Raw genomic sequence first — 72,089 nt, forward strand, 5'->3', positions numbered from 1 at the left:
ATGCTAACTCAGATTGCTACTAAACAGTGTAAATGTAATATATTTATTATGAATATTACAATAAATAAAACGAAAACGTATTTTCTGTATCAAATATATAAAACTTATCAAATTGTTTTGCCTTTAGAAATCACTCATCTATCTGACGATTAATTTTGCACCAGCTGACAAGCCACCAAGCCACCACGCTTAACTTGAACAACACTACTGACAAAGAATGACATAGCGAAGCTTCATCTGACACCCCATACTTGACGTCCATTATCACTGAACCAGTATACATATTTGTGTAGGGGTCAGCTGAAGGACTGTTGAATAATCTTAATAAATGATGCGTTGTGTTTTCTTAGTTTAATCGTCGTGAAGCTAATGCATATAATATAACGTCGCAGAGTAAAGCGTTATGGTCATAACGTTACCATAGCGTTATATTTGTACTTCGCATATTTTCCGACATTCTGGGGGCCGACAAAAGTGATATATATAACGAAAATTAAAAAAAATGTAAATCCACAATAAAGATAAATAAATTTAAAATTAATGTTCTCTTAAATACAATAATTTAGTTCCTTAACCTTGTCTGAACACAATTACAGTTTATTTGTTAGTCCATTCATGGATGTTTCTTCTAGCACACATGCTAACTTCACTAAGCGGTAATTTTCTTAAGCGTTATGAGTTCCTGTCCTGTATCTATGTGGTTGAGGATGTGTTTGTTCGGGCGGTTTTGGTAGATAGTCACTTCCTTGTAAATTGTCCTCAAATGGGTTCATGTGCGATTTACCTTGTAGGAGCCATTGTGATGTATTTTCTGGTCTTCTTTTGGCAACGGTTATACCTGAAGGTATATCATCTTGATGGTCATGTTTCTGTGGCAACTTTGCCGTGGACTTTCCTCCTTATCAATAACTGTGTTGTTGTGTATACTATCGTTTACCAGAACTGCTGACGGCTGTTTGATGTGTTTATTGATTGGTCCTGATAATAAATAACCAATATTTGACTGAACAGCGGTGTGTCCGTTTCCTCTTTTTTATTTTTTCCTCGATAATGCCCCAACAGTGGTCGGCGCCTATGAGTAAGTTGATTTCAAAACTATCTCCACTATGCACAGAATTTGCAAGTTTAAGTCCTCTTAGATGTGACAAGCTCATGTAGTTTGTGAAATACTTTTGCGAATCAGGACGACAATTTCCGGAACAACAAGCGTGTTAATAACCATATTTTCTCCCGTGTCGGTCTGTAACTGTATTGTTGCAGTGTCTAAGTTGCGATCTTTCTGAGATAAATCTCCGAACGCAGAGAGTTGAAGGCTTACTTTTTCTGTGGGTTTTATTTCTAATTGATCAGATAGTTTCTGAGTTAAAAAAGAACGATGTGCTCCCTCGTCAAATAAGATGTTACATTCTACTTCTTGGTCGTTATATACAACTGGTGCAATTGCTGTTTTCAGGAGAATGTTATGACTCTGTTGTGATCAATACATTGCTCTAGTCTCGTTTAGTGTTTCAACTTCGTTTATTGCTGACTGTTGTATTGTAGGCTCCGGTGTCGTACCTAGAATTACCTCTTTACCTTTACATATGCTTGTATGATGCATTCCGTCACATTCTTTGCATCGTTTTGTAGACTTACATGTGGCTACGCGGTGTGACCATAAACAGTTAAAGCATAACTATTTCTGTTTTACAATTTGATTTCTAGCGTTTGCGTCTGTAATGTCAGAGCACTCCGTCGGATAGTATTCACCTGAACAGAAAATACATGTACGTGTATTTTTCTTCTTATGTGTGTCTGTGAATTTGCTCTTGTATGAATGTGATTGTGTACCCATAAAAAATGCAGTAGCGTACAATCTGTCCTATCCCATGACTTCCTGTCCTGCCTCAAGTATTTCAATCCTTTTAGTTATAGATTTGCGTAGATTAACTTATATCAAATGATCTCTTCCGTGTCCTCGTGCAATATTCTTTCTTATGTCAATCGGTAACTTGTCATAAAACTACTGGTACCAAAAGCGAACCATACATCTCTTGTGTTTGACCAAGTGACTCTAATCCTCGCACGAATGATTCTATAAAAAAGTTGAGTTGAGACAAATCGTATTACACTCGATGCAGTGGTAGAATCTATATTTCTCTAATTCTTCGTCAATTTACCTCGCGTCTTAAATGAAAGCAAGAAAATTCGACGTCATAATCGGATTTTAACCAATGAAGTACTGAGATCAAACGAACCACACGTTGATTAAATTTTCTTTTATACAATTGGTGCAGAAAGGGATAAATTGACGAAAAATTAGGGAAAACAAATTATCAATTTGATGTAACAGTTTGATTTTAAATTATCAATTTGGGATTACAGATTCATGGATGTTTCTTCTTGCACACATGCTAACTTCTTAATTTTCTTAAACGTTATAAGTTCCTGTCCTGTATCTATGTGGTTGAGGATGGGCGGTCTTGGTAGATGGTCACTTCCTTGTAAATTGTCCTCAAATGGGTTCATGTGCGATTTACTTTGTAGGTGTCATTGTGATATGTTTTCTGGTCTTCTTTTGGTAACGATTATACCTGAAGGTATATCATCTTGATGGTCATGTTTCTGTGGCAACTTTGCCGTGGACTTTCCTCCTTATTAATAGCTGTGTTCTTGTGTAAAATATCGTTTACTAGAACTGCTGACGGCTGGTTGATGTGTTTATTGATTGGTCCTGATATTAAATAACCGAAAGGGATAAATTGACGAAGAATTAGAGAAAACAAATTATCAATTTGATGTAACAATTTAATTTGAATAAGATAATGGTATTTTTATGAACAAATGAACACAAATGCTTTTCTTTCTTAAAAAAAAATGGCATGTTGCTTTAATAATAATTTAAAAAGGAGTGGGTTCAGTAAGACCCCTTTTTGGTCCCAAAATATAGCAGTTTTAGAAAATTTTGAAAATCTAATCTTTAAGCTATATTTTAGAAAGTAAAATGCCTCTGCTTCATAATTATTAGCTGTTTTTTACAATACAATGCATACATATCGCATTCCAACACCATTAAGTCATGCTTAAATACTGAAATCTTCAAAATTTTTGCATTTTTATTAATTTTTGGGCAGTTTCCGTCTTAAATGAAAGTGGCCGCATTCGTGTTCATTCATAATATTAAAATGAAAGTTGTATTTGATGATAATACAAAACATATATAAAGGTTGAGGATGAACACGGATGCGGCTACTTTCATTTTTGACAAAAACCAACGGAAAAGTGACGTTTTTGGGCATATTTGATAGATTTTGCATATTTAAGCTTCATTCAGGGCGTTTTTAATGACAACATCAGTTAAAATCTTTCACATTAAGTAATCAAATCAATTGAAATAAACACTTAAGGGCATACGATACAGTTTTGGTTCTGTATTTACAAGTTCATGAAAATTTGCATATCGGCTATTTTTTACCTGATTAAATCAAATATGTAATAAAAAATATACCTTCATGTGCTACCTTTTGAGTAAAATGAGGTCGAAATTTTGTATATTTGAATTGAGAAAAAGACGTCATTTTTTGCTGCATGTTTATCAAAATTGGAAAAAAATCCTCTGTTTACATTTTTATAAATTTTGGTTACATAATCTCCCTGCAAAATGAAACAAATTGCCGTTTTGAAAAATAGGGGTCCATGAACTCGTTTTCAAAGTAAATCAGTTTGAATGATTAAAATCAGTCGAAAAATTATTTTTTTTCCGATATGTCATAGTTTGACGTCGCGAAAATAACATTTTACGTTCGCAACGTCATTACCACCCTGTAACTGTATCGTTTGCCCGTAAGTGTTTAAAAAGTGTTCAAAATTTTTTGTAAGATAAACCTGAAATTTGAGGCCAAAATCGGTTCTTACCAGACCTACTACTTTACTTGTCTATGAGTTTGTTTTAAAACTTGAAGTTTAATGCGCCTCACAGTATACACATTTAAGGTTTTCCAGAAAACCAGGGATCATTTTTGGAGTACTTCTTTTTGAAGGTCAGTTGTTTTCTTAGAGGGCTTTAAATGTATGTTTAAAATTGGCAACTAGAAAGCTGATACATGTACAATTCAGGTTATACCTGGTTTCTGTCAAGTTAAAATACAGGTAAAATATTTAAAAGCTGTGAAAGTTAAAAAATGTGGTTGAACAGATAGGAATATTTAATTGGTGGTCTGACGCCTTCATTTTCATTTCCCCCCCAAAGATTCAAACTAAATACTAACAAGCAAGGATGACAAATTCGACTTTACATGGTACCTATAGGACACATAGTCATTACGATTGGTTTATTGTGAAAGGAAAAGAAGCGACACACAAAATGAGGTCTTCTCGTTTTATAATATAGATGTGGTCCTGAATATAGATACATTTAGTTTAAACAGTATTTATCAAGGAAAAATTACAAGATAAATATTACAAGTTACATAACGTTCAAATATGGGATTCGGAAACAAGTTTGGAAAAACTTTTATGTATATATGACTGTATCTTACATTAATTTGTAGGATCCTTTACTATAGATAATTTAGCTGATCTGTAACAATAACTTCTTCATGCCTTATATATCATGTACTGTAGTACGCCGCTAGATTAAACTGACGTGGAAAGGTAACACATGCCCACCGTAAGCTCTATTTTTGTAGAGCCCAAGTGGTCGTGTGGTCTAGCGGGACGGCTGCAGTGCAGGCGATTTGGTGTCACGATATCACAGAAGCATGAGTTCGAATCCCGGCGAGGGAAGAACCAAAAATTTGCGAAAGCAAGTTTACAGATCTAACATTGTTGGGTTGATGTTTAGACGAGTTGTATATATACGTCTCCCTCACTTATCCGAATTTTGATGAGGATCGTCACATTGTATACTTAACTCTGTGCGTTAGCTCATGTATTCTTCTTATCCGAATTTAAATAAGAACAGTTATTATTCCTTGATAATGTGTATTATGTATTCTATCCAAATTCGGATAATAATAGTTTCTCTCCTTATGTCGAAACGATGATAATTCAATTATTTAAAAAAATGCATATACTGGTAACTTTGATTAAAAGGATAAAACATCTAGTTTGCTTATTATTCTCTTCTAATTTAAATGTCAATAGTTATCAAAAGTACCAGGATTATAATTTAGTACGCCAGACGCGCGTTTCGTTTTCATGAGACTCATCAGTGTCGCTCATATCAAAATAGTTATAAACCAAACAAATACAAAGTTGAAGAGCATTGATATAAATATTTGTATTAAAAATCGGGAAAATGCTTGTGTAAAATAGAACAAAAATATATTATCTATAAATCTATATTTTGTATACTTTAAAGAAATACTTGAACAACTTTTAGACCCTTTCACAAACGCTTTAAATCACAATCTAAGATGAAATATACAGGTTTGGTACCTCACATTTTTGTAAAAAGATTTTGTTGAATTGGGTAAAACTGGTTGTATTAATCTTCTATAAAATATTTCAAACATGTTTGTTTAAATTCTGTCAAATAGATAAAAGAAGTCAAAATCGTATAAATACTTATCTAGTATTCACAATTTATCAGTACAGTGGCCAAAAGGAAGATATACACTAGTCAAACCTAAAACCGGATGCCCATCTGGGTGGAGAGAAGAATGGAAAGCAAGATAGGGAAGATATTCGCAATTCTAATGTGATGCCATTTGGACATGATTTTCACGGTAAAGAAAACATCTTTTAAGTTAAATTACTATTTTAACTTAAATATAGAATATTGTGTCAATGTAAAGACAAAAATTACTTATAAATGAAAAAAAATCATGCAATCAGCTTACATAATTTTTTTTTTATTGAAATACCAGATTACTGCAAAATATGATGTTAAATTTATTTCCGACATATAAGAATAAATATTCTGCAGCAGGTATATTTGGACGATACATGACTTTTCATTACTGTACCAAGGACGAGCATGTCCATTTCGGAGCTGGAAAATGGCCAAGTGGAAATAACTGTATTCTAAGACTAGGAATATCCAGTCCACCAGGCGTGGTGTTCTCGAAGCTATCTTAGGATCAGGATGTGTCCTAAGTCTATCTTATGACAAGTCGTTGTCCCAAGTCGTGTTTTCGAAGCTCTCTTAACTTAAACCCAATAAGATATCTTAGATCAATCCTAATTCTATCTTACTTTTGAATTTTAGTTTTTCATATGCTGTTTCATAATTTCATAAATTCTAATGTGGCGTAACGTTTGTGCCTTTTCGCCATCGTATGTGACGTCATTTTATGATTTATTGCGGTGACGCCTGGACTGATTCGGATGTGTCTATTCTGTGTTGGTCTTAGCATTATGTATTCGGGTTTAGTTTTCTGTAATTAGTTAATACTTCAATTTCATTATGTATATCTCTTTCATATTCATTTGATAAAATTTACTGTTTGCAATTACATGAATTGTTCTATATAATAAGGATGTTCTTATCCCGGGCATAAAAACAATGCCGTATTTGGCACAACCTTTTTCAACTTTTGATATTCATTGCTGTACAACTTTTTACTTTTTTCACTTTCGATCTTTTATATCTGGACGTCACAGGTGAGTCTTGTGTGGACGAGGCGCGTTTTTGGCGTATTGAATTTTAAACCTGATGCTTTTTATTATCTATTAATCATGTTTTTCTTTGTCCAATATGTTCTTCTATTTATTTGTATTGTAGTCCTGTAATATTATGCTGTCATTTCAATGTTATATTTAACTTTGCCATTAAGGTGCGAGGTTTGGCATGCCACAAAACCAGGTTCAACCCACCATTTTTATTCCCCTTTAAAAATGTCCTGTACCAATTCAGGAAGATGGCCATTGTTATTTTATTGTTCGTGTCTGTGTGTGTTGCATTTTTACGTTGTGTCGTTTGTGTTTTCTGTTATTTTTGAGATATTAAAATAAGACGTGGCACGGTACTTGTCTATCCAAAATTCATGTATTTGGGATTGATGTTATATTTATTTTTCTCGTGGTATTTTGTCTGATGCTTGATCCGTTTCTTTGTGTGTTGCGTTTCGGTGTTGTGTCGTTGTTCTCTTCTTATATTTAATGCGTTTCCCTCGGTTTTAGTTTGTTACCCCGATTTTTTTGGTCCATGGATTTATGAGTTTTGAACAGCGGTATACTACTGTTGCCTTTATTTAAGATCATCATATCTTCATCCTAGCATATTAAAGTTTGAATTTCGCTTTTTGCTCATTATTTTTCGTAAAAGTGAACATGGAATGAAACGCACCACCGGTTATCAAGTCGTATATAAAGAAATTGTGCATGATTTTAAACAATGAACCTCGTGTTTCACGATATGATTAATTCTCATTCCAAAACAAATTGTTTTCAAGTCTAAATAACAATCCTTTTTGATATACTTACATTGGTAATTATGCATTTAATTCTGAACATGTTACTAGTATTATAAAATTCGTAAACAATTTTTTTAAACAGTTTCGTCTTTAATAAATGATTGATCAAAAAATAACTTTAACGATTTAATATTTCGACTTAGGATATGTTTTGGACGTCCGAACATAAGATTCGTCTGAGATAGCTTCAAGACACAACTTCAGAGTGTCCTAAACTAATCATAAGTCTATCCTAAAATTGGTCTAAGATGTGTCTTGGGACAAATATTAGGATACTTTCGAGAACACCACCCCAGGTATATATCCTAACGTTTACTTAAGAATTAAGATATATAGGCAGATACTTTTGTATTGACAAGATGATTTAAATGGTATATTGTGGTTACAAATTATCAGTTTAAAAACTAAAAGTAAGCGTTACAATAGATGACCAGTATCGACAAGATACAAAGCTGGTTATAGTTATTATACTGCCAGTTAAAATGTAGCATTTTGATTGGCTAGTACGAGGGTGTTTATTTACTGACATGGATGAGAGGGTGACCATTTTTTTTAAATGTTACCCTATCGTCCAGACCAATCAAAAATCGATATTTTGAAGGAAAATGAATTGTAGTTTTAAAAATACAATTGCTATTTATAATTCTTGAAAGAAAAACTTTCTATTTATAAAAATACTTCTGCATGCAGTTTGAACATGTAATGTTTAACCACACCAAGAAAACATTCACTTATTACTATTGCGCTTAATGATCTTGACACAGGGAAAACTCAAATCAAAACTTATGCATAGATGTGAACCTCCCGACGTTGGCTCAGATTTTATTATTTGACTGTAAAAATAAAATAAAAACTTTCGTTGTTTTATATCATACCCATAACATTACTTGACGTCATAAAAAATACTTTAAAATAAAATCTATCTGCAGCTGTAAAAGACATATAATGATACGACATTCAGTATAATAAATTCGCCTCGGTTCACAATGTTTTCTCGGGGTACCAATCTGCTCTCTCACTCTCTCAGCTATTTGTTAATTATATAATGTTAACATAATGCGTTGTACTTTCAGAAACAAATTCTACAATTAGCTAGTTCTTATTAGCAAAGCAATTAAGAGAAAGAAACAATTGACTTATATTTTTTGCCTTTTTTAAACACTAATGTTTATAGAAATGTAATATTAATATCCTGACAGTTATTGATTATTTACAGAAATGACGGCTTAGCAAGAACACAAATAAATCTTCCAACAAATAAACCGTTTTACTTTTTGAGATTCCAATCACCATGCCAAGAGGTTCGAGGAATGAGTGACAAAGAGGAAAATTTGAAGACAGATGACGAGGACTATAATAACAAAAGCAGTGCCAGTGGATATCACCCATTGAATGATGGTGGCACTGACAATAGGCTCTACTACTGTTATTATTATTGAAAATAGTTACCAAAAGTCATACACTGAATGATACGGACAAAAACAACATTCTCTAGTATTGCTAATTTTACTTAGTTTAAATGCATGGATTCAAAATGAGATTTTTTTGTATTAAAATTATCATTTTGTCTTTCAATTTTTTTCTGATTTTATTTCTTACTCTTTTTTTTTGTGAAATATGGTTTGTTTCTTTGTCACTCTTTTTTTAGGTAAATTTAAGGAAATTGTTAACCAGTTCATGCCTTTAGGTAAGGAAAACGTTTGTAACGATCATTCTGGTAACAAAATTGAGAGAGTTATTATTTGGCAATGAAGAACAAAAGCAGAAATGAAAATCCTTCTTTGATATCGACATTTTACAGATAATATCATTTAGTTTTGTTAAAATTCTAAAATTTTAAAATCTGATCGAAAAATAATTTATCTAATATTAGATGAGCATTTTTTTAAAGTCTTTATCCATGTTAAATTCAGATTTAAGGTCATAGTACCCATACTGTACCGCGGACCCATTTTACAAGGGACTTAATAGTCAAATTGCACAATATATCTTATTATACACAAAACGTTTACAATTGAAATATCGCAAATATGAGCAAATAGATATATGTGACATGTTACGAGCATCTTTATCTTAACAAAGTAAGCATTGAAAAATGAAAAAAAATGTTCAAGATTCTTTATTTCTTAAACACCATAAAGATACAATGGTACAAAGAAGTTCATCAAAAGTCATATAACATGACACAAACACACATGACAAGATGAGATGAAAATATCAAATAATACATAATAAACAGTATAGTAAAGAAGAGTGGTGATTAACCAGGAAGACTCACTTGAAAAGTTATAACCCTGATAAATTTGCACAGCTTTTTCAACTTATTTTAATTTTTTAACTGAAATAGTTTTTCAAATTTTAGTATGTTACATCTGTGCAAGAAAAAAGTATCCAAATATTGTGCTCGAAAATTTGCCAAAGAACTACACTGCAAAGTGTAATGAAATTCATCACCAATCTCGTCACAATGACATAAGTTACAATATCGAAGAAATATAGCAAAACATCTCTTGTTCAATTGTTAAGGGTGTGAATTTAAGCATGGATGCAATTTGGAAATTCCTCATTACAGACTTATGGATCGGTTGGAGGATGGTTCAAACCTTATTTTATATGATAAGATATGGATTTAATATGAAATTGTTGGATCTTTTAGTAATTAAGAATACTTAAAACAAATTAAACACATAATGGAAACCTCTCGCTGTCTGGATCATAAATCAACGAAGCTAAAAAAAACAACAAACACAACGTCAAAATAGGTACAATTTGGCACACTCACTCAAGATATCCAAAATATAACAATATTGATAAGGTATCAAAACACCTAAACAAGCGGAACATCCCCGATCATATCATTATCTCAGTAAAGAATGTTTATTTACTAGTAATACATAACGTTCTGAAATAGTTCGTTTTATAACAAACAAACTTGAACTTAGGTGAATTCGGTTACTGTTGTTGTGTCTATTATGGTCAAATATTTCTTCATGTGTTTCGGTTCATGCTGTTGAATATATATATATATTTTAAAGTGTTCCAAATACAGGTATATCCCGAACAGTGGTTCCTAAACAAATATATATATACTAGTTCAGTGATAATGAACGCCATACTTAACTCCAAATTGTACACAAGAAACTAAAATTAAAAATAATACAAGACTAACAAAGGCCAGACTCCTGACTTGGGGTAGGCGCAAAAATGCGGAAGGGTTAAACATGTTTATGAGATCTCAACCCTCCCCCTATACCTCAAGCCAATGTAGAAAAGTAAACGCATAACAACGCACACATTAAAACTCATTTCAAGAGAAGTCTGAGTCCGATGTCAGAAGATGTAATAAAATAAGAAAATAAACAAAATGACAATAATACATAAATAACAACAGACATGCCAGCTCCAGACATCAATTAAACTGATTGAAAGATTATGCCTTCATTATATGAATATTAGGCGCAATCCTTCCCGTTAGGGTTTAGTATCAAGTAAAGTATATATGTATCTGATAAAATGAGAAAAATCTAATTAGAATATTACTGCCTTACTGTTATGATGCGTACAACATCATTTTAATATCAAATAATTAATTCATTACTTGATGAATAAATCACATGAAGAGAACAAATGATAAAGAATTCTTATAATGTTTTGATAATACATAACAATGATACATTATGAAGGCAATGAAACTCCAATAAGTATTCTTCATATTTCTCTGCATTTAGGCAACAACTAGTATATCAAATATTCTATTTTTCATTTCAAGATTCTTTTATACTCTTTAATACATTGAAAAAAATTAAAGGTTTTAGAATGAAATCAAGTTCTCTGTGCAATGCTTTTTATTTCAAGCTTTAAGTATTTCTGTAATATAAGGTGCGATATAATGTTCAGTGCATAAGAGACATAACATGCTACGTTTTGAATTTTGGAGACAATTTTTTATCAATTGTTCTAGAACAACATCAACACTGAACAATAAAAATCATCTTGAAATTAGAAGTAATACAGTTTTTGGTTTATCGATTATTAACTTGACATATATTTAACAAATAGAACTATACATTGACGTGCTTACATTTGGGTCTGCTTCAAAAAATGCACATCTTTTATCGTAAGTGAAATATTATAGACATAAAAATGGTTATGATATATTTAAATCGTATATTCAAGTTCTTTCTTCTAAAGAAGTGTAACTGAGTCACATGTGCTTTTGAACGCACCCAATTGTGGTCGCCAATTAGGGCTTGCCTTCATCTTTTCTTTTAATCTCTGGAATAAATCAAATGTATATGTTGATCAACAAATATAACATTATTCTTTTCATTTAAACAAAAGCTGATGATAAATCACCATAATTAATTAACTTAAAAAAATGGACGTCATGGTTTCATTTAATAGATTTGCGTATAACAAAAATGGTAATAGCTTCAATCTTTCATTTGGGTCATGTAAAATCTAAATACAAAAGATTCACACTTATTCAAAAAACAAATACATGGACATAGAAGATGATATTATCAAAACTTTTTGATTGACAGCATGCTTGTTGAGTTTGAAGGAATTATATCAATATTCAACAGACATTGTGCATTCAACACACGCTCCCCTTCCTACCATTTTGTTATGTACTTCATGAAGCAACATTCATTCACAACTTTCTTAAGGAAACACACAAAATATTTCACCTCAGATATACTGATGATGTTCTGTCACTTGATCAAAAATTTCAAAGAATTCTTACATCTGATACATTCCAGTGTTTGAAACAATTATTTCAACACTCAAATTGTAAAATTTCCTTCTCGACAGTAACATTCTCTCTTCCAAAAACTTTACACAATCCTGGAGAACATGATTTTTGTTCATCTATTGTACGGTCATACGGTGACTTATAATTGTTAATTTCTGTCTCATTTGGTCTCTTGTGGAGATATGTCTCATTGGTAAGCATACCGCATCTTCTTTTTTGTATATTTAACTAGTAACTGCTATTAATCTTAAAAGATTGTGTATCAGTTAAAGTGAGGTGAATGATATAAAAGTGAAATTCAAACTCATAAGTCAGTAAAGCTCGAATAAAAAAAAAGTTTACTAGTATATAGTTCGAAGTGGAAGAGCATTAGGGACACTTATATGTTAAATACGTGTTCTATTTATATCTGTAGATACCCGAATAGTGGTCAGATCTGTAATATCACCGACTATGTTTTATTCCAGATTATAAAATTTTGATTGAGCATGCATGGATATGCATAGCGGGTGCATTTATAGAAGGATACGCTTATCCTGTCAACGGACTGGCATTGTTCCTTCTGGAGTTCATGCAATTTCCAAGCTTTTTTGTTTAATCTCAATTCGATATCGATTTACGAGATTCTTTAATTTAGCTTGGTAACATGTTTGTGATAGCATTTAGAGCATCCTACATAACTTAGAAAATAATGTAACAAGAATTAATTTTGATTCTGATGAATAGTTGAATCTGTGTTGTAATGAAATAGTACGTTGCAAACACATTTTTTTATCTGTCTCGAAATTTTCTACCAAGATATCCCTCACCATAACACCAATTATTGAATTACCATATTTTATAAAACTATCAACGATTAGTCTATCTTGACACAACATCAAAGCCTATCGTGTTACCTGTTTTAGTGTGCCCTCTGACCGCCATAATGACATGGCAAAACACACTGGTATAGGTATCAAGGATATTAGTCCTATTATCCAGCCAGTGCCAACAGCCCATGATGGGTAAATGTATTCCTTATATGATACAGGAGTGACAGTAAGTATATTAAATGCTAACATCAGCTGAAATCAATCAAAGTATGCAATAATCTGACCTCATGTAGACACATCTGTTAATTTACTACTGACGCTTAAAACACTAATAACTGCCAAAAGGTTTCATGGAGTCAAAAGAAACATTTAATTTTAATTCTGCAATATGATGAAAAGCCAGTAGATAACAGTAGGCTTTGTGACATCAGAGGAACGAAACTTATAGTATATCAAGCCTAAATCTTTTGCTGTCTAAGTATAATTAACTATTTCAAGTATATATATATTATTTTTGCAATGTTGTCGTTCTTTTTGCGACAATGCAAGAAATTCAGTGCTTTTTTTATTACATCCTGTTTCATCTTTTTCGCGAATCAGGTATGATGCTGATAACGACTTGGAGTATAATTCCACAAACGAGTAAAGAGATACTGTGTTAAAGTTATATATTAAATGAACGTCGTATTTTTCAAATTGTCATACAACTAAATGTATATATATGTTTGTAATTATCATGTATTAGAAATAATATACCGTTGCTAAGAATAAATACGCAAGACATATATGGTATTAGCATGGAAAATGTTCAACAAAGCCACTAGCATCTTTAGGACCTGTTTAATGTGAAAATAACTAAAACCAGGTCGCTTCAATCAAATAAATAAAGTGCTTCTTCTTTGCTTTAATGTATTTTGCAATAAACGCCTTTTTAAAATAACAAAAGCTTTTTCGCAGTATGTTAATAAGGTGAGTGCTTTATAATTGGTCTTTTGGACATCCCCACTGACAATCAAAAGTTAAAATAGCACTTACCACTAGCAAACAGGGCGTAATATATTTCCAACAAATACTCCACATCATACAGGGTTTGTATCCTATCATCATTTCAATATCCGTGTAAAATCGATCAACACCTGGTAATTTAAGCGTAGTATTAGACTTATTTTTACAGATTTTTGAATAGCATTATTCATTTGCCAAATTAGGATTGAAGACACCCGATGATATCACACAAATCATTTGGCAAGTTTTGTAGTTTTTGCGATTTCCAAAATTTTCAAGAAAGGAAAGTGTCTTAATATACATACTGATCGTCAAAAAAAATGTTTTGTTTACACTCCAAACTACTAAATTTGGATTATCAGACTGAAGGCGTAAACGTTGTAAACTTTCAGACACCGCAACTTGAATTCTTACATGTATTCCTACATCAGTCTGCTAATATATAGTTTCTAACTTTTGATATGAAATAATAAATATAATTGGTAGGAGATAATAAATGAATATGAGTAAAGTTTTACCAACCATATATCCAACTAATGACAATACATTCTATCAAGGAAAATATCATTAGTGAAAGCAAAGCACAGTACCAGTCCATTATTTGAAAAACATATATCCCTCCCTGCAAATGAAAGAAAACAAGAAAATGTAGCTGCTTGAGATAGAAATCGACCATATGCAAATGATTATCAATATATCTGTTAAAGACGGACGAAACATACTTGAGGCACATTTAAACTCATAAATCGAAATTAAACTGACAACGCCATTGCAGATACTGCTCCAAATGTGGCCTCCGTCATATTAATTTTTCCGGGTTGGCAAATCTATATGCAAAGTCTGTAATTGTTGGAAAAACTAGTAGATATAAGAATCACACATAACTGACCACAATGTTTTTTTTATTTTGTAATTAACTGTTCCACAATCAATCAAATTCCAATACATGTACACGTTTACGTAAGTTGGATTTTCAATCTGATGCAGCTCCTTTAACCTAGAAAAATCTAAATGATATATCTTTATTAAAATACTGAATGGCGTTCAAACAACAACTTTTCTTTTTCTTTCATCAATTTCATATATGATAACACGTATTTCACCTTTAATTTTCATTACTAGCACTGTATAGTATATTAAATTGCTTTTAAAAACGATGCCTTAAAATGTTTTCTTATGATCAAACTTTCAATCTTACGACAGTATGAAGATACCAAACGGAGCGTTTAAAACTTATATGTAGAAGAAAGACGTTCATATGCTGGGTCAGACGACTAAAAGGCGAATAGAGATGTTTCCACAATATCTGAATATCATAAACGTCTATGATGTATGTGCAATGACGGGGTATAATCATATTAGCTTTAAATGAAACATACAGTCATACTATTACCTATACGGCACGTTTCTGAAACAGCTTTTTTTTTATATTATTAATGATGCCAACTTCTGATTAATTCGATTGAATATAATCTGGTATTTGATTCCAAGTTTGAAAATGTTTCTCGAAATTTCGTTAAAAAAGCCGTGTAATCTAACTTTCAATACTTTTTTTGTTGAAACACAAAATATGTTTTTTTCTTCCAAAAATTGCAATATAAACGCATGTGTCAAGAATAAATCACTTATTGAAGTTAAATTTCGAACTTTGAAAATAAATCTTAACAAAGAGAAAATAACCATTTGTTGGTGTCAGCAATTTATACATATGTTTCTCATAATTGGAAGCTCCTTATAGAGCTTAATATTCAACCTACCTGCATAACAAGTGGAATACCAAGAATAAATTTCAATAAGCACAGCAAAGCAGACAGTGTTTTCTTTCGATGTCTCAGAGATTTTGGGAATTCGTCAATCAGGGAGGCATTTATAGTTTCAACAAAACCAAACTGTAATAACCGTACATGATAATTTACATTATGAAACAAACATCATGTTATTCTCTTATCATATTTAAACGATTTAGAGCCTAAACAGTTTAACGACACATGCTGTTTATTGAAACCCGTTTGTTGGCAATATCTTTTGATCATATGTGAAAGTTAATTGCTTTTAATTACGTGTACCCAACGTATTCTCTTATTCATTCTGAATACCGTTGTTTCTTTTAATTTCCTTTAATAGAATATTTTCATTACTATTTTCAGTGTTTTTCATAATATGGGTAATTTTTCCTGTCTTTACTATTTACTTTGCTGAGCATGCTTAGAATGGTTAGATGTATCATCATACTACTTTAGAAAAAAAAAAAGATAAATCAATCAATTATACTTTGACGCTACCGACCACTTATGGTATGCCTGATTTAAGTATTGGGCAAACTGGTGGTTTTAGATCAACGAATGTGAAGACACATCATACAGTATAGCTTGATCAAATGAACGTTGATACCAAAATTAAATGTGAACGGATTTATTATTTTAACATAAGTTATGGAAATTTTACGTATCTTTTATTTCCCAGTTTTATATTACTTCTAACATTTCTCAGTTTTACATATTCTGACTGTTCAATGATTCGGTTTATGAATTTCTGATGAAGGTTCATCCAGAAAACTGCTTCGGAAGCATTATGTTTATGAAGTGTTATTTTCAATTCCTGAGGTCATTATGTGTAAGTATTTGGCAAAAAAGAAGATGATAAGTGTAGATTTGGATAAAGCATCCAACGATAAAACATGAAAAGCATATAAATCTGATGACAAATATTCGGACGCTCTAATATACAATTCCTTGCGTCAATTTAAAGAACATTGCATATAAGACCCGTTATATATAAGAAACTTTAAGCAGTTAATAAACATCAAGTTTAATTCGATGAATATGAATACTTGTCACATAATGTAGCATGCACCAAAGAAGGTTATTAACACATTTGAGAAAACTCTGAAATTGTCTAGAGAAAAGAGTGACGGAGACTTATGGACGGGAGATAGGGACAAACAGTTTACAATTCAAGTAATTCAAAAGTCTTATAGTTCAATACCTGTGAATCTATTGCCACTGTGAGCAACATTAGATAGAATAAAACAGCCCATAATGGAGACAGAGGTAATCTTGAAATAGCTTCTGGATACGTCACGAATGTTAATCCTGGTCCTATAATAAAATAAAAAATACTCGTGTAATCCACCAATGCAACAAGTGTGTTACGATACTACTCCACTATCGACAGTTTAATTCTGATATTTAAAGCGCGATACTTGTTGAGCTTTCAAATGATTCAAATTTAACTGTTGAGAATAATACACGGTTGGAATCTGATTCCCTAATAATTTGTGTCCTTTCTTTTCAATGATTTGCAGAAAGATGTGTTCTTTTTATATTATATGACATCATCAGGCATGGTCGCCTATTTCATAACGTCACAATAGGAACATTAAGGGGAAAAACAATAAAGAATTGTCATCATAATTAAATTTCGGCCAATAATAGATTAGAATATTATATACGGTAACAATTTAACCTGCACTAGTTGAAGCTCATTTCGATACTGTATAACTCTTCAAATTATGCTAATATATTTGAAAATCCAAACCAAAAACAAACGTTGATGAGATGATAACACCAACATTTTGGATCATAAATGAATTTCAAATACTTCGTTAAATATTTAAATAAAAACAAATCAAAGTAGCATATTCAATATATAAATATCAAGGGATACAACATCATTCTATATAGATCACCCTCAGTTTTTGGTGGGATTCGTGTTGCTTATTTTTTTATTTTCTTTGCTGTGTTTTATTTACTCTTATTGGTCTGTTTGTGTTTTTATTTTTTAGCCATGGCGTTGTCAGTTTATTTCGATGCTGGTGTTGAACTGTCCTTCGGGTATCTTTCGCCCCCTCCCCTCAACTATATATAAATGTATATAATGTAAATGTGTTAAGTGTTTTCTTTGTAAAATTAACTTTGATACCTTGTGTTACAACTTTTTCCACTGAGACTCCCTTTTCATGTGCCATGAAACCCAGGACAGAAAAAGTAACAAAACCAGCAAATAAACTTGTGCCTGAATTCATTAAAGGAACAATAAGGGAATCTCTGCAATGAAAACAGATTATTTAATGATTGTAATGAATAATGCATAGCAGAACAATTGCCTAAAATATATATCTGCTTGACAGTCTATGCATAATCATACCGTTGTTTTATTACACTTACCTTTGTCATGCGGACTTTTAAGTTACAGATAAAGCAGTATGAGTGCTTTCGAAGGCCTTGACGTAAGTTATCACACAAATAAAATCTCCTGGTAATATAATCGGTTTATTATCTATATACATATAATTTTAATTTTGGATGTAACGATTCTTCTGATTGGCTGACGTAATTTTGTTATGAGCCCATAGACATAATTTAGTCATGTGACCGTGACGTCATCAACGTTTTTTCATGGTTTTCTACGGTTTAAAAAGGAATTTAGAATTAAATTATAAGTAATTTGGTGCACACTGTTAAATAACCCGCTACGCGCGTTATTCGGTGTGCACCATATTTTTTATGTTATTTCTTCATAGACAGAAAAAAATATTACAGTCATTCCTTAAGTGTTATTGAAATGAAAGGTTATAAAATGAAAGTATGTTGTACATAAGGATATTGTATTATTTTTAACTTTGTAAACAACAATCTTCAAGAAGGGTTCCACATCATAACTCAGGTGTAGTTAATCTTCGAATTGTTTATTGGTCATTTTGCTTAATTCTTATTCGTATAACGAGTTCTCAACTTTTATTATGTCAAAAACTAATGAGTATGTGTATCTGCTACTAGTAGAAGTTTAAAATAAGGCATAATAAAAATATAAGAATACGTTGTTTTTTTTTAATAATAAAAATAATAAAATACACTTTTTACGTAATTTATTAAAAGTGTGTTAAGTTGGTGTTTTTTTTAAGTTTCTTATATCAATTTGTTTACCGGTATATGTTATGATGAAACTTATTAAAGCTGGCATAGGTTATCATTGTTCCCCAACCAACTCCCGATGTAAAAAAAATCTGTAAAGCTGCTTCTCCCCAAAGCTGTAAAAAAAAGTGCGTTCGTTAATTCGTATGTTAAAACCATAATATGGACTGATTAACACAACAGTGGTATGTTGCTAAAAGAGTAATCCACATTCGAACGTACCCTGACACCATGTGATGACAATGGAGATCATTCAACTCAACTATTTTTTGCTAGGATTCACACTCAATAAGAATGTCCATGTAGCATGTGTAGGTTGTTTTAGAATAATTATGCGGTATGATTTCTGGATAAAGATTCATCACGATTGCAACATCTCCGAATGAGACTTATTTCCGAATTGTTAATGACCATGATCAACATGATAGGTGTCACAAGTGGAGCAAGATCTGCTTATTTTTACTCTACCCTAATGTTTGTTTAGTCCTCATTCTTAGGTTTTTCATATATTTTGAATGATGGACTAAACAAACATTTTTACATTCTTCATTTAAACAAAACCAGAAAATCCGGTCACCTTTGTATGCACATTAGTAGTACAACCCTAATAAAGTAGTTTGTAGAAAAATGTTACTTTATATAGTGCGGATATATAATAATACATTACTCACTTGTGTTGAAAGTAATTTGTCCCATTTTGGAATCAAATAAAATTTCAGTCCTTCAGATGCTCCAGGTAGCATTACTGCCCTTATCAACAGAACCAACAGAATTATATATGGAAATGTAACAGTCACATACACAACCTGGAAGTAAAGGGTTGTTGATACTGAAAACAACAGCTGATATATTAACAGAAATATGTTTAAAGAATATAAATAAAATTGTATTATACTACTTACGTGCTGAGAGGAATGTTATAACCACGCTGTTGTGATGAATATATGCAATCACTAGGTCTATTAATCGTCTGTTGGACGTTTCTTACCAAAGTATATCACCTGTAGAGTAGCATTTTAGATGATATAGAATTGGTACGGTCATGTCTGTAACTAGTCTTTCCTCTATCTTTAAAAAAATTCGAAAAACGTTTTTCGTTAGCATTACTTAAAGTGAGCAAAACAATTTTGGATTCTATTTGGTTTCAAGAGACACGCATATGCACACATAGTTTTGTACACGAATAAAATAGGTTAGAATGGAAATGGGGAATGTGTCACAGCCGATCCTACCCTTACCACAGTAATGAATACTTAAAAGGCGATTACACATTATTCTTCAACTTTAGTTTATATGTGTATGAAATATACATATCGCATTGATTTAGTTCATTTTGGTAATTTTGATTTTATATGTCTTAACATAATGAATTAGATGGGGAGAATTTTCTATTCTTATGCAATGATTATACTTATGAGTGTTTACTGTCAATAAAACAATACTAGAAAAAATTTATTGTGAAGGCACAGAGTCTTCCGAATATTCACAGTAAAAATAATTTGGAGAAAACTCAGTTACTTAGTAAAATCGCAATCTTCTAACGGATACAGTCTAATTGATTGTATTTTTGAATCTGTTATAACTGCCGAAAGTATCAGGTTTTTTTTCTCTTGTTAGTTTCATGCAAAGATAATTCGATATAATAGACAGCCATTTTTAGGATTTCAGTTTTTTTTAGTCTGAGCGGTAGTTAAAAATTGAGATATAAGTAATATGAACCCAACTATGTGATTATTCATGTGCAATTAACGTTGCTTTGATATGTACCATGCATAAAAGTAAATAAAATTAACTTTGAATAATAAGTCTGCATACCTTCCCAGAAACTTTTATGCCATTACAAACGCAGATAAAAGTAAATAACCAAGCAATAGCTAGACATATCAACAAGCCGAGGTGAATATGTCCCATGTTGTCTATACCGGACGATATTTGGAGTACGTTGTATCTGGATTAAAAATAAAACATCAAATTAAATAAGTCCATAGAACTTTTCTACTGACTTGGTACCTTAGAGAAGATGAAAGTTAGGCACTATGACAAACTACTAGTATACTAACTGAAATTCGTTGGTAAACAGGCGCATTTCAGTGTTGATGTCTTTTGAAAACAGTGTTTTGTGTCATTTTGAGTCAAAGATATTGTTTATTCTAAATGACGATTGCTTGATAAGACTTTATAAAATTGAGAATGGAAATGGGGAATGTGCCAAAGAGACAACAACCCGACCGTAAAAAAAAACAACAGCAGATGTGTTATTTATGCATATTATAATTTTAGCTTTTTTCCGAAAATCAGTTACAAGGTGGTGATTATCTAACTTTAAGGAAAATGTATTAATAATCTTGAAAAAGTATTAACTTTGTAGGTTTCTTTCTCATAACAACAATTCAATATATATGTTGTAAAGTTTTAAATATTGGGTTTTTAACGTTCCCTTTTAAGGCAAATTCAGAAAAAAAACACTTCGGAAAAACGCAAATAATCAAATTATCCTTTTCTTAGGAGGTAAAATATAATTTTTCTATCAAGTGCTTTTAATTTGTAATTTGATATTTCTGTTTGCACAATGTTGAATATAAATTAATATATTTCGATCATATGTGTTATGGCTATCTTGCTCTGTAGATTAAATACAACTATTTTTCAATCGAATATTATATATACACTTAGTAGATTAGTTGTTGTCTGTGAAATTCAACGTTAAATTCATGGTTTGTAGATGAAAACATATTTCGTACTGAACATGTGACATTGTTTGACTTGAGTATTGACCGCATCACATACTAACAAGCTATATTTTGAGTACCAAACATTTGATCATTTTTGGTTTTCACTATATCATTCATTTATCGTTTTTATTTAAAGAAAACCGCATATTTGATCCGACGATACTGCCATTTTTTTCGAACTGAAGAGATAATATTTTTGAATAAATTTTGGTAATATCCCTCTCGAACTATATGCGCTTATTTATTTCTATTGATTAGATATATTTTATAAAAATAAATATAAATACCTCCAAAATTCTTCGCTCGCTGTAAGTTTTTCCTCTAAAGTTGTTTGATTTGATAACAAATGCGAACCTGTTATGTTGTCATACGGGTTTGAATAGGATATCGTTACATTTGATAAACCATATAGATTACTGAAGTTGTTTGCCGTCTCATTCCCAAACGTTAAATTAGATCCACCTAAAGCATAACATTGCTTAGTATTCCAATGGTTGTTACATGTACTCCACGGAAGAACGGATGTGAATGAATTATAAAGATAGTACAGTATCCATGCCATCGTTACATTGAAGTAGACCGATATGATAACAGTTAGGATAACCATTCCATAGCCGGTACCTAAAATTATTCAATAAAAAATAAATATTATATGTTCCATTCAGTAAGATTGTATACGAAAATATTAAGTAGCAGTTATGATTTCAATTTTGCACCTGAAATATTTAATAGTATTCCAAAGATACGAAAGGGACAATAGAAAATCATACCACTAACAAAAACAGGAAATACAGGACAACAAAAAAGACAAGCGACAATTTACAAAGACTAAACGATAAATTGGAGATTATGTAAACCAAAAAAAAAAAAATAGCATGTAAGAAACCGAGAGTTAGCTCATGTGCTTTTGAATTGCAAACAAAAACTAATGTTCATTTTCACGGTCCACGATGCAAGAAATACAGATAATACTTAAGTTTCTCTTAAATAAACGTCCTCATAGATATTTATTACATAAATCTTAGACGAACCAATACCTGTCCAATAACTTTAGAATACACAACGAAACATAATGAAACAAATCAATGTATTCGATTGTATATTAATAATTGTTTAATAAAAAGAAAGGCGAAGGATACAAAAGAGACATTCAAACGCAAAAGACGAAAAATATACTAAAAACGCCATGGCTAAAAAAGAAAAAAATACAGACAAACAACAGTGCACAGAACACAACGACTGACACGAGCTCCACCAAATAATGGGGGTGACATTATGTGCTCCAGAAGGGTTAGCAGATGTGTTATGTGTAGTTTGCGGAAACTGTCTTACACCACGGTTAGTACATGTTTAAATTACAATTACACTTACAGTTAGCATATTAGTCTTGGGTCGTTTCTAAGTGTAAATATAAACCGTCGGTTCAAAACAAGGACTAACTTCAAACATGTGTTTCTGTAGTTTAACAACGGGATTTGAAAGATAGAAGCATATATATATACCGTATTGACAGCTTAAGGTGGAAACAGGACAACTCGGACCAAAAGTAAATCGGACTAAGACAACTCGGGCCAATTTAAATACAACTCGAACCTATTTGATAGACAGCTCAGACTAGTTTGAAATACAACAAGGAACAGTTTGACTCTTCATGGATTTTATGTCTAATATGATTTTTTTGTAGATTATTTTCTTTCTCGTTTAAAGTTAATAAAAGTAACTTAAGTTGCATTCAACATATACATATATTACATTTTGATTTAAGTGAAGCGTTTAAATATTTTTAAAGAATTCAGGTTTTCTTTTTTTAAAGTACCCGGATGTATAATTTTCTTTAGAAATAAAGAAGTTCTATTATATCAAATAACACTATTAAAGTTATATCATTTTAGACAAAAATACGCTTTACTTGTATACATGTAGATATTTGAATGCGCATAAATATTACTACCAAAGATGAAAAAAACATACATCTTATCTACTTCAAGAAAGATACAACCGTCTTATTAATTGGAAGAAATTACAAGGTGGGTGACAAAAATTTTCGTTTGCAGTAGGGCTTGATACGGATAGTTTCTGGCCGGTAACGGAACACATGAACAGTATTTCCCAGATCACAGATATTGTCACTGCATATACACTACAGTTTTAATATTGAACTAACACAGGAAATGTAATGTTGAGTGCTGATTTCGTTGACATCAGCAATATATGAGCTCCGTCGGATATAAATCGACGTTTGCAAGTGAATATTAATATATACGTTATCTTATTTCGGCCATAAATAAAATCTCTATCAATAGTCTGTAACAGGTTTGAAACTTTGAGTTATTTTATGAACACTATAAAACAGACTAAAATCCATCTCTTATTTCGTATTTGAACATGTTTAATGATCCTAAAACCAATCAAAGTTGTATACATGTACATGCAAATCTGGACTTGCATATAGTCGATTTCTTTCCGACGCAGCTCATATGTTGATGACTAATATAAAACAATTTTAACTTTCGCGACTGAGCTTTTTTTGTTATGCAACAAAATATATCCGAAAAAATATTCAGTATTGACTACTCCATAAGAAAAACAGCAGAGGAGGTGTTAAAAATCAAATAGAGATATTACGCACTTTGGGTACAGGTTGAACACGCCATTCGAAAATTAAAGAAAATAACAACACACAAAGTTTTCTGCATGTGTGTTTCCTAAAACAAAACTTATTTACAAGATAAACGAAATATCAGTTCATTTCAATTAGAGCTATATATTTTTTGGTTTTGTAGAGGAAGTTTAATTGTTTTTTCAATGACAATTGTAAGTCTTAGTGTAATCCTAGGCAAAGAACTAATTTCCGCAAATGTCAACTAGTAACATCACTAAGTCACTTCCTGCTGTTTGATTTTCGCAAAACTGTAAACAACTTATTAACGCGAGCGGTTATTTTCTAGATTTTTGCGGATAATATATCAAGAAATTTTATATTTGCGTAATTGAATTGCCGCGAATTGGTCTTGAAAGGGCTAAACGCGGAATAAAGTATCCGCGAAATAAGTTGGTTTACAGTATTTTGTTGTCGTTTTTTATATGAGTCTCTTCTATCAATCTATCTATGTATGCATGATAGTAAACAATTCATGGCTTTGTAATATATATTCTAACAAAGAAAAATATGTTCTCACCTTTGAATAAAGGACTGATTTCCCATAATGAAATTGCGCTGCGACCGGAAAATTGTGCAACTGAAAACTCAATAAAATATATCGGCAAAGCTCCTATTATCATAAATATGAAATATGGTATGAGGAACGTACCTAGATTATAAAAAAAGAAAATGAAAGTTAAATTTATGTATTTTGGCACACCTTTTCGATTTTTAATGCTCTTCAAATTCGCATTTATAAAATTTAAAATGATCTTAAATACTGAAACTTTTCTACACCCCGCATAGCTTGGGTTAGTAACAGTTGGCACAACCTTTTATTTAAATTGTTTTGGTCTTCAATTTGTATTGGGTTTAGCTTTTTAACTTGAGTGCCACTGATGAGTCTTAATATTGAGACGAAACGCGCGTCTAGCTTACTAAATTAAAACCACGCTATATGTGATTGATCATAATTTAAATCATCATTTTTATATTATTTTATGTAGTTATTAATATTAAAGATACGTACTTTTGAAAATGTGGTAAAGTAAATAACACATTATTTAATAGACAGATATAATCAATCTGTTTCCACAAATAAGCTATATTACCTCCACCATTTTTGTAACAGAGGTATGGAAACCTCCAAATATTTCCAGGACCGATACAGTACCCAGCACAGGATAACAGGAATTCTAAGCGCCCAGACCAAGTTTCCCTACTTTCTGTTTGTTCTTTAGATTTTTCCATTTTGCAAGAGAACTTCGAACAGAAAAAACCAAATATTGTTACATTGAAAATATTTCATGTGAATGTAAGGTTGGTTTTTATTTTTTCATAAAAGAAGATATGAGAGCAGGTGTACATTTCGGAAACCTAATAAGTTAACATAAAAGAAATAAACATTTAATACATTCATTTAAAGGTACATGTTCATTTGAAAGATGTTTCTTGTTTGCAAAATAATCTTACGAAACATTAGATACAACAAACTACGTTTTTTTGGGGGTGGGCGAGTAATTTTAGATAAACCTATGTTTTGTTTGAATTTCATTTATGTATTTTTGTTATTGTGAAACAACTTTATTGGACGACAAAGCATTTTAATTTCTGTGTCATTTGGTCTTTTGTGGAGCGTTGTCTCATTAGCAATTATACCATATCTTCTTATTTTTATACAAAAAAAAAGGCACATACAATGACATGAAAGACCATCTAAAAAATGTATTATTGATATCAGCGCTTGTCTACACCCTAGGCGATATGCCGCTTGGTATAAGGTACAAACGAACATTCTTTCAACTGTCAAATGTTTGCTATCAACCAGATGCTCGGGTTCCTTTTCAAATGTGCGATATATCTGTAGCAAAATTCATTCAATAATTATGTATAAATGTGTTGCTGTCCGAAATGAATTAGTCGTGAAACATCCAGAATAAAATATTTTCATCCTCACTGTAGACCTGTATCAAAAAATACCTTATTATAAAACCATTTGGCAAAATTTGAAACAATTACCTTGACAGATGAATTCCAACACAAGCACAAGGAGTCATGCAGCTGAAACTATCAACCTGGATGGAGGCATTAAGAGAAATTGTAAATGGTACAAAAATCAATGTCACGGAACAAAACTTTATTCATTATTCATATTTACAAATGTAAAATGCTGATGTATAAAGAAAAACCACGATAACGTTTTATAATGCACTCATGTGTAGTTTATGTGATGAAAATGTGTCGGTAAACTAGTTAACAAAATATACAATATCTTAAACGATATATTGATCAGGTACGTGCCGAAGTGTTCTGATTAGATTGGTGAACAATTTAACACAAAATGGTTGTAAAAGCAGGCCATGCGAACACATTCGATCAGTACCACTTTTTATGCAGGTGTTGTGTTGTTTCATATCAGGAAAGATGTTGATAATTGAATTTCAAGACTCAAAATAACCAAGCAAGTTTGATTGAGTATGACAAAAAGACCCCTGTGAAAGTACTTTTATTCGTGGGGATCCAATTTCCGTGGTTTTCGTATATGACTTTATCCACGAATTTGAGTTCAAATGAAATAAAACAACCATGTTCAAGACATGGAAAGATCCCTATCGGTAGGTTTGACTACTGATATGATCTAGAGAATATATTAAATAACGCCATATCTAAGAATACTTCAAAAGCAGTCCTGGCATCAATAAAATAAACTGTATATCTTTTAATCTTTTAATTCTCATAAAAAAAAATATGTTTGATCGACGAAAGTCAGATTTCCGGTATTGATATGCTAGTATAATGATAAAGTGTTCTTTGTATATCTCCTACATATCTATAATACTATAATTACGAGGTCCAATTTGTCAGCCGTCATCACGTGAAAACGACGAATCAAAGAATTCAACTTTATATACAACTTATATAGTACAAAGGTGTAGATTAAAAATTACACCACTCCAGGCCCTTTTGTTTTCCACGTAATTAATATAGCCAATAATAAAGACGTTCCGGGTCGAGTCCGATACCGATACCAATAGTATAATCACCTGTTACTTATTACCTTATCTGTACGTTCCGCATCTGACAGGGGCACCACCAAACAGTGTATACAGGATTAATTATGCTATATACACGGGTCATAATCACAGGGTTGACACTACTAAATTGTCAAATTGTTACCTTTTGTAGTATTTTAATCAGTAAGACTTTCTAAGATAACGATACTAATACTAAAAATCTGGACTAAAAATAAGGCGTATAGGTACAGTGTTCAATTTTTTAGCGGGCATGAGTGACGTATTAAAAACAGCGAATCAAAGAATTCAACTTAATTTATAACTAATATAGGACAATGCTGTTGATTAAAAAATACTCCATTCCAGGACCTTTTGTTTTCCAAATAACTAGTATTTATCATGACCAATAATTGATAAGTTCCAGTTCGACGGGTTCAAACAGAAAGATTTGAAAGCAGAGAAAACTGTGTATCTTATAATCGGCATGATTTTATCAGATGACAATACTGATACTAAAGTAAGGCTTGCGCATAGTTATATACTTTAATTCAGTCACGGACCCGCGATGTCACATGTGTGTTCTAGTGGGAAATAATAATTTCATGCTCGGCTTGATTTTGATCAGAATTATTTGACAATTCAAGATACTTTCATATCAGAATCAGAATCAGAATAATTTATAGCATTTGTTTATGTTACTGTTTTCTTTAGGTGTCACGTTTATGACCTAATTAACACATGTGATGGTCTTTAATCTTGTGATCACTTGATCATGGGTTTATTTGTGTATTACTACAATTTACAAGGGTCAATGTTTACATTGAACTATCGTTTCTAAAGGCTTTAATTTTTCATTTTGTATTTTTAGAAAACTAAAATCCACCAATTTAAAAACTCACGAACATGTAAATATTGATCAAACGAAGAAAATTGATACCCACGAATTAAAGTACTTTCACGGTAATACATAAAAAGGCTTGATAACATTTTAAATTGAAAACGAATGACCTGAAATCTTATTATAAGGTAAAGACATACAAAATCATTCCTTGAGACTCATAAACAGTCCATGATCTAAGCCCAAGAATTTGCATCAAAATGATGTTGAATGAAAAGTGAACTTATCTCCTGCACCACTTAGAAAACACCATATTTCAAAATTAAACTGTCACATCAATAATATTATCTTAGTTCACAGATACCACATGGTTTCTCTCTCAATTTAAAGGTGAAAATTGTTGCAAGAAGAAATAAAAATGAAATATACAATACCAATCAAGAAAAGTATCTCTTTTTTTCATTATATATATATGATTTTGCCAGTGATTTTTTTACAAATTTTTTCTTCTTCTATAAATTGTAAGATAATATAATTTAAAAACCATCTACAAAATAATTAGTTTTCAAATAAACCATATAAAGTCATGATAAACAACCTCAAAGAATATTTTCCCCCAAATTTTTTTTTTAAATTTTAAAAAAAGAGGGGCTTTTCATCCCAAATGCCTGTGCATTTTTCCTAAAACTTTCAAAATGTTACAATTTTGTGTTTAAAACATCTTTTTGTTAAGTAATATCAACGGTCGTCTTATCAGTATGAAATGACAAATTTATAGCCCCACTTAACCATTTTATAATTGAGAGAAAATATGAAATTTTCACTTTCTTGTGCATGGATCAGCGTTTGTTGTACTGTATAACTGTCACGTAGTTTTTGTCATTTTAGCGATAAATTTTAACATTCCATATAAGTGGGGTTGGCAAGCCATTAAACCAGATTAACCGACCATATTATCTTTAAATTAACTGTTCAGAGTCAGAAATATGGCAATTGTCATCACAAAGTCCGTTTCTATGTGTGTTGCCGTTTGTATTTGTTGCACCTCAGTTACTATTACGGTTGGTGTTTTTCGGTTTTAGGGGTTATAACCCGGATTTGTTTTCTCTCAATCGATTTATGAACAGCGGGATATAACTGTTGCCTTTAACTTTACAACTGTCCCATCAATGTCTCTATATCATAATTGATAATGCAAAAGGCGGTACCATTTACCATAACAATGAAAATATATGTTATATGCATCAAGTCTTTATAAACACGTTTGACTAACAGTCAAAGACAAAATTGACAGTAGATGTGGTTGTTTACTGAGTAGCCCTGACAAAACGTATGTTCGAACCTTCAGCATTCCTCTGAAATAGTTCCAACTGCCTAAGAAACAATAACTTCAAAGGAAAAAACCCGAATACATATGTTACGTTATATTCTAATTGAGTGCATGTCAAGAATGTTCAATGTATGACCAAAGACATGTAGAAGTTAGTTGTCCTATTGTTAGATTTTGATGATTGTATGAGTGCAAAACACGAATTAATCTTCAATTAAACTTCTTGTTCCAGTCTTCTTTTAATTGTTAAATTGTTTACATCTGCAATTAATCATTCAGCTTTTTGTTGATTCTTTCTGTTTAAAAGAGACCTTTTACCCGGAAAATTGGAAAGGTTTCCAGTACTTCGTATTTGTGGATTAAAAATCTTTACTGGGACAGCTTTTCTCTCTGCACACATCCCAGTGCGACCACCTTTTTGATTGAGTGACAAAGTAACATGCTGCGCTGTTTGAATGTTAACACTTCTTTCTGTATCTTTTGCTATTGACATATTCTCGAGCATTGCAGCCATTTTCGCAGACTCCTTGGATTGATTATCCAATTGTTTAGTAATACTATTTAAGTGTGTGTTCATCGTAACTTGTTGTAATTTAATTTCTGCTGTAAGACCATTAATGGCATTGTCTTGCAACTGGTTGTCGTATTTCATAACTTGAAGTTCATTTTCGACACGCGATATCTCCCCTCCAAGACGTTTTATTTCATTTTGTTGTTTCTCACACGTTTCTGTTGAAGATTGTACTTGTTCTTCCAAAATTGAAATTTTGCCCAACAACTCTTCCTTTATCCTGATCATTTTTTCTTCCTTCCTTTTCAGTTGCTCAATTTTCTTGTCCTTCTTACAGTTTGCCTGATCAAGTTGACAAATTTTATCTTCTTGATCTATAGTACGATCTTTTAAAACGTCAATCACATTTTCAAGCTCATGACGTTCTTTCTCTTGTTCCAGCAAAAGTTTATTCTTTTCTGCCTCATGCTGTTTTTCGTCCAGATCAATTTTGTATTTCAAAACTTCTGACTTGCGGGTCTCCGAAATAATATTCATATTCCTTTTCGGGCAAATCTAAAGAAATTCAAAAGAAATATTAAAATCTGGGGCTAAATGAATCGTGAGATCAATCAGAAACAAAATAATGGAAATTATAAAAGAAAAGTAATAAAAAAAAATTGACAACAGTTAATGAAAATATAAAATATAAGATGTGGTATGATTGCCGATGGAACAACTGTCTGCAAGATACCAAATGCACAAAAATTAACAGCTTTAGGTCACCGCAGATGTGTATTCACAAAACAAATGAATTATCAAAATTAATTAAATAATAAAACACAGTTAAGCGACCTATTGATACGAAAGTCAATTTATGCGTACACGTTGTTCTTACAAGGGAAGAGGGGACCTATGGGTTTTGTATTGATTTAGATGATTGATGTATGACATGTTAAACGTATATCATGAGATTCAATGATGGAAAAAATAACAAGTTATATTTAGAAGGAGTGATATTTGTTTGCAACAGAATATTTAAAACTTTTAACATTCGAAAAAAGGGGAAATCAATAGTTTGACATTAAGATAATATTATTTAACGGTTATTATGACATTAGAATACACTTAATTACCTTTATAATGCATATGCAATAAGATATCAAATGATAAAGTAAAATTGATCATTCAATTCAATTGAAAACTTCACAAATCTATGGAATAATAGACACATGTTCATTTAAACAAATTTAAATCGACAAATCATGTATACATTTAAAATTTAGTTAAATTCTTCTCTCGACCTGCTCGTCCGAATTTAAAGTATTTTATCTCTAAATTCAATAGGCTATAAACAAGACAAACACAGACAGAGGATTATATACTCACAGTAACATCTTATTTTCTCTTGCGATAACAATATTTATTTTACTTTATTGTACTTATTTCTTCGATTGAAACAACATGTAAATACATGACATATAACATTGTTCCTCTTTCGCATCGTTTCTTTTTTCCTCGGCTGATACGGTGCTTTTTGTCCGCAATTCGCTTTTTGTCCGCTTTTGCTTTTTGTCCGATAATTTTGCTTTTTGTCCGAAACTTTTGCTTTTTGTCCGTTGCTTTTTGTCCGTTTTGCCTTTTGTCCGATTATTTTGCTTTTTGTCCGAAACTTTTGCTTTTTGTCCGTTGCTTTTTGTCCGTTTTGCCTTTTGTCCGATTATTTTGCTTTTTGTCCGAAACTTTTGCTTTTTGTCCGTTGCTTTTTGTCCGTTTTGCTTTTTGTCCGAAAATTTTGCTTTATGTCCGATATAAAATGTGCATATTTTTGGCAGGTTCATTTTGAACTTCAAAATACCATGTCCTTTCAGGAGTTAAGGTGGTATGGGTGTCTTTCGCCATCTTGGATTGTAAAAAACAGAGAATCTACGGTCCAAATTTTCTATCAAGTTAGCAAAATTTGATGCAGGAATGCAGATTTTTAATGTGAATTTTCATTTCAAAGAACCAATTTATAAGAATATAACTTATAAATATTAATATTTTTACAAGTATAGATTATTTTTGGTTGTTTTTTTAATATTTTCAAATTGGCAATTTAAGGGGAGGTAACTCTAAAACAGTGCATTTTCTGAAGGACTCTACATGAAATTTTCTTATTTTGTCTTTTAGCCGGAAAAAACGTACGGTGACCCTATCTTTTCTTTTGATAATCTCAAAGCATTGTCCGAAAGCAATCTTTTCCTAATTTATTTTACAATTCTATCATTTTGTTTAGTTTCTATTCCCAAAATGTTGTTTTTTACTGTATAATCCATACAAAATTTGTCATTTGTCACAACCTGTAGCTTGAGAAAATGCACGGTGACCTATCATTTTTATAATATTTTTGAACATGTATCAATAGATACTACATTTTGACAAAGTATGAACAAATTCTATCATTTTTATTTTAGACTCCCATACCACCTTAAATACAGACCATACTCACATTATAAATGATTTGTACATGAAATTTCATGTCTTTTACAAAATATCGCATTACCTCTAAAATGGCTCGAAGCACTAATATCCTAGACCCGTAGGTGTTGGTCAACATATAGGGCAATGGGAATACTCTTGTATATCCCTAAGCCTAAAAAACAACCATTGAAAGCTGGCTAAACTAAGACATACTCCAGGTAGGCCATTATACCAGAAGTAGAGGTAGTCAAACCCTTATAAATGGCTTATAGCACTTATGTCTTGGATCTACACGAGTTTATCAGCAACGAATTAAAAGGGGCATGAGTTTCGCCGGTAAATCACGAAGTAAAAATAAACCTCATTATTGCCAGCTCTTCGAACTAAGAGATTCTCTACGTTGGCCATTATACCAGAGGTATAGGTAGGCAGTGTCTCTTAAATGGTCCATGGGCCATGGCACTTATGTCCTCGACCCTTACGAGTTGGTAAGAAGAGGGTAAGGGGAATACTCTAGTATATCACACAGTCCACCAAAAATAGTGACGGCTGCCCAAACTAAGACATTTTTAGGTGCGCCCTTAAACTAGATGTTGGAGTAGTCATTCTCTTAAAAATTACTCATAGCACTTATGCTATAGACCCGAACGAGTTTGTCAACAATGAGTTAAAAGGGGGATGAATTAGCCCGGTATAAAACGAAGTTGAAATAAACTGTTGCCCGCTGGCTAAACTAAGAAATTATCCACGCGGGCCATAATATGAGAGGTAGAGGAAGGTATTGCCTCTATAAAATGACCATGAGCACGTATGACCTAGACCCGTACGAGTTAGTCAGCAAAGTGTAAGGTTGTTACCCTAGTATATAATAAAGTCGAACTAAACTATTGCTGGAAGGCTAAGAGATTCTCCGCGTGGGCCATGATACCAGAGGTAGAGGTTGTCATTGCCTCTAAAATGGCCTAAATCACTTATTCCCTATAGAGAAGTACGCGGTATCATCAAAGGGTTTAAAAGGGAGTTGGAACCTCTGTTTACAAAGAAGTCGAAATAAATTATTGCCGGCTTGCTTAAGTACGAGATTCTCCAAGTTGGCCATTAATCCTAGGTTAAATGTGTGCATTGCCTTTTAAATGGCTGATAAAACTAACGCTCTAGACCTGTACTAGTTTGTCAGCAAAAGGTTAAAGGGGGGATGCGATGCCTCTTTTTACAACGAAAATATAAATTAAGCCGACTGGCCTATCTAAGAGATTCTATACGCGGGGTGTTATATTAGAGGATGAGGTAGGCATTACCTCTAACATAGCCATAACACGTATGTCCCAGACCCGTGTAAGTTAATCAGCAAAGGGTAAGGGGGGTACCTAAGTATATCACAAAGTCGAAATAAACTATTGCTGGCTGGCTAAACGAAGAGATTCTCCATATGGGCCATGATACCAGAGGTAGAAGTTACCATAGCCTAAAAAATGGCCACTTATTCCGTAGACCCGTACCAGTGCTTCAGTAAAGTGTTAAAAGGGGGAGGTGGTATCTATGTTTACAACGAAGTCGAAATGAATTATCGCCGACGGCCAAACAAAGAAATTCTCCACATAGGCCATTATAACAAAGGTAGTGGTGGACATTGCATCTAAAATGGCCCATACTTCTTATTCCATTGATCTGTATGAGTTTGTCAGCAAAGGATAAGGAGGGTACCCTGGTATATAACAAAGTCGAAATAAACTATTGCCGGTTGGCCAAAAATAAAAGATGATCCACGTTTATCATGATACCATAGGTAGAGGTGGGCCTTGCCTTTAAAAGGGTTCATAGCACTTATGCCAGCAAAAGGAAAGGAGGGTATTCTAGTATATCGCAAAGTCGTTATGAAATATTGCCGGCTGTTCAAACTACGAGATTCACCACATGGGCCATGCTACCAGAGGTATAGGTGGTCATTGCCTTTAAAATAGCCTATAGCACTTATATGGCATATACCCGTACGAGTTTGTCAGTAAAGAGCTAAAATGAGGAGGAGGTACCTCTGTTCACATTAAAGTCAAAATAACTGTAGCCGGTAGGCCAAACTCCGGGATTCTCTACGTGGATCATTATACCAGAGGTAGAGGTTTATTTCGACTTCGTTGTAAACAAAGGTAACACCTTTTATTTTTAACCCCTTGCAGGCAAAATCGTACAGGTCTTTGGAATTAGTGTTATATGCCATTTTAAAGGCAATTACCATATCTATCTCTGGTAAAATGGCCTACGTGGAGAACCTCTTAGTTTGGCCAGCCGGTAATACTTTATTTCGACATCTCCCCATTTTGATTCATTATTGTCAAACTCGTACGGATCTAGGGCATAAGTGCTATAAGAAATTTGTATGGCAATGCCCTCCTCTATCTCTGGTAAAATGGCCTACGCGGAAAATCTTTTAGTTTGGCCAGCCGGCAATTATTAAAGTGTATTAATATGATTTCGTTGCAAACAGAGGTTCCACCTTACCTTTTTAATTCATTGTTGTCAAACTCGTACGGGTCTTGGGCCTGAGTGATCTGTGCCTTTTTTAAGGCAATGCCTACTTCTACCTCTGGCATCATACCCCACGTGGAGAATCTCTTGGCCAGCCGGCAATTGTTTATTTCGACTTTTTTATATACCAAGGTACTTCCCTAACCCTTTGCTGACTTACTCGCTGGCTTATCCCTTATTGTAAGTAAGTAATTAAGGTCAATAAATATAAGACTATATGCCAGGTCTTTCTGACAACTAATTACAAACAAATTGGAGTTTATCTAATGAGGCTTTTCCCAGGATGCAATTGCTCGTAGACTGTATACAGTTGACCAAATAATCCACAAATTCTGCAAAAGGATCTTTTAATTATAGGCCATGTCCATTTAGATATTAAGAAACAAAAGCCCAGCATGACCGATGCATTTGTCTTTAACATCTCCGATATTGATTCCGCGTGGCCTTCCAATTGACACGAGTGTCCATTGGTGTTCATTGATAAACCTTTGGAGCTATATCAGTTTGTGTGGAAATTAAGAGCACGATGACCTTCCCTTGGTGATAACAACATGACCAACAACCATAGCGTGTGTTACCAAAAGCCGTCAGCGATAGTCACATCGACAATTTGCTACCTTCGTGGACAAAAGCCTGGCTTTTCGATGGATCCTAATTAACATCTAGTGTTGTCACTACCATTTGCTGTAGAGATTTAGTTGCACAACATAACAGAAACATTCTTTGTAAATACTCTATGTTGATATTTTGACAATTTTGGATGGTTTATATACCAATTGTAGCCGAAAAATGATAATGAAACATTTCTGTTTAATATCGATCTATTGTTGGAATTGTAAATTTTCATATTCAATTTTTGTTTGTTTAAAGATTACCATTTTAAATAAACATTTTAATTTTTTAAAAAGCAAGTGTTAGACTTGTGCTTTTATTGCCACTCAGTTCATAAAACCTGTCATTTTAGTCGAGCCTGTAACTTTTGTTGCAGAAAGCTCGACATATGAATAGTGATCCGGCGGCGGCGGCGTAAGTTAACTTCTGAAAAGCTTAATATTTTAGAAGGTGGAAGAATTGGATGCTTCATACTCTGTATATAGATGCCTCATGTTATGAAGTTTCTATCAGTCACATGTCCAATGTCTTTGACCTCATTTTCATGGTTCAGTGATCACTTGAAAAAAAGTTCAGAATTTTTGTAATGTTGAATTCTCTCTTATTATAAGTAATAGGATAACTATATTTGGTATGTGCGTACCTTGCAAGGTACTCATGCCCGTCAGACAGTTTTCACTTGACCTCGACTTCATTTCGTGGATCAGTGAACAAAGGTTAGAATAAGTTTTGGTGGTCAAGTCCACATCTCAGATACTATAAGCAACAGGGCTAGTATATTCGGTGTATGGAAGGACTGTAAGGTGTACATGTCTAACTGGCAGGTGTCATCTGACCTTGACCTCATTTTCACGGTTCAGTGGTTATAGTTAAATTTTTCTGTCTTGGTCTGTTTTTCTCATACTTTATGCAATAAGTCTACAATATTTGTTGTATGGAATGATTGTAAGGTGTACATGTCTAGCGGGAAGATATCATTTGACCTTGACCTCATTTTCATGGTTCAGTGGTCAAAGTTCAGTTTTTGAGTTTTGGTCTTTTTATCTAATATTATATGCCAAAGGTCACTATATTTGGTGCATGAAAATATCTTATGATCTATATGTAAGTCTCCCAGGTTTTATTTGACCATGACCTCAATTTCACGGTTCATTGCACAGTGTTAAGTTTTTGTGTTTTGGTCTGTTTTTCTTAAACTATAAGTAATAGGTCAAGTATATTTGTTGAATCGAAGAATTGTTAGCTGTTCATGTCTGCCTGGTATGGTTCGTCTGACCTTTACCTCATTTTCATAATTCATTTGGTCTTTGTTTAGCTATCTTGGTTAATGTTAAGTTTATGTGGCAGTTGTAATAAATCTTTATACTTAGGCCTATCAACATAATATTAATGATGAGTAAAGTAGGCGAGACATTTCAGTGTGTGCACTCTTGTTTAAATGTGCTTATTTATCCGAGTCCTGGACTGCATTCCAGTGGCTTGCATTCGTTTACTTTTGTGTAAATTTTATACAGATCAGTATTTTTTCAAATGTTTTACCAATATTTTAGCTGCATGTAACATCTTGAACACTCAGAACAGCAAAACAAAATTTAGATTTCAGAAATAGATAGCCTTTAGTCATCGACGAATAGCCGATGATTTCAAGAGTTGTTTCCGTTAAAGGATGATTCCTTTTTTTTGTGCAATACTTGCTCGAGGGTAATTTCAGCAAAAATTTTATCATTTTTGTTTTCATTACAAATTTTATTTATTACACTATTAGTTATAACTTTATGAATTGGCTCAAAAATCAACCCAAAAAATCGAATGATTTTGGCCTCAGATTTATTTTTCAAATGTTTATATCACTGTAAAAGCTCCAAATTGTCTCCCTTTAGTGCAATAATGACATTTTGTTTTGGCATTAGAATTAAAATGTCTTTTTCAACTCATCGGTGACCTAAAGATATTTTTTCAAATATGCTGTACGTATAAAACTAAATAGTTGTAAAATTAAATCGATTTCTGTAATTTAGTTCTTTTTTTATTTCGATATATATATCTCTCTATTTCTCCTATTAGTTCAACTTAAAAAAAAGTACCTTAACAAAAAAGGTTGCTTCTTTCGAGGGCAGATTGTGAGCTTAAGTGAACGATAACCCCATGTTTTTATTTGATTTTTCTATTTAGTATATGATAAAAGTTCATCTATAGAAAAACAAGCAAAATCCTACATGTATATTTAAATAATAATGGATTTATACCCTCCAGTCCCCTTAATGACAAAAAAAATAAATAGAACATTACGTTTAAGTATCACCTACAGTATTTTACAACCTCCATTGGTGATACAATATATGTATTTCTGCTGTTGTTTTATATAAGTTATTGTCCTGAATAAACATCTTTATGCGTTTTTGCGTTTTTGCGTTTCAGTTTTTATTGTGAAATTTCTTCAATCAGCCAAGACAAACTTTAAATTTCGCCTTAACGATGTTTTCGCGAGAAATCCATGTATTATTATCGAATTACTACAAATTTAATCATTGTCTAGTGCCCTAAAATGAAATTTTCCGAGACGCTGGGTTTGAAATGGGATAGCCTATTTAATTTAAAAAATATTTGCAATCTTTTCAAAAAGATGCAGATGGGAATTTTCGTTCCTTATGAAAGTGTTCGCAAGGAGTTAAATTATAAACTCCTTATAGGATTATCAAAAAGCAACTATTAAGGACCCCCTTGGAATAAAGATCTTCCAAGACAACGTTTTCGAGAGTTTGAGTTTAATACATGACTTTTTAAAACTTAATGGACGGAGCAGGATTATCTTACTCTTCCAGTTAACCATACATCATCACAGTTGCATTGGTTCTTGTTGCTCAGATTTTAAATTTCAATGATTTCGTCCGAGACCACAATTGTGGTCCCTTGATTTTCGTTATTAGTCCCTAGTGATAACCGTGGGTTACTCGCCAATAATTTTTATACCCCTTCCAAATTTATTTCTCCTTGTTTAATGCCTCAAATTGTAAGTAGGGGGGGGGGGGGAATTACACTGTAAAAAATTTGGGTCCAGAATTTTACAGGAAAGTAGTGATTTGGTCCAGCTGAAAAAAGGTTAAAAATTAGCACTTCGGAAGCTGTCAAAAGATTTCAAGACACCCTAAACACAAACTTGTCCATATTTTGAGTTAGACGCGATGAAGTTTTCTACAATTTTGATATAATTTGTCCCAAAATTAGTACAACACACTGTAAAAGTTTCATTGAGAAAGCGCAGGTGGGATATTTTTAAATTTTCATTTATGTTCTAAAAGAAATGCACTACGAATTAATTGTGTTCTCGGACCATTTGTTTTGTGGACTGTTGTGTATCTTGTTGTTTTTCATTCAGTTGCGGCTTTGTTGGTTTGTTTCAACCCTTTTTAGTGTGATTATCCTTTGGTACACTTTGCCTCTCTCTTATATGTGATATCGCAATAATTATATATATGTAAGCGTTCATATACATTTATATGGATACAATATTGAATTAAAATAGACATAATAATTAGATGAGTGAAAAAAAGAAAATGAAGTAATAATTGTACGTGTGAGGAGTTGGCATTCTTATAAAAAAGAAGATGTGGTATTATTGCAAATGAGACAACTATCCACAAAAGACCAAAATGACACAGACATTAACAGCATTAGGTCACCGTACGAACTTCAACAATGAGGAAAGCCCATACAGCATAGTCAGCTATAAAAGGCCCCGATAAGACAATGTAAAACAATTTAAACGAGAAAACTAACGGCCTTATTTATGTCAAAAAAATAAATGAAAAAACAAATATGTAACACATAAACAAACGACAACCACTGAATTACAGGCTCCTGACTTGGGACAGGCACAGATTTAAAAACACTTTTTAATAGAAAATTTTAAAGAAATACATCAACAGTGTTTATTTCAGAATTGCTCAAGTCTGTATGGCTTATTCCCGATTGTCCCACTTTTTTTAAAATTAAGAGCTCATATTGTCCCACATGAAAAGTTCTGACTGGTCCACATTATTTTATGAGGCGAAATGTTCTTATCCCTTGTTAGATTGTCTCTATGGTTTTGTTTCATATATATTAGCCAAAATCTACATTTATTTTTAGACATTGCGGCCATCTTAATTATTGGGCGGGGTCATCGGATACTTTTCTGAAACTAAATACCCTAAGGATGATTTTGGCCATTTTTACTTTAATTTTGCCAGTAGTTTCAGAAGAGAAGATTTTTGTAAAAATAATGACGACGACGAATAATGAGAAAATGAGAAAAGCTCACTTAGTCCTATGGTCCAGGTGAGCTAAAAAGCAAAACGGACAAAAAGCAACGGACAAAAAGCAAAAGTGTCGGACAAAAAGCAAAATTATCGGACAAAAAGCAAAACGGACAAAAAGCAACGGACAAAAAGCAAAAGTTTCGGACAAAAAGCAAAATTATCGGACAAAAAGCAAAACGGACAAAAAGCAACGGACAAAAAGCAAAAGTATCGGACAAAAAGCAAAATAATCGGACAAAAAGCAAAAGCGGACAAAAAGCAAATTGCGGACAAAAAGCACCGTATCACTCGGCTAATACCTCCAACGCCTGTACGTACAATAAACATAGCAGCAAATGCATATATACCAATATGACCACCTTCAATTCGACATAACTGCGAGCACCTTCGATACTAATACATTTAAATGTCAAACCTTATATAGTACCATAAACGCCCCAAAAAAACGCCAAAACTTTCCTCGTGCCTTATGCAACTAACATCAAACTTATGAATAGTACATACTGTTACAAAACCAGTATCCAAACCAGTTATACTAGTTCCCATCTATAAATAGTTACTACAAAAAGCAAACAGGAAACCCCCTATTTCAAACGAAATAAAATTCATTTATTAGAAAGTTGATTCGTATTGTATACAATCAAAAGGCACTCGGTTATACATAAAACATATTTAAATATCAAGATAAAAAGTTTATTGAAGGCAAAAAAGATGACATCATCATAAAAATAAAGGAAATAAGGGATATAGACGTAACAGCTAAACAAATATATTCAAACAAGACATTATTTTTTATTTTTCTATTTATTATATATCTGATTTGCTATTGTATTAGTTTTTTTATATGTTATATGACAGAAAGCGTTAGTTCTTAGTTATAGTGTGAAGTCATCTTGATGATAGCTGCACTATGAATATTTTTTATAAAGTTTATCCAAGATAATTTTACGATGTATGGTCTAGACAGAAATATTACAGTTTTTTTCTATCCGTTCTTTGGTCGATATAGTTGTACGTTTAACTGTGTCAGTTTTTATGGGCTCGCATTTGAATTTACCTTGGTGATCGGTATATATTTGTAAATAAATCCACTAATAGCCATTACAGCTTAAGGTCTTTTGATACTCTAACACCAATGAAAAAGGAAAATTCACAAAAATACTGAACTCCAAAGAAAAATCAAAACGGAAAGTCACTAATCAACATGTTCAAATGGCAAAAAAAAAGCTCAAACACATCAAATTAATGGATTACAACTGTCATATTTCTGACATGGTACAGGCATTTTATTATGTAGAAAATAATGGATTAAACCTGGTTTTGTAGCTTGCTTATCTTCTCACTTGTATGAGAGTTGTGTCAAATTAAGTGAAATAAGTAAGGAAAATCTTATCTTGCAGTTCGTTGGACGCTTAATGATATTCTTTCAATAGTTGGGAAATTATCTGACTGTAAGTTAAATAATTCAAAACTCGTTTCAAATTTCTTGTGCAGTATTTAATGAATAAAATGACTAATGCCTATTTCTAAATTTTTAAAAACTGATTCGATTAATAGTACATAATATATTTTTTTTCTTTTCATGATAAATAAAACCTGTGAAATTTCAAACTACATTTGTTGATCTATTTTTGTCTGGCAAATCTTTTTCATATATATAATAACTTTAAATTTATTACCTTCTTGTCGAAGATTTTGTAAGTTCAAGACAATTTTGTACAATGATAATATTAACATATTAATCAAGACATAAGAGTGATTAAATGATTTCAATGTCACATATTAATTAGAGTAATTAAATCCGTTGAATGTCACTTTAAAGTAAAGAATAATATTTCTGAAGGTAAATTAACTGTTATAAAAAAAACTACATTTGTTGATCTATTTTTATCTGGCAAATTTTTTTCATATACCTTTTTTACCCTATCAATTTAATTTTAATAACTAGTATACATTTTTTGATTAAATAGGTTTTGATCATTTCTAATATTACTTGGATATATTATCTCAGTCATAAGAATTGGAGAAACAATGTATGTCAGGAGCCTGTAATTCAGTGGTTGTCGTTTGTTTATGTTACTTATTTGTTTTTCTTTCATTTTTTTTACATAAATAAGGCTGTTAGTTTTCTCCTTTGAATTGTTTTACATTGTCTTAACGGTGCCTCTTATAGCTGACTAGGCGGTATGGGCTTTGCTCATTGTTGAAGGCCGTACGGTTACCTATAGGTGTTAATGTTTGTGTCATTTTGGTCTTTTGTGGATAGTTGTCTCATTGGCAATAATACCACATCTTCTTTTTTATATGTGTAATTTTTCTTTTCCAAATTACCAAAAAATAGTCAAATTCGTTTGCTGCTGAAAAGTTTTTATCCAAGAGTTGTTTATCTAATAATGACAGCTTACATTTGTATATAGTAATAGGTTTTTATTTTTATTTTCCCTCCTTTTTATGAAATGACAAAAATAATCCTGCAGATACACTGACTTTCATCTTTTAAATAATTTCCCATAAAACTTACCTTACAGTACGTAGGGTGTTCTTTCAATAGTTTTACAATTCACTTGAATTTCATTTAAATACGCCGAATACGGTTACGATTTTTTCTTGTGTAGTATTTAATGCTATGGACACGACTAATAAATATTTTGAATGTTCAAATTAATTCTATTGAATGAATAAAATAGTTGTCATTTGAAGGAATAACACGGTCGACATATATACCGAGAACACAGTGTGATGTTACAACTTTAAGAACTTCCTTGTTAAGTGCATGCGATACGTATGTAGTGTTGATGCAACGATGACATTTTAACGAAAGTTTGCATGGAAGCTATTTTTCACCTAGTCAATTCAAATATGTTATGAAAAATATATCTTCAAGTGTTATTTTTAGAGATAAATGTGGGCCGACATTTTGGATATTTATTGAAAATTTTGATGTCTTTGAAATTTTTATCCTTTGTTTCAAACGACGAATGTTTGTAAAAATATTCGGACTATCTTCTCTTCAATAGTGTTTTTTTTTGTTTTTTTTTTGTTTTTTGTTTTTAAGGAAGGACGCAACTTTTAACATAAGCTTGTCTTGAATCTTATGTTGACGAAACGCTCATGTGACAAACCCAACAATTAGCCTGTTGGAGATATTGTATTCATTTCGTTTTAAAAATCAATAATATCTCTTATTTTTTCTTTTTGTTAATGGTACTGTCTACTGTTAGTAAATTTATGCATTGTTTGATATCATATTTGTAACTCTTATTCATTTTTAAAGATGTTTTACTATTTGTTACTTGTCGATAAAGAAATATATTTTATACTTATACTACTGTTACCTTTATATAGCATTTTTTTTTCCATACAACCAATTCGTAGAGTGTTATCGATACTTCTAAACACAATATGTTTTTTTTATACATCAAATATTTACAGTTTGATGAATATTTTCATATAGGCTATTTTTTGCCTGATTAACTTTTATTCCTTGTGCTACTTTTTGAGTTAAATGAGGTCGAAATTTTGTACATTCGCTCAAAATTCGGATCTGTGGCCGTATTTTTCTTTTCGTAAGAAAGACATAACTTTTTTTTTAAAAAGATAAACACAAATTGTTTTTGGTTAAATAATTTGCAATTTCTATATTATATACGTATCCTAACAATTTATGCATTTTTTATTCAGAAATAACTCATATTTATCAAATGGTGATGAAATGAGAAAAAAAAAATTTTATGCTGTATATTAATCAAAATTAAAAGAAAAATTCATTATTCCAGTACAGTTTTATAAAATGTGGTCCACATAATCTCCCTGCAAAATGAAACAAAAAAGTCCGTTTAAAAAGTAGGGGTCCATGCACTCGATTGTTTTCAAATTAATTCAGTTTGAATGATAAAAATTAGTCGAAAAATGCATCTTTTCCCGATATGTCACAGTTTTACGTCACGAAAATAACATTTTACGTTAGCAACGACATTACCTCCCCTTTAACTGTATCTTATCCCTTAATAACATAAAATGTTGGCAGTGAAAAGATTTTGATTTACCATGACAAAAATGTGATAGTGTTGTCTTACGACTTTAAAAAAATCAGTTACATTTAAATGTAAATGTGCATTTACCATTGCATGTTATAACAATTTTAAATTAAAATAATAGATAATAGATAATATAACGCAAGATATTTTTTTACCGAGGACCTTGAATTTCAATATTGTTGAATCACCGACATGTATAGACTTACAACGAATGAGAGTGTTTAACTACTAAGCCGTATTGACCATAATGTCTCGTACGATCGGGAGACGTACTGCATGTCTGATTAGACACGTTAAAAAATATCCAAGTTAACAGCTGATTCAGCCCTTAAGGAATTTCCGATATCATAAAAGATTCACAATACAAAGGGAACTTCCTCTGCTTAATTGAGCCCCGTAATAAATGTGATAAGTTAAGTTTTGTTTAAGATTGTCGAAAGCAAAGTTTCATATGCACGACATAGGAAATACTAAATAATAGATGGATGGCCACACGAAAATGGCTTCACTTTCGATAAAAAAAAATGGTTCACTTTCGATCAAAAAATCAGGAAAATGAAAGAGATATCACGTATTATGATATCAGTGTTAAAACTGTAAACGTGTGTTGTTTATAATACAAATTCAAGATCTTCGTGTACATATTGACAATATTTCATTTTATTACTTTAAAAACTTTTGGTGTAGAAAATTCAGGAACTGCCTCTCCCTGCCTCATAGGTAGTTACGGCCCTTATATTTATCGACAATGTCTTACGATGAACATTTTTACAAAAAGGACGAGACTTACTTTGACATAAGCCTGGCCCATCAGCTTTTCGTTCAGACACTTGTGATGATTTATATGGTTTTTGAAGCATTTTAAGCTCTTGAATATCGGATTAGTCGGAAAATGTTTATCCTGTTCAGTTTCAAACTAAAAGAGAAAATTGCACTTTTTTCACAAAACAGGACAGTTGGCTGAAGAATATTATTATGCTTGCGTCCATTCTTTTGAGGGAAAGACTTGCATTTCACAATGGAATTGCCATACAAAAGATACAGGTCTAGGATTTGCATTGCCCTAGAAATTAAATTGATCAAACCTGGTGAAATAAATGGACAGAAATGTGGAATAAAAATGAAGCTAGTACAAAATAAAACATCAGAAATGTAAAATACATATATTATAAAATATTTTCTTATATTCTATAATGTTTTAATATACTTGCATATTTTATCTTATTTTATAAATCGGATAAATAAAAATGTCTACAAAAGGTACATTGTTTAACATGTAGACGCTATAAACACTTTTTTTTAAAGTAAAGTTTTTCAACGGTTTCATTTTTATTTAATCGGAATCACCATTGGCATATTTTGAAATATAACTAGAGTAAAAATGGCACGCGCTTCGTCCACAACACTACATTAGTACGCTCGAATTATCCAAAATAGTATATGTAGCAATCGGAGATGGACAACATACATTATATACTGAGACAAAAAGTTTAGCAACACTTTTTTTTCAATTTTTCTTTTGTTGTTTCTGCAATTATTTTTTTTAAACATCATTGATATAATCCTTAGTTTCACCTGTTATTTTTAACAGTCTTCCTTTTTTTTCTGAATGATTGATTTCGCACCATTTTAGCCTTCCACGTGAAATTGATATTTTATCTTTTGTACCTGTACTTTTAAAACAAAATTAATTTTTTTTTTCACTAACGTTCAAAAACACAGCACTTGTAAGAAAAACACTGAAAAGTTCGAAAAAATTGCATGGGGTGTCAACCTGGGCTCCCCGAAAAGGCTATTGGAATGGTTGATGCCAGAATGAGTGGTTCTGATGTCGTGGCTTGATTAAATGTGCATATGTCAACAGTTTAGAGACTAACAAACAGATATCGACAAATTGCAACTGCACGGGATAGGTCGATATGTCGTAGGCCAAGAAAAACTATCGCCAGGGAGGAGCGCTACTTTCGCTTTACATCAACACGTGACAAGTTGTTTCCGGCCGCAAGAGTAGTGCATTGACTAAAGGCAGCTGCTGGTGTGCCTGCCAATCCTTCATTGATGCACTTAGGGCATGGCCGAGAAATTGATTTTGAATAACATTATACTGATTTTCGCATATTGACCCTCCTGCGCTCCATACAAAGATAATCCTAATAAAGAGAGTGATAAATATTCATATTGCTTCTGACATGTCATAATTTGATTTATTTATTATTAAAATCATATTTTGTTACAATTTTGTAATAAAATAAAATTTCATATTTTTGTTGCTAAACTTTTTTGGCTCAGTATATATGTATATTTTTAGGCCCTTCTACAACGAAATTTGTTTTACATGCACACGTATAAAAATTGCGGTTTTTATTCAACGCAATCATAGGTTTGAAATATATTGATGTGCTCTACGCGTAGTTATTTTTAGACGCGTAGTACCTATTGTAAGAACCGGTTTAGATTTCGCGGGTAGTATATAAGTAAAGGAGCACTACGTTGATTACTACTACAGTGTAGACATATTTACAGTAGTGTAGAATTGTTATGTAGTTCAGAGATCAATTGGATGATTGTGTATTAATTATGATATTTGTTTATTTTTAGATATTCTGTAAGGCCAGTGTACCATGAATTTTTTTATTTAGACAATAGTGGACGTTACGCATTTGCATTCAGTGAATCCAATATTTTGGTGGACAATGAAAATTATTGATGATTTAGTTTGTATAAATAAATGTTTAATAAAATGGACATGGTCACCATGCTGGACAAAATCAGAAATGTGTTTCTTTATTTTATTACAAAATATATAGTATACAGTTTAGGTTTGAAAAAGGTTTCAGAAAATAAGTAGCGATGTGCACATAAATACTTTATGTTCGTTTGAACAAGTGAATTAGAACATAACGTAGTTTTCAATTTAGACTCGTTTATATATTTAAGGAATAACTGTAATATTTTTTCTGTCTATGAAGAAATAACATATTAAAAAATTTTGAGCACAATGAATAATAGCGGGTTATTTAACAGTGTGCACCACATTTTTTGTGTTATTTCGAATAGACAGCAAAAATATTACAGACATTTCTTATAATTTAATTCTAAATTCCGTTTTAAACCGTAGAAAACCATGAAAAATGATGATGACGTCACGGCCACATGACTAAATTATGTCTATGGGCTGATAACAAAATAACGTCAGCTAATCCGAAGACGTGTTACATCCAAAATTAAAGTATATATATATGTTACAATGAATTTGTATAATCAGTGATTATGTAGAATCCCTGAAATTTTCAGGGATTATGTAGAATCACTGGCCAGCTTAGGGATTATATATAATCACTAAAAATTTCAGGGATTATGTATAACCACTAGAAATAACGTCAGCGATTATACATAATAACTGGAATGAAGAAATAGTTTTATTTCTAAAGAAAATTAATAAAAGTCATATTAAAACAGCATTACCCTGTATAAACATGAATTGTAAAATGTAAAGCACAAAATATCAAAATGATAACCCTATTGTTTTAAATGGTAGGCACAATATATTAGAATGTTAAACACAATGTATTTAAATGATATGCTAAAAATCTGTTTTTTACCAAAATATCTACATTTAAGAAGAAGAAAAATCTTCACAAATCGAATAAGATTTTATAACCCGCCTAAGAGAAATAAAGTGTTCAGAAAAAACATATGTAGGTACCCTCCCTCAAAAAAGGGAATTAGCAACCTCGAACTGGTTCGAGCAAGACACCATGTTTTTGGCCAGGCGATATCCTTTTTCAGACTTCTGATGAACAATTACAAAATATGCTTTTTTGAGATTCTCTTTCCTTTTTTACCCTGTGGAATTGCTTTGAGAATATAACACCAAATGCCAGCATCCTCTAAAAAAAAAATTTAATTGTCAATCCTTAGTTTTTTCTATACATTTAGATGTGAAAATTCTCTCTGTTTGAATTTCTTTTTCATTTGAACAAAAACAAAAAAATCAAAAAACAGATGTTCCATAATCTAACTTCTTCACCATTTGTTTACATGTACCACGAATAACATGCTCTGTGGATTTACAAATAGGACATAAATATTCTTTTTTTACGCTGGCTGTTAATAAACAAACGATACATGTAAATTTATCGCTATAAAGGGAATCTTGGTATTATTAATTTTGAAGTCTTCAACTTTATCTCGAAACCCTGTGTTGGTTATATCTTTAAGATTATCCTCTGTGTTTAAAAGCAAAATTAAAGGAAAATGAAAGTACAAATTATAATTTGTCTATAGTTTTTTTTATCAAACAAAGGATCCTTAAATTATTCATAATCCCTGAAATTATATTCGGGAATTGGTAGAATAATTATTAAAATGTTCAGTGATTATGTAAAATCACAGGTCATTTTCATGGATTATATACAATTACTAATGATTTTAGTGATTCTACATATTCCCTGAAAAATCAAGGTTTCTACATAATCCCTGATTATACAAATTCACTGTAACATATATTTATATATATATATACATATATATGCTATTTGCATGTACATCTACGAGTAATTATGTGAAGCTATAAAAACAATACCTTGAAAGAAAATGACGAAGGCTAACAAAACTTACCCAATGCAGTATGTTTCAAGTCTAAAGAATAAATAAGATATAATTTTGACAGTTGTGTAATCAGCTGCCTGTTATATTGTGAAATTTGTCACGATATCTTGCACATGTTGCATAGTATTTAAAATAGATATTCAATCAATTAATTTCGATATTTAAATCGTATTCATGAAAAAAACAAGGATTAACGGAATGTACAAGATACGGGGCGCCGAATGGGACTCTTGTGGTTTTGTACAAAATTCAATTCTGTCACAACAAAATCATTTTTGTCTTTCAAAACTATGTGATACAGATTTGTTTTATGAGAACTTCAACCTTGTGATGACAAAATTATTTTTTTGTGGAAAAAAAATCATTTTTGTAGACAAAATTCATTTTCGTCATGACAAAAGTCAATTGTCAAAAAGGTACAAAATTGATTTTTGTTACATGATATGGAAATTAAAACACAAAAGTGAATTGTGTAAGACAAGATTTAATTTTGTGAGACAAAATTGACTTTTGTGAAAAAGGTTCTAATATGACGTCCTTATTACGCTTTGTTAACAAAGCCGTATTCTAATGAGCACAAAAAATATGCTTGACACATACGCAAGAACTCACTGCTTATATTAATGTTATTTCCATCGTTATCCTTTAAAATATATACATTTAGGCAGCTAACAAAAACTTTTATTATATATTTTCATGAAACAACATATATTTATCCTGCTAGTAGTTTTTAAACTTATCAAATATGAAATGCAATGCACTGATTCCTCGAGGGGGAAATGGGAACAGCCAAAAAAAAATTACGGTAATTTCGTACGCTTCAACCTATAAAAATACTATATTTGTCCTATTAGAATCGAAATAATTCCTTCATGTCATGCTCTATGCTCATTTTAACATGGGTAGGCATTATATTTGTCTCACAAAAGTCAATTTTGTCTCACAAAAGCCAATTTTGTCTCGCATAAGTCGATTGTGTATGCAAATTATTTCACAGAATCCAAACTAAACTAATCTGCATACAAAATTGACTTTTGTCGCCCAATTTTCAAATTAGGTTACAAAAGTCAAGTATGTGTAACAAAAATGAATTTTGTCATGACAAAAGTTACTTTTGTCGAGTGAAAGGTACTTTTGTATGACAAAATTTTAAATTTGGATTATGCTACAAATTTTGTGAAACTGAACTCATTTTTGTTGAACAAAAGTCACTTTTGTCCGTACAAAATTGAATTTCGAGTATAAAACCACAAGAGTCCCATTCGGCGCCCCGTACTTTTGTCCTTACAAAATTGAATTTCGAGTACAAAACCACAAGAGTCCCATTCGGCGCCCCGTACAAGGACCTGACAAATTGTCCAAATTTTAATGTTTACAGAACCTTTCATATGTTAATGTCGGATTTTAGGTTTGTTTAAAATATTTTTTTAAAGAAGGATGGCTTTTTAAATGTTCTTTTGGGGGATTTAGTAAATTAAATCTTCTATAAAGACTTCACAGTATCCTTGTATAACTCTGTATAACTATATGCATAACGAAACGTATTTCCTAATTATACACATTTATCTAATCAGCAATACAAACTATGCTTCAAAGCTGGGACTATTAAACTACACTGATACTATAGTCACGTGTGTCATTCGGTTTATCGAGATAAATGGGCGTGAAAGAATATCTAACGGCGGTCAAGTATTGAGAGACGATCGTGAAAGTTCTGGTAACGGATCGTGAAAGGCGTTTAATGTACATTCTAGTTCAGAATCTTTGAAAAAATCGCTTAATTTTCAAAACGCGGAACAAATTCGAACAAAAAGAATATGTCTGTCAAAATGGTTTAATTTCATTAACATAACTGTGAAAGAAGATAAAGAAAATATGAAGTACTTTTTGAAAAAACACAAAAGGCGCAATGCGTGTCTATGAAATTAATTAAAAATAACACGCTTTGTGTACCTATAATGGGTCATATTTCAGAATATCCTGATATATTTGAAATTTAATTTTTGGTGTATCTGATAGTACAGTCAAATTAAAGTATGTTCTTCCATTAAAAGCGTTAATTTGTTTATGAAAACCTTGAATTTGTTGAATTTCCATCAAACTTGATCGTGAAAGATCAGGCAACGTATTTTGTCGATCGTGAAATAAAATGCGTGACCAGACTTAATACTAGTAATCAGAAATCAGTTTTTCTATTACCATTTGATAAATCTGCATATTGTTGAAGTCTGTAACTATTTTGACAATGATGAACATTACAGCTATTATCTTTTTTTTCTATTCAACACTTTACCTCAAAAGTTAAAAAAAACAACTAATAACGTGTCTAAATAAGTGTGAAAGATTCAGCTCTGTGCATCAGTCTAGTGCACTTCAGGCACACCGACACTAGTTAGCCAATAATATGGAAAGTATGCAACGTTTAAACCAAAATGTTATCCATCAAACAAAAAATCATAGCAAAAACAGCACATTTCATGTGTAGTTTTGGATTGAACGATAACCAACATTGTGTGCAACAGAACTTTTTAAGTTCTTTATAAACAACGCAGATAAGGATTGATTTAACTATATAGTACATATTATAGAATACCAAAGCGCAAATGCTGTAATGTCTTGTTTGCTTTACTTATGATAGTATATGTGTTGAACGTCTATAATATCAAGGGTTTTACTAGAAGTGTCAAATGCGCTTAAGATTATCAATGTTTCATACAAAAAGGTCATGGTCAGATGAATCATGCCATACAGATCTCTACAAATATCCCATACATCAAATAAACGTGTTCCGATCCTTACAGTGCCTTAGAAACTGACAAATGTAAAAGTTATGCTTGGCCAATTAATTCGAAACATAAGGTCAAAAGTATATGAACCCTGACCGACAGCCAGACATAGACATCTTTCTATCATTTTATAAATCAAACACAATTGAAGTCATCGTGGTCATATAAGAAACATGCAGACAGACATGTACACCATACACAAAACACCTTGTCGCTATTGCATACATGTATATATTCAAAAGGCCAAACAACATAAAACAAGCTTTAGTTGAAACCTTGCAAAAGTCAAAAATATACACTTTACAATCATAACTACAGACAGTTATCCTCAAGCTTAACGAATCCTCGATACGGACTTGACCACTAAAATAAATCTTCATCCATGAAATGAGGCAAATTCAGAGTCAGGTGAATCCTGTTTGACGGACATTTAGTTTATAGGATCCAATATACAAAATATGGGTATCCTATAACCCATGATAAGTGAGTACTTCACATGACGATAAAAAAAACTTCATCCTTCAATCATCCAACTATTTTACAAACAACATGTTCACGAACGCCCAAATAATAATTTTAATGAATTTGCGCGTCTTGCGTACTAAATTATAATTCTAGTACCTTTAACAACTATTTACGCCACTGGGTCGATGCCATTGCTGGTGGACGTTTCCTCCCCGAGGGTATCACCAGCCCCGTATTCAACACTTCGGTGATGAAATGAATACCAATAATGTGGTCATTTGATACAAATTTCTTGATTATAAAACTTTGAGTTTTTCGAAAAACTAAGGGTTACCATAGTCGTATTTGGTACAACTTTTAGGAATTTTGGATCCTCCATGCTCTTCAACTTTTTACTTGTTTGTCTTCATAAATATTTTGATATGAGCCTCACTGATGATTCTTGTGTAGATGAAACGTACGTCTGGCGTACTGAATTATAATCCTGGTACCTTTGATAACTATTTGTACTTGTACAAATAAAAATTTCCTGTTACCCCGCTTATTTCCCGAGAAAGCGATGATATGGATTGTTTTTATGCGCAGCAGTCCATTTTAGCTCCTCTTTGAGATCTAAACAAAAGTTTCAAGTTCCGGGTGTAACAACTTGCAGTATACACTAACATACATTGGTGGATAATATAAAATTTGCTTTTTTGGCGACTGTACTACGTCCTACAGTGACATCGGAAGTTGCGTGGCACCAAATCAACATTACAGGTAAGATTTATTTTGATAACTATATCATTTCAAGATATAAAATTGAGCCAATGTTGATGTTCTTTAGATAAGAAAATAAAATATTGTTTGGAATAATGCTAGCCATAAAAAAATATCAAACGTTTGATTTATATTTCGCGCTTCATTCTAAAACACGCACTGTCAGCAACATGAACGTCTTCGTAGCATCAGATCTTTCACGATCCTTTTCATGATCTTCAAAAATGCGGTACGTGTTCTTTCACGATCCAAAAAATCAATTTTGTGTGAATAGTTCTTTATTCACCAAGTTTCAGATTATATTTATATAAAATAACTATGAGAACCGTTTAAATAATTCAAATACAATGCCCTTATTTTGATAAACGTAGTTTATTTAGTCGAATTTGTGAAAAAATCGTGTTTGTTTACATTTTTTATGTCATTGAAATGTCGAGAAGCAATCTGCCTTTTGTCGTTTTGTAATAACTGTGTACTTTTGAAACTGGATATTCTGACATACTGATCATAATGTTGAACCATTTTGACAGACAGTTTTATTTTGTCGTATATGTGTCTGTGCAATTAATTAAATTAGAATATTTACTGATCTTTCATATATCTTCTCGATTAAATGTCTTTCACGATCCGTTACCAGAACTTTCACGATCGTCTCGCAATACTTGACTGCCGTTAGATATTCTTTCACGCCCATTTCTCTCGATAAACCGAATGACACCCGTGATAGTGTAATAGTCCCAGTTCAAAGTTACTGTTAAACAACTTACTACAGTGGTGGTGTGAATAAAAGCGGATACAAAAATATATGGGTAAAAGTACTTCAGACAACTTTTCCACTAGTAATTGTTTAAAAAATATTGCTATCATTGATCTAATTTAGAAAAAGGACTCACTACGACGGCTCAGGTCTGACAACTCGCGCAATTTATGAAAAGGGTTAAAACTCGTTGAATATAGGCAACTTCCAAGTCGCCCCACTAATGAAAAATGATGCAATACCGTTGAATATAGGTCTGAGTCAAATTTCTATAATTAATTGTTTTCAAACCATCAACAAAACTTACTAATCAACTTTTCAACAACAACAAACGTGGCTGACTTTCAATACTTTAACTGGCAAAAACAAGACACACGCTTAACTGCTAATGTTATGATTAGACATTCTCTTTGATACTATGTTATTTGAACTTCATTATATATATGTCGTGTACATTTTATTATTTTATACAGGTTATTACTTGTACAAATATTTTATACAAGTAATTACTTGTATGAAGCCACCATACAGGTTATTACTTGTACAAATATAATTGTACAGGTAATTACCTGACAATTTTTTTGTGGAGAAAAAGATAATAACGTGTACAACTCACTATCTTTTAGTTATATTTGTTTCTTCTTATTTAAAACTCTTATCTTTGAGTTTGCTAGTCTGGATTTTTGTTCTCAATTGTTTATTAGTACATGTGATTGATTTTGAAATGTTTGAGGTTTACAGACGAACGACGGACGTAAAGAAATAACATAAGCTAACATGACACCTTAATTTAGCTAAAAAGCTTGATGCAATCTAAATACGGACTTATGGGGAAAGTGACAACGCCGTTAAAGTAAAAATAAATTGTAACCCTTCTAAAAATTATTTTCAAACATAAATCATTACAACCTTGTTGTCTGTTATATGGTCCGATTGTTGTCTCTTTGACACATTTCCCATTTCCATTCTCAATTTTATACATGGTCACAATAATGTATGTGACCAACGGAAGCCCTTTTTTCAGAAGAAAATTAATGACAACACTGGAGTAACATCCCATGGTCTAAACCTTTCCGTTTTCTAGAATTCTTAATAAACTCTTAATCTAAATAATTATCTGTTTAAATATCTTATTTCTTTGCACACGACAACGAAGCATGATACTAAATATCTGGCATTATACAGCAAGTTCAATCTTTTGTCTTTACATTTGCCTGTCTTAATGCCACCAGACAGCTGCAGTAAACGTGGCCTTGGCCAACTTTACGAAAGCAATTGTACATCTTTCCTGACGTTAACCCCAGTGTTTGCTCTTTCGACGGACCACTGACTTTGAGGGTAACATGGTCTACCATGCACCAATTTTAGCTCTGGCAAAAGAAGTTTAAGTTCTGTAATACATTAGACTTACATTCACGTCAACTATCACTTTGCAGAATATGTGGAGCCCATTAAGGTAAACAAACAAAAATGTCAGCGAGTTGGTAAGTCACTCCAGCTGCTCTTTTTGTCTTTAAAGTGTGCAGTACCCTAAAATTGGTGATCTTGGTAGTGCATGATCAACTTGGTTTCACCGCGACTTTTTTCAAAACACACTGTTCACACATCTGAATGAAAGTCTGAAAATTTCTCTGCTGATATTGGATTTTTTTTTAACTCTTAATTTATATGTTTTGTGGATGCCTCGCCCCATGCTGAACTCCAGAATAAGCAGGTTTAATCAAAGGGTAAAAATCATCTACTGTACAATGATGAACTATTTCGTCTCCTTTGCGAGTCAGTTGTTCAAGAAGTATCTTTGAAGTGCAGTCTTTTTGGAAATTAATTTTGCTTCTTTTACATTACTAAAAGATTCTCTGTATGTTTCACGTGTAAATATTGAATTATTAGAAGATTTATTATCATCACACAATTTAGGTACTTCATCGTGAAATTTCTTTTTTTATATACTGTTTTCCATCTTTACAGTTTAGTTTTGACTACTAAACTGAACAGTTTTGCTCATATAAAGTGTACTCACACATTGAATGTGTGTACCCTTTGGCTAAGTTATTAATTATTTGTTAAAAGAGAAACGATTTGTTGTGAACTTCAAATAGACCGAGGTAAAATAATGATTTGTACATGTTATTATCTTTTTCTCAGTAAAAATTGTACCAGTAATTACTTGTACAATTGTATTTGTACAAGTAATAACCTGTATGATGGCGTCATACAAGTATTTACTTGTATACAATGTTTGTACAGGTAATAACCTGTTCAAAATAATAAGTAAACATGTACGCGACATATATATATATATATTAAATTTTCGATATTTAAGAATTCTGCATCATGAGTGTAAGTTTTCAATTTGAGTGGGGCAATGTGGAAGACCTCTATAATATTTATCTGTATTTTTATCCTTTTCTTTTATAAGTGGAGGAGTTGGTAAACCAGTATTTGGGGATTTGGTTTGGAACGATTTGCTAGTGGAGCGATTCGGTGTGGGGCGATTTGCTAGTGGGGCGAGTTGTCTTGCTTCCATTAAGATTATCTCGATTTGTCGAGTTATTGGAATACACAAAAAAAATGGTTGGACTGAACATGAACTGAAGGACTTGCTAATAATTCATTTGTCATGGTCCGACTTATTTTCTGGTCCGACTTATTTTTGGTCCGAGTTGTCGTGCGTTCCATTAAGTGATCACATGACCACAAAATGGTGGGTGGTTTTTAGACGGAAGTCGATAAAGTTTATGTTAATTTTGTTTTTAATTTTGGAGCACATCTGATAAATGAAAATGGTAATTTAAAAACACGAGAAACCACTACTTAAGATTGCATGCTTTTATGCATTATTATATCCCCGAGGAACCAGTAATGACGCACCTAACGTTGTGTTTGTCTCTACATTTAATCTACCATTTAAAAGAATTAGAAAAACGGAACAGAATGAAAGATTGATCACTTGTTAAAATATTTCAATCATTAAACAGTTTATTTTTTGAAACAGTAATAGCAATAAAAATCATGTTTGCTAACATTACAAACGGACTGTCAACCTTATGATGGGTACCAGTAATGACGCACTGTAGACAAACCAGTAAAAACCACTTGCACGTACCTGATGTTCGAAAAAAATGTTTCAATCCAGATAATTTAAAGTTAACACTTTTCAAAAAAATCAATTTTATTAAAAATTTTTGACATTTACAGTCACTTTTATGATCATGTTGATAGCAACACAATTTTTTACATTAATTTAATTGTTAGTTGTATTTTATTTCAAATTTTAAATTAAATTGTTCAAAATTTATCAAAGTGACATATATATTCCAAATACTTGAAAATATGAAGTAATTGCATTCATAAAACAACATTGACAATAATACATTTATCAATGTATACTTCATACAATGAATGAAAAAAATCGATAAACCATAGAAAATCATATAAGCGATGATCACTTGTTCTACAGTGATTCCCGCTTAAATGTAAAACCATGTCGCATGACAGTCACATGATTTGAAAAACACAAACTGGGGAAGCATGCGCATACATACTTTTGACAATCAAAGTGGATTTAGGACTGATAATCATTTGGGGAAGGGTAGACTGTTTTTGACCTTAATAAAATGGCGGAAATTGCACTATCTTTAATAATTCAAGCAATAATAACATATCTGGACAGAGTTTTAGGCATCTATTTTGTAGTCATACGATCTTCACCATCATGTTATGAATAGTAATTATCAATGACGTCACGGCTTTTGTTTAGTCATATAAAACCCAAAACTAAATTGGTGCGTCATTTCTGGTCCGCGTCAAAACAGGTACCAAGACGATACATGATTTTACTTAAGGTTCATGTTTTGTCACCTTCTGGAGGAATGAAAAAAAGTGCACGGCAAAATCCTGGGAAGTTTTTATTTTCTAAAACATAAAACATACTTAAAATTCATTTATCTATCATGTCTATGCATGAAATTTGTTACACATGCGCAGGTTTGTCTGTACTCAGAGTAGAATGGTAGATTTTGAGGTGAAAATACGGCCATTTTAGCCATAGGGTCCACATGAACCTTAAAATTTGTCAATATTCCAAGTTCTGATTTTCAGAATCAGATCCAACATCATTACATTGCTGTGTACCATCTTCGCTATGCCAAACTATGACTGCTGATCGCACACGCAGAAATGACATGATATCTTTGTTACATGTTGTTGACTTTTCTCAATGGCTATATTGTGGTTTAATCAGCCTCCAATCTATTGCAGCCAATCGATGCATGAAAAGTATTTTTTTTTTGTCAAACTGAATATTGTTTTTTTTATATGATTACCATGTATAGTAATTGTCACTAATATACAACAAATAATCTCTGTGATAGTGATAAACATTCTTGTTTTTATGGGAAAAAACTTAAATGTTTTATATTGAGCAGGTTGGGAAAAAAGTTTACCCTCTACATCATGTATATAATAATATGGTGATTATACGGTGCAGTCTGGCGCACTTAAGACTTATGACTTCACTTCATTCAACTAATAAAACCAATAATTGGATAATATTGTGTGAATACATTCATAACATACTTTTATTTCATAAAATTATCAGTTTGTAGGGTTTCACTTTGCCGTTATTATTTTAATCTGGAACTTATCAATTTTATTCTTTTTTTATCCCTTCGGAATGCTAAAACAATACCAAGAACAATTTTATTGGGGAAAGATGGCTTCAAGCTGTCAACCCCCAATGGTGTTGACCAGAGTGACATCCCCTCACATCATTCATTTTGTTTTTATAGTGTGGAAAACCCCCCAACAAATCTTACAGAGATTGATGAGAAGGAGACACACAAATGAATAGATTGACTTTAAACACTTTTTACTCATTTCTCTTCTGTTTCTCGTAAAATTATCTAATGTTGTGTTCTCCTTTACACTATTTACGTTTTTTTTACAATCTGGACTAGTAAGCAACCGATACCAGAAACACTGGAAGTAACTTGCATGAGAGGAACTATTATGGGTTTTGTGCACAAGATGCACCTGATATTGGTTATCAGCCTGGGTGGGAAATTATGGCTTGTGTACTTTCGCTCATTACACATATGCAAAAGCTATCATATCATTGCTAAGAACTTGTGACTAAGACAGTATATTCTTTTGTAGCCAACCCAACAGTTATCACCCCAAGAGGAACAAGAGAAGTTGTTGGAAGAAGCTGTTAACATTGTAAAGAATCAGTCATTTCAGATGAAAAGGTGTCTGGTGTGTACATGTTTAGTATATGTATTTTTTTTATGCCAATTCAATATGATATGTAAAGGTAGGTTTGATCAGAAGACATTAGATGTCAATTCCACTACCATGCATGACTACATGTACAACTCAGTTACTGTATTGGTCCTAACAATATTGTTTGACTATTTGTGGAACACAGTTATAATACATGTATCATTAATTTTTGTATTCTTTATCTTTTAGGCTATTTTTCTGCATTCTTTATACTTTTTGTCAATCATTTACTATTCTGTAAACCCAAAGTCACTGCCTAACCTATGAGGTTCAAGGTATTACAAATCATTTCATAACTTAACCATATTTACCATTTCAGACCTATCAGCCAAACAGTATCTAAATCTGAGTATTTTTTAAACATTGAATTATTGTTTTTTTCAATGAACAAAAAGTGAAGGTACATTTCCTGGTTCAAGCTCCTCACCAATGATTATGACAAAATCAACGTTTGAATATTTAACACAAAAATAAAAAAATGTATTCTTACTTATTTCATATTGAATTGGATTGTAATTTTTTTTTATGTTTACATGTTACTGATTTGCCAAAGTATGTTTACAAATCTTTAGAAAATGTGTGCTTTAATAAGTTCTTGAATTACCTATACATACGTTTTCCAAAGAAGTTCTTATCTCAGTCACATGTACAGATAATGATGAAACACAGTATACATTCCTTATCCTCAACTACAGGTATGTGTTTTTATCAATTTAAATTGCATTATTGTTCTTTCAGGACAAAGGAAAATTAATGGATGGTTTAAAACATGCATCAACTATGTTAGGAGAACTTAGAACTTCTATGCTGACACCAAAAAACTACTATGAATTGTGTATCCTTTAGTTCTAATATATACTTTGTATGAATATGAGGATTGGTGGGTAAATGACCAATGACCAGATATTTTACAAAAAGAGGGACGAAAGATACCAAAGGAACAGTCAAACTTATAAATCTAAAACAAACTGACAATGCCATGGCTAAAAATGAAAAAGACAAACAGACAAACAATAGTACACATGACACACCATAGAAAACTAAAGAATAAACAACACAAACTCCACCAAAAACTAGGGGTGATCTCAGGAAGGAACTTTTGAAACAGCATAATCCACTTAAGTAGCCTTTTCAATAGTCGTCTGGCGCGAAAAGGACGATAACTCAATTTTAAAATCTCTTATTTTTGGAGACGGTCAATTTCCGGAATTGCATGCTTTATCATCACGATTTTTTTCTCTGGCCGTCTACGACAGAACTATTGCTGCATTCTTTGACAACAAGGTATATTTAACAAGACAATATTATCAATGTATTATCGTGATATCAATTTATGTTAGGAATGTTAGATACCTGAGTTAATTATACTTTTGGCAAGGAAAATTCGACACTTCCCCTTTAAACATGATTTTGTAAAATATCCCTATCGGCATCTCCGGGCGGCAAACCATATCAATTTCCTGATGATCTTTACAACAGCATTCTGATTTTGATAAATTGCTACATATCACCGGGGTTTTTAAATCAATGTTTGTTTACATTATCAACAAATGTGAGTAACATTCTAGGTCGAGTTGTCGTTCGTTGTGTATAGTTTGTTCCAATTGTTATTTCCTTTGTTTAAAAATAGAAACTGCGTGTTTCTATATTTAATGATTTACATGACACTATTCCGTACATATTTGTTAAATTGAATAGATGTTGTTGTTTTGAATTCATTGTGAAAGATAGTTATTTATGTTTTAAATATTAATATTTGCATCGTTGCTTATTATTTATAACCTTGGTTGAAAGACTTAATCATTTTATATAAGTTGTTTGGAAATATATTGTTGATTTAAGGGTGGTAAAACTTCCATTTGTGGTTGATTGTAAGCACTCAATGGCGCTATACAGGGCTGCCTAGGCTGAAGCTGTCTATGATAATCGACGACTTGAAATGATTGTCTGTGGACAGATGTTCAGTCCGACCATGGGAAGCTGTCCTCTGCTGGATGCTTCAACCTTGTTTAAATTATTGGAGTCATTCAGTATTGAATTAATATCTGTTTAAAATTAGACTATAGTTGATGAGCTACCTCCTCGTGTAACAAGAGTTATCTCTCCTGGGATTTAAACACAGTGAGAATGAGATTGAATTGTCTCCCTTTGATAACAGCCAGCACCAAAGCACGATTATTTGTTTGGTAATTATTTATTGATTAACAATATTTAGATAAAGGAAAAGGATAATACTTTCAATTTTGAGGTCTCACAAAGGTTTTTTCACCTTTTATCCTCATTATACATTAAAAACCCAAATTTAGATGAAAAGGCTAACTTAAGAAACGCTTAAAATCATAAGCTGCTTAATATAAAAAACTATTTTTTGATTATTCTTGAGCATTAAGCAGTTTAAAAAAATTCTAAAATAATTTATGCATAGCATTTTATATTTGTTGAAAGATATAACTATGAAGATCATGGAGATATATCTGTAATTAAGAAATTGAGAGAAAAAAAAAAGAACTCAAAGATTTACAATATCAATTTGTTTTCATGAGTTATCCTTCCCTAACAAACCTTAGATATGGCCATTTCGGATGAACTGAGACACTTAGAACTTTATTTAGTGGATGAATTTCAAAAGGGAAGAAAAGTGGCAGATTTATATGAATTGGTGCAGTATGCTGGAAATATTGTTCCCAGATTGTAAGTAAAAATTCCACCTATTTTGAATTGGAAAACTAGATTTTTTCATCCTTTTGTTACAAAACAAAGTACTACTTTCATCCTTTTGTTACAAAACAGAGTACTACATATGTACTAATAAAATAAAGCTTATAGCAATCTTTTTTAACTTCTGTTTTTTTTTTAGATTAGCCTTTGCAGTTTTTTTTCCTTAGAAATTTTTTGAAGGATGGGGAATTGACTGAATGTGGTCATGAATTTTTAATGATGGGGGTAAATAAATCAATTTGGACTTAACCATGCTGCAATATTCTAGAGAATCACTGTATTGTAGTGATTGAAATCTGTCTGTTTGTTATTTGGCGTGGAGAGTACAAAAATGGAGTATGAAGGACTCTGGGTAATTTTGTAACCAAAAATAGAAATAACATTGGTACAATATCCAGCTAACAAATCACAAAGTGCTAGTGTACTCATTTGATTTAATACCTACAATGCTTCAGAATCTGACATGGAAATTGTTAAAGACCCAATGGCCATGTTAGATAAAAGAAATTAAAACTGATTACCGGTAAGTAGAAATATAACCGAGAACTAGTCTGATGACTTTTTTGATTCATTTTCAGATATTTGTTAATAACAGTTGGAGTTGTATACATTAAATCCAATGAATTATCAAGAAAAGACATTTTAAAAGATCTGGTTGAAATGTGTCGTGGTGTGCAACACCCTCTAAGAGGCCTCTTTCTCAGAAATTATTTATTACAGTGCACAAAAAATGTCTTACCTGATGTTGAGGAAGAATCAGCAGGGTAAGTTAAAAGTATCCATCTTGTATTATTGGTCCATCTATACGTACCGTAATTTAAGAAATTATTGCTTTATACAAAAAGTTTTTATTATTAAGGAAAAAGATGTGACAGGGTTATATGTAATGGCAATAATTTAAAGGCATATTTTGAAATTTGATATTTAATTTAAACAGGATTTTTCTCAATATCTCAATTATCAAAATAGCATTTCAGTCTGAAATGACATAATGCATGTAATAATTTCTGAATTTACAGTACATATTGTTGCGGCTAAATACTGTAAATGATGTTGTATTGTCTTATACATTCAAAGGGTATGGTGAAACATTATCATATTTATTTGATAGAAATAAGAAGATGTGGTATGATTGCTAACTAGACAACTCTCCTCGAGATCAAATGACTTAAAGCTAAGCAAGTATAGGTCACTGTAGGGCCTTCAACATTTAAAAAACAAAAAATATAGCATATATATAGTAAGCTAAAATATAGCATATATATAGTAAGCTAGTAAAGGTCCAGACAGAACAAAATATTAAACACTTCAATCTACAAAACAACATCCTGACTTATGAACAAAAACAATGAATAAACAAAAATGTGATAGACAGCTACCAATGACAACCACTGAATAACAGGCTTTAGACTAGGGACAGACACAAACTATAATGGGCTTAAATATGTTATATGTCAGTGAATGGTAGTATGTATAGCAACTGTTAGACAATTATTTATCTTTGAACTACCATCACATATGAAATATGTAGTAGTTTGAGATAAATATGAAAAGTTTACCACACTATGTGTTCTTAATACAAAAAAATGTGCATTCCATTCTCAATTTTATTCAGTTAACATTTTATAAATAACACATAGCTGAGAGGGTGATAGAGCAGATTGGTACCCCAAGAAAACATTGTCAACCACAGGGAAGCCAAGGTTGACAATGCCTTTTCGAGGGGTTCCAATCTGCTCTATCACCCTCTCAGCTATGTGTTATTTAATTTATTATACTGAATGTCCTATCACTATTGGCTTTTACAGATTACTTTTATTTTTAAAGTATTTTCTATGAGGTCACATTCATAACAACGTTACGGGCATTAGAAAAAGAAAAAAAAAAGTCAAGCAAGATGTTTTATTTTATTTATTTTAACTGTCGATAATTAAAATTTAAGCCAAAATGTAGAACTTAAGCATTGTGTTTAATTCCTTGATGTAAATTCAATTCATTGTTCTTTGAATTATCGATTTCTGATTGGTCTAGACGAGAGGGTAACATTAAAAAAAATTGTCACCCGCTCAGCCATGTCATAGAGTAAATTGACACCTCGTCTTAGCCAATCAAAAAATGGCATTTTAATGTGAAGTATAATAATATGATTTAGTATTTATTTCTTGTGTTGCATTTTGTCTGTAATTTTTTTTTAAATTCTCTTTTTAACAGAAAAGATAATGAAACAGGTACAGTTATGGATTCTATAGACTTCATATTGCTGAATTTCTCTGAGATGAACAAACTTTGGGTCCGTATGCAACATCAAGGTCATTCAAGGGACAAGGTCAAAAGAGAACAAGAAAGACGTGAGCTTAGAATCTTAGTAGGAACAAACTTGGTCAGACTTAGTCAACTTGAGTGCATTGATATGGATAAATACAAAAAGGTTGGTATATTTGATTATAAAAGAAAATATTTAGAGTGAACTTTTTGAAGTAGATACAGAAAGATGAGGTATGATTGCCAATGAGACAACTCTCCATCCAAATAACAATGTATAAAAGTAAACCATTATAGGTCAAGGTACGGCCTTCAACACGGAGACTTGGCTTACAACGAACAGCAAGCTATAAAGGACCCCAAAAATTACTAGTGTAAAACCATTCAAACAGGAAAATCAATGGTCTAGTCTATATAAAAACGAAATGAGAAACATGTATGAACTACATAAACAGACGACAACTACTGTACATTTCAAGTAGCAATTGAATAGATACATAATTAAATATCAGCATGGTAAAACTGAAAAATGCTGTTATATTGGCATGATAAAGTGACAAAAATTAGTTGATAGTATTTGTATTATGAAAATTGAGAATGGTTGGGTTTTTTTATTCTGATTTTCCGAAACTTCAAGTCATATTATGATGTTGTCTTGTCCATGTTTTGAATTGATTTGTTTTTCATTTTAAGGTTGTATTACCTGGTGTATTAGAACAAGCTGTGAGCTGTAGAGATCCAATAGCCCAGGAATATCTTATGGAATGTATTATACAGGTAATCTCATCTACAATTCTAATGGTTTGCATTTCTAGGTTAATGGTCTTGTCGAAATGAAATGACCTAGAGTACTAATGATCAGCATTTATAAGTGCATCCATCTATCAAATGTATATAAATAGAAGATAAAATCCAGTAAATTTAGATTAGTTTGTTTTTTCGAACAACTACGGTGAAGGGAAAAAATATGTTCTTGAGTTAATTCCAATTTTTCTTTCTGTTTTTGCTAAGACAAGCTAGTATTTGTTCTTCAGTTTACCCCCATCTTTTGATTCACATTATTCTTAATAATACTGGACAGCTAATGGATACAATGTTGAACTGCTGCAAGGAAATTATTGACTATTAATTGATTTAAAGAACTTTTACAATGTACAAGAAAAACAGATGGTTCTTTTAATAGTTCAATCTAGTTGGAATAAACTAGATTTTTGACTTCTCTATTTATTTATATCTTTATATTTTTATTAGGTATTTCCAGATGACTTCCACCTACAGACCTTAAATTCATTCTTACGAGCATGTGCAGAATTACACGAAAGTGTCAACGTGAAAAATATCATTATATCTCTTATTGACAGGTAAGTGTGAAGTTGACTGAATTAAAAGGATTCATTATCCTGGCCTTTTTGTTAGTACATTTTCTGTGGGTTTCATTGTATATTATAGATTATCAATAATTATTATTCATACCAAGACTGTTATTACATGACTTGTAACAAATGGAGATGACCTATAATACCCTATAATGGTTTACTTTTTATACCCCTGCTTTAAAAAAGGGGGGTATACTGTTTTACCTCTGTCTGTCCTTCCGTCAGTCAGTCCGTCCGTCCCATGAATATTTTTCGTCGCATTTTTCTCAGGAACTACAATACAAGGATTTCTGAAATTTGGTTTCAGGGTTTATCTAATAGATATAGGAAGATGTAAGTCAGCTATACTGTGTGATGCGTTTTCAGATTGATCACTTGACAACCTCCTGTTTACCGAACACTTGTATGATTTTACACATGATAGCCAAGTTGAAAATTTTCGTCACATTTTTCTCAGGAACTACAATACAAGGATTTCTGAAATTTGGTTTCAGGATTAATAAATGTCAGCTATACCGTGTGATGTGTTTTCAGATACATCACTCGACAACTTCCTGTTTACCGAACACTTGCATATTTTTACACTATTAATATTATCCACTTGCGGCGGGGGTATCATCAGTGAGCAGTAGCTCACAGTTTCACTTGTTTTAAATTGTTTTTTTAAATGGAGAGTTGTCTCATTGGCATCACACCACATCTTCCTATATCTATGATACTAGATTGACAATCAAAGATCATATGTGCGAGAAGGAAGGCATCACCGTCCATGACTAAGACAGAAAAAGACACAAAGAAAAAGTTGAGAAAATTTATGAATGAATAGCACAAACACCACCCAACCCTCAGGCTTAATCAAGTGCTGTGTAAATACAGAATCTTAAAAGCACCTCTTAAAAATGTCCTAAACGAAAACTAAGTTGGTAATTGAAAAACTTATTTTTTGTAACATTAATGATATATATATCCCTTCTATAAAGCATTTCTGTGTGAATGTTTATTATGATATATTTGATTAATATTACATATATATTGAATTTATTTTTATTTCAGTATAAATATTTTCATATTTCTTAACGACAGCATTGTTTATTTTATGTATTTGACAGGTTAGCACAGTTTGCACAGAATGAGGAAGGAACTGGTATTCCCCCAGAAATACAATTGTTTGATATATTTTCTCAACAGATTGCACAAGTTATACAGGTTTGTTTGATCATTTTAATAGTACAGTAGTAAGTTAATAAATCCAGAATATGGCTGTTCATTACTTATATTTATTTTGACACATATTTAAATTACCTGGGCCGCGTTCAATATGGTAACTGCTACGTGGTGCTACGTAGATTTTGAATATTGAACATGTAGCTTTAGACTAGCTGCTACATATATATTGATAGCAGCTTGGTAGCTGCTACATAGCTGCTACGATATTGAACTCAACCCAGGTCTTATCAAAAAGTATGAGTAAAAGGAAATGTGGGGGTATAATTTATTGAGATAGCAAGTTGCCAACACAAACAGATCTAGGTCAATATACCTACTGTCTTCTATAATTATTTGATGTCATTATAATTTATCACCATGTAAGTTGTTTATACTGTAAACAAACTTATAAAGTGAGCAATTTATAGAAAAAAATCTAGCATGATATAAATGATCGCAAATACATAAATATTGAATTTTCTTTTCTTAAAACATTTACAAAGTCACAAAATTTCAGTAAAAGATAAATGGGAAATGGGATAGGAAATATGGTGATTATGGACATTATGTATTGAATTGTTTTATTTATTATTAACTATAGATAAAGTTATTTGACCGAATCTACATTTTATTTACAAAAATTATGAATTCTTTTTTATTGTTATTTTAGAATAGACCTGATATGCCACCAGAAGATATTGTGTCTTTACAAGTAGCTCTGATCAACTTAGCTCTGAAGTGTTACCCTGATAAAGTGGAATATGTAGATAAAGTCTTAGAAACTACAGAGGAAATATTTAACAGATTAAATCTTGATCAGTAAGTTTAGATTGATAATCTGTTGAAAATATGTTTATAGATAGACTTAAGACCCAAACAGTATATCCAAAAAGGGACTGTTCAAATCAAAATTGAGATGAATACTAATATGGTGATCATAATCATTAGTTTGTCCATAAACAATTATATTTTTTATGCCCCATTTTATATGGGCATTATTTTTTCTAGTCTGTGGGTCCAATCATTCGTCCTTCTGTCTATCCGTTTGTCTAGCTTCAGGTTAAGTTTTTGGTCGAGGTAGTTTTTAATGAATTTTAAGTCTTATCAACTTGAAACTTATTCTGGTCTCTTATATTATTATATAATCTTTTCAACTTTAAAGCCAAATTAGAGTTTTGACCCCAAATTCACGGTCCACTGCCGAGGCGGCTTGGACTTTAAAATTGATAATTTAACTATCCCGATTGGATAAATCCGATAATCCACTGGTATCAATGTAAGAATCTATATATAACAGTACAATTTTCAGTATATAAGGCTGTACATATTGTTGACTTATAAGATTAACTGCTTATTTTATTACTTAGTTTAGAGCATGGTAGTCCTGTATCTAAGGAGTTAATCAGACTGATGAAGATTCCAGTGGATACCTATAACAATATACTAACAGTTTTACAGCTACAACATTTTGGACCAATGTTTGAGTACTTTGACTACCAGAGCAGGAAGATCATGAGTTGTTACATTATAAATAATGCTTTGGAAAATGAAACTCTCATACCAAGCCAAGAACAGGTATATTTATATGTAGCTTATACACCCTATATTGTATATGTTTTTTTCTGTTTTTATCCCTCTCCGTGCGAAAAGGGTTCAAAAAGTATATTGGATTAAACGAGCATTTCAAACTAATCCTCTTTGACATTTATCATTCAATTATTACTTGGAGGTGTAATTTGAATCTTTGCACGAATAGTAAGAAAACATAGTTGAATGAAGACATATAAGAAAAATTAAAATTTGGTCAGTATTTTGTGTACAGTAACAGTAAAATGTATTATAGTTACATCTTTATTTATTTGTATATTTTTAATAATTCACGCAAATAAAGATTTGAATTGAAAACCAAGGAGAAGGTTGGGTTTAAATTGGACTTATATATGAACCGGGATTTGTTATTTTCTAGTGATTTATGTGTTTCGAACAGCGATATACTACTGTTGCCTTTACATATGAACATTATTTGTGAAAACAGTAAATTAAGATAAAACGATTTCATTTTCATGATTTGAATGTGCAAAGAATGATTTTTATGTGTACATGAATTGACATAACTCTTATCAAGAAAGCAAATTTTATTCCTTATTTTTGATAGGTTGATTCAATCTTAGGAATTGTAAGTGTTCTAGTCCAGGACCAATCAGATCAACCAGAGGAAGCAGATGACCCAGAAGATTTTGCTGAAGAACAGGGAATCATGGGCAGATTTATTCACTTGTTAGAAGCAGAAGATCTGAATCAGCAATATCTAGTAAGAATTGCTTGTAGTCAAAATTTCACAGAGTGGAGAAATGTTTCCATTCAGTACATATTAATATACTATATTTATAGACTCAATTTCTCTCTGGAAAAAAAATTGAGAGTTATCTGGCCTTCACATAAGATAATTTTACATTAATTTTATTCTATGACACTTAAAATTCCACTGTGTTTTCTTATAAGTTTTTGTTGCATTTTATCATACACTAAAGAAATGCATTAATTCTAAATAGAAACCTTCCCAAAAAAAGTCTTTCAAAATTGGTACAAATCACTTTGAAGCCATAGTAGTCTAACATAGCTTTCTTAACTTTTTTATTTGCAGATTTTAAATACAGCAAGGAAACATTTTGGTAATGGTGGAGACAAGAGAATAAAGTTTACATTACCTCCCATAGTATTTTCTGCATACAGACTTTCTACAAAATACAGGGAAATTCAAGAAGAGGTATCTTATGTGTATCAACATTATAAATACTGCATCAAAGACAGAAATCCCTTTTCTTGACAAAAATGAAAACACAATAAAATTAGAAAATTTAATTGAATGGTGTAAAAAAAATTTGGGGGGATTACAAAAGGGAACTCAACTTCATTTTAAAAAATATATAACCAAGATAAAAATGTTTATTGAATTTACTCTTTAGCCATGCCACTTTATATATAAGTTGAGCATGACAAAGTAGTATTCAAAAAACCCACAGCCAAAAAAATCAAATACTTGCTTAAAATATTCAACAACTATGTTATTTTGAATGAAGTAATTCAAAATTTTGTTTCAAACAAACTGTTCAGATATATTATATTACATGTACAATGCTTCTTGTGTGTAATTTATTTTAAATTGAAGATGTATTTACCTTTTGGGTCTATTTCTGATATAAGAAATTTCAGTATGTATACATTATTTAGTGGATTGATTTATCTTTTCATTATGATTTTTTAGTAGGAACTTTTTTCTTTTCAATTTGATTTCAGGATGAAAATTGGGAAAAGAAATGTCAGAAAATATTTTCCTTTTGTCACCAAACCATAGGAGCTCTGATAAAAGCAGAAATGGCTGAGATTCCATTACGACTTTATTTACAAGGTGCCATGGCAGCTGGACAAGTAGCTTTTGAAAATCATGAAACTGTCGCTTATGAATTTATGTCACAGGTAAATTAATGATACATAGAAAACCATGAAACTGTCGCTTATTAATCTAGGTCAAGGGTTAATAAATTAAGCCACAAACAATCTTATCTGAAGTCAAGAGTAAATCCCATGTAATAATGTTATTTAAAAGTTAAGTTCATATGCCATGATGAAAGCTCTCAACAATATGAATAATATTGACTTCACTAAACTCATACATAGTCGTATCAAAATTTGGGTTTCTTGAATCAAACTTTAGACCTAGTATAATAATAAAAATTTGTTTACAATTACAATCGGGTAGGTTAAGTGAAAGAAATAGTTAAGACAAAATTATTAAGTCTTAACAAATATATTTGTTGTTTACATTCCTAAGTAAAATATTATGACAATACAAATTTTTTTGTAGATCTTCTATATTTTGCTTATGAATTTACAGACATTACTATTTAACATTTCTGATTGCTTTTCAGGCTTTCTCTTTATATGAAGATGAAATAAGTGATAGTAAAGCACAGTTAGCAGCTATTTCATTAATAATAGGAACTTTAGAACAAATGTCATGTTTTGGTGAGGAGAACCATGAACCACTGCGGACCCAGTGTGCTCTTGCTGCGTCTAAACTTCTAAAGAAACCAGACCAATGTAGGGGTGTGTCAACGTGTTCACATTTGTTCTGGTCAGGGGAGTCTGCTGCATCAGAAGGGGAGGTAAGCATTATCATATTAATAAACAAGAGTCCAATTGGACAGAGAGAAAAATTCATTTCAGTCAAATACAAAATTGAACTATTGTACCAGTACACACAAAGAATATTCTTTAATCTTAAGGATGTAAACTGTGTAATCTAAACAATATTAAATTATGGACCAAATCTTTAGTTCAAAATTGGATTGGTTCAAACAGGCTTTACTGTTTATACTGAAGATTTGATTAATTTGATTAATTTCACCAGTTAATTACTCTTTTTTTTTTATTTAGGAAATTTTTTTTATCAACTGGTCTGAAAGAGATTTGTTTTGTGTGAAAGATTGCAAACCTTATTTATAACTTAAAATATGAAGTCAAAAGTATAATAAGGGTGAGATTTAAAAATGAAAGCAATGGCCAATACTAAGAAAATGAATATATATCAGCAGAAGAGGATTGATTGACTTAAAATAAAAAATGCAGAAGTTACCAAAGGTAATCTTAAAGCTTACATCAAGTCATAAGGAGACTGGAAAAGCTGTTATTGGACACATTACCCTTTGTTTCATGTGGATTACAAAGAATGGGATATTGTGGGAAGGTTAAGTTTTCTATCTTCCAGATCTAGTTAAAAAAAAAAGATGTACACTCTGATCTGAAAATGGATTACATGTGATTGCTAACAGAAATTAGGTTACTTAATCATTGTTTTTTTCATGTCATAATCTGAGGTATAGTTATTTCAACAAATTTAACTTTGTATTTTCTTTATATTCAGATGAAGGATGGCAAACGTGTGACAGATTGTTTAAAGAAAGGTGTTAAGATAGCTAACCAGTGTATGGATAGCTCTGTACAAGTTCAACTATTTGTGGAATTACTCAATCATTATATATACTACTATGAAAAAGGCTGTGATCAGGTAAGAGTAACAGTAAAAATCTTTGAAACATGTTTTATCTTTCAGTGTAGCATGCAATGGGTTTTTTACACACATTCACAGATTATGTTTAAGCCTTTTTTACAAAGAGACAAAATGTCAAACTGAGCAATAGAATAAGATAAGATTTGATTTGATTTATTGCGTTTTAACGCCTATTTTAAGCCACGGGTTACGCTATTTCGTTGTGGCTAGTTTTTTTTGGGTGGAGGAAGCTGGAGTGCCTGGAGAAAACCATGACCTTTGATAGGAAAACTGACACCCTTAGGGTTCAAAACTCACAACCTCAGTGTAGACGGCCTAGTGATTACAGTAGTAACTACTGGGACCACTCAGCCACCGAAGAACCATATTAGAATTAGAAAATATGGTACCGTTGCCAATTAAAAACTGCCCACCACATGTTAAACCAATGAATTTTGATAAGATGATAAGACATGCCAACACTCAATGACTATCAAAACAAAATGTTTCTTTTCTGTTTTCAGGTGACAGTTCAAGTATTAAACCAGTTGATAACTAAGATAAAAGAGACATTACCTAGTTTAGAAGCCAACGAAGAAACAGAACAAATAAATAAACATTTCCAAAATACGTGCGACCATTTACGTCTGAAGAAAGATAATCCAGAAAGTGAAGGAGTATCATATGAGTCATTATCAGTTTAACAGACATTTTTGTTTTTTGAGGGGAAATCATACTTAGTTGTTAATCTGTCTTTGGCTAAATAATTGAATACTTAGGTTCAGAATTTATTAGATGTATTTATTGTTGCAATTTTTAAAGAAAGGACAAATATGCAAAATTTGTTCATACTGTCATTTCAGAAAAATATGCATACAGATTTATGTATCTGATGTCAAAATGTGCGTCCTTATATATTATTGTCACATTCACCAATTGTATTATTCGTAATAGT

The 72,089-nt window shown here is 31.8% G+C and overlaps 3 protein-coding genes across 4 annotated transcripts in view; 1 reads left to right on the forward strand and 2 right to left on the reverse strand.

Moving 5' to 3' along the window:
* Positions 1-9,557: 9,557 nt before the first annotated feature.
* Positions 9,558-26,373, reverse strand: LOC134723743 (sodium- and chloride-dependent glycine transporter 2-like). The gene is made up of 14 exons (XM_063587287.1): positions 26,276-26,373; positions 25,369-25,519; positions 24,795-24,926; positions 21,903-22,236; positions 20,699-20,831; positions 19,555-19,689; positions 18,896-18,999; positions 17,892-18,016; positions 16,956-17,068; positions 15,728-15,859; positions 14,493-14,592; positions 14,001-14,101; positions 13,050-13,217; positions 9,558-11,672 (listed from the first exon to the last, which is right to left on the reverse strand). Exons 2-14 carry the CDS (start codon positions 25,505-25,507, stop codon positions 11,583-11,585), a joined length of 1,806 nt encoding a protein of 601 aa, XP_063443357.1. The 5' UTR covers positions 25,508-25,519; positions 26,276-26,373; the 3' UTR covers positions 9,558-11,582.
* Positions 26,374-29,563: 3,190 nt separating this feature from the next.
* On the reverse strand, positions 29,564-48,540 carry LOC134723744 (ribonuclease Y-like). Of its 2 annotated transcripts, none has more exons than XM_063587289.1 (2): positions 48,482-48,540; positions 29,564-30,504 (listed from the first exon to the last, which is right to left on the reverse strand). In XM_063587289.1, the coding sequence occupies exon 2, from the start codon at positions 30,484-30,486 to the stop codon at positions 29,710-29,712; it is 777 nt and encodes a 258-aa protein (XP_063443359.1). In that variant the 5' UTR covers positions 30,487-30,504; positions 48,482-48,540; the 3' UTR covers positions 29,564-29,709. The 2 variants fall into 2 exon arrangements, with proteins under 2 accessions (XP_063443359.1, XP_063443358.1); XM_063587288.1 differs by lacking the exon at positions 48,482-48,540 and adding an exon at positions 42,346-42,395.
* A 7,376-nt stretch (positions 48,541-55,916) lies between these two features.
* LOC134721837 (vacuolar protein sorting-associated protein 35-like) overlaps positions 55,917-72,089 on the forward strand; it is a 17,135-nt gene continuing 962 nt past the window's right edge. The window contains exons 1-17 of the mRNA XM_063585087.1: positions 55,917-56,025; positions 58,397-58,495; positions 59,261-59,357; positions 61,090-61,213; positions 61,819-62,004; positions 63,452-63,668; positions 64,196-64,279; positions 64,754-64,863; positions 65,988-66,084; positions 66,755-66,903; positions 67,452-67,659; positions 68,240-68,395; positions 68,729-68,851; positions 69,382-69,561; positions 70,014-70,250; positions 71,009-71,152; positions 71,659-72,089. The exon at positions 71,659-72,089 is cut by the window's right edge and continues 962 nt beyond it. Of these exons, the coding sequence (XP_063441157.1) occupies positions 56,017-56,025; positions 58,397-58,495; positions 59,261-59,357; positions 61,090-61,213; positions 61,819-62,004; positions 63,452-63,668; positions 64,196-64,279; positions 64,754-64,863; positions 65,988-66,084; positions 66,755-66,903; positions 67,452-67,659; positions 68,240-68,395; positions 68,729-68,851; positions 69,382-69,561; positions 70,014-70,250; positions 71,009-71,152; positions 71,659-71,838 (2,400 nt within the window). The 5' untranslated portion in view covers positions 55,917-56,016 and the 3' untranslated portion in view covers positions 71,839-72,089. The remainder of the gene's footprint in view (positions 56,026-58,396; positions 58,496-59,260; positions 59,358-61,089; positions 61,214-61,818; positions 62,005-63,451; positions 63,669-64,195; positions 64,280-64,753; positions 64,864-65,987; positions 66,085-66,754; positions 66,904-67,451; positions 67,660-68,239; positions 68,396-68,728; positions 68,852-69,381; positions 69,562-70,013; positions 70,251-71,008; positions 71,153-71,658) is intronic.

Source organism: Mytilus trossulus, chromosome 6, assembly GCF_036588685.1.
Source record: "Mytilus trossulus isolate FHL-02 chromosome 6, PNRI_Mtr1.1.1.hap1, whole genome shotgun sequence".
Classification (NCBI taxonomy): domain Eukaryota; kingdom Metazoa; phylum Mollusca; class Bivalvia; order Mytilida; family Mytilidae; genus Mytilus; species Mytilus trossulus.

Excerpts from the sequence above, each read along its gene's own strand:
- LOC134723743 (XM_063587287.1), bottom strand. The coding sequence starts at position 25,507 with ATGGAAAAATCTAAAGAACAAACAGAAAGTAGGGAAACTTGGTCTGGG. Across the intron at positions 15,860-16,955 it reads CAGTGGCAATAGATTCACAG|TTTGGTTTTGTTGAAACTAT; the intron begins GTATTGAACTAT and ends CGGTTATTACAG. Across the intron at positions 13,218-14,000 it reads TTACGCCCTGTTTGCTAGTG|CTGATGTTAGCATTTAATAT; the intron begins GTAAGTGCTATT and ends GATTGATTTCAG.
- LOC134723744 (XM_063587289.1), bottom strand. The coding sequence starts at position 30,486 with ATGAATATTATTTCGGAGACCCGCAAGTCAGAAGTTTTGAAATACAAA.